Consider the following 69,483-nt stretch of genomic DNA (forward strand, 5'->3'; position numbering starts at 1 on the left):
ATTAGTCAATATCTTAAAGATATCCACAGAACGTTTTAGAGAAAACCATGGAGTGTTTGCTTTCTTTTGTTTGGAATAAGCCTTTGGGCATAATTTTGCAATTATTATTGTAAATATACACTCTCTGAAACTTTGCATACGTACTCCATTGCAGGTACTGACACTTTGCATACGAACTCCATTGCAGGTACCCGTTGGCATGACTCCTCCGACAGACCACGCAGAGAATGCCCAAGTTCCTGACAACCAGACGGAGACTTTCCGTTCTGAAGGCTGGAAGCGGTTCCGTGTCGAGCTGAATCACACGGAAGACGTCGAAAGTACCACCGAGGCCCTAACCGTCTCACCACATGTAGATGGTGTCGAAGAGGAAGAAGTGGCCCACGACTGGGGCTACACAACCGGAGATAACCACTGCAACAACGCCCGAGTTCGCCGCCGCGTTTCCAAGGTATTATTATTATTATTATTATTATTGATACACTCTTGACCGTCTACGACACTTCACAAAATCCGTTAAACAATACATGAAGGCTCCCTTTCTTCTCTCACCTGTACCTTTACGTATGCGTCAAGATGTGCTTAAAGATGGGATTTTGTACAGTGTTTATACTCACTTCACTTGCAGGTAACAGTGGACATGACTCCTCCGACAGACCACGCAGAGAATGCCCAAGTTCCTGATAACCAGACGGAGACTTTCCGTACTGAAGGCTGGAAGCGGTTCCGTGTCGAGCAGAATCACACGGATGGCGTCGACAGTACCACCGATGCCCCAACTGTCCCAAATGCTGGCGACGAGGAGGAAGAAGTGACCCACGACTGGGGCTACACAACCGGAGATAACCACTGCAACAACGTCCAAGTTCGCCGCCGCGTTTCCAAGGTATTGTTATTATTATCATTGATACACTTTTGACCGTCTACGACACTTCATAAAATCCGTTAAACAATACATAAAGGTTTAGTTTATTTTTTCACCTGTACCTTTACGTATGCTTCAAGCTGTGCTTAAAGATGGGATTTTGTACAGTGCTTTATACCTACTTGCAGGTACCAGTGGACATGACTCCTCCGGCAGGCCACGCAGAGAATGCCCGAGTTCCTGACAACCAGACGGAGACTTTCCGTTCTGAAGGCCGGAAGCGGTTCCGTGTCGAGCACAATCACACGGATGGCGTCGACAGTACCACCGATGCCCCAACTGTCCCAAATGCTGGCGACGAGGAGGAAGAAGTGACCCACGACTGGGGCTACACAACCGGAGATAACCACTGCAACAACGTCCGAGTTCGCCGCCGCGTTTCCAAGGTTACAATTGTTATTATTATCATTGATACACTCTTGACCGTCTACGACACTTCACACAATCCGTCAAACAATAGAAAAAGGTTCCGTTTCTTCTCTCACCTGTACCTTTACGTATGCTAAAGATGTGCCTAAAGATGGGGTTTTCTAAAGTGCTGTATAATCAATTGCAGGTACCCGTTGGCATGCCTCCTCCGAGGGAAGGCGTCGACAGTACCACCGAGACCCCAACCGTCCCACCAAATGCTGGCGACGAGGAGGAAGAAGTGACCCACGACTGGGGCTACACGATCGGAGGAAATCACTGCAACAACGTCCGAGTACGCCGCCGCGTCTCCAAAGTCGACGTCCCCCGCCACGACAAGGAAACCTACCCGGCGAAAGACCGCAGCTCCTCCGCTAGCACGACTCATCTGGAGCCCAAGCCGAACTCCTCACTTGACAAGAAATCCAGCGGCGACGTCGACAGCAAGGGAGCCACTGCTATGGACACTGTGCACGCGAAGAACTCCACAGACTTGAATCTGTACTTGGATGCCGTGCTGACAGACATTTTGAAGAGCCACAAGAGAAAGCACCGCAGTGAGCTGAAACGTATCAAGCGGAGCAAAGCCATCATCGTACTGCTTGCAGTTGGTGTGCTGATCGCTGGCTCTGTGGGACACGTCTTGTTGCGACAAATTGTACCGTGAACGGGGCCTTTATACTTTGATCCATGCACGCTATGCTTATCTGAGTTCTGATATACTGCTGATGAAATTGTACCCCGCCATATCACCAAAGCACTGTATCTACTTGGATAATTGAATTTCGAAGCAAATAGCTTCATACACATTTAAACTTTATTTTATCCTTAGAATATATGGAACGTACCCGTGACCTGACCTTATTTACAACCCATGTTTCGTGCGAAACAAAAGCTGCATTTTTCTTTCACATCTTGTATGGACAAGTCCTAAAGACCTACAATGTAATTTCATGCAGTATCCGTTTCTACGAATAAGAAAAAAAGTCTTGTCGGGAATATGTTGTCTCATTTGTTGTCAGTGTCATGTTCAGCACCAAGGACAGGTATGTTTGTGTGTAGATTGCTTTCAGTACAAAGGAAAGGTATGCTTGCTTGTGCGCGGATGGTGTTTAGTACCAAGGACAGGTATGCTTGCGAGTAGACTGTGTTCAGCACCAAGGACATGTATGCTTGCTTGTGTGTAGATTGTGTTCAGTACCAAGGGCAGATATGCTTGCTTGTGTGTAGAATGTGTTCAGCACCAAAGACAGGCATGCTTGCTTGTGTTTAGATTGTGTTCAGCACCAAGGACAGGACTGCTTGCTTGGCTGCAGATTGTGTTCAGCACCAAGGATTTGTATACTTGCTTGTGTATAGATTGTGTTCAGAACCATGGACAGGTATGCTTGCCTGTGTGTGTGGATTGCTTACAGCACCAAGCACAAGAAAGTCCAAAACTTGTAGTTTCAATTCCTTAATTTTTACTTCTCTCAGCTCCATAAACTTTTTTTTTCAGTTTCAAAAACTACAGAAGTCAGCTGTATACTCAGCTCCATCTCCAGAAACTTTTTTCAGTTTCAAATACTACAGAAGTCAGCTGTATATATAATGCAAATGTCACACATCAGAAATCATATCATACAACAATCCGAAATATACAAGAATCAGAAATACAGAAAGTGCAAAGTGAAACAATACTTCCTAAGGGAACTGGTTTGAGGATGTTTCCCTTTAAGTACAAAAAAGGACTACAATATAACATAAAACACATACATATATGTACATACAATACAGAAATGTACATACAAATGTATATAGATACTGCTGAATACTAGTAGTATTGTATTGTGGCTGAAAGCAACACTGTTTACTATAACCAAGGTCCAAGATATTCAAACAATGTGCTTTTGAGCTAAAATCAAGTATAGAATCTTGAATAGTTTTTTGATAGGAGACACAAATATTTCTTTCTTTTATCTTATTTGGCTTGTCAGAATGTCACATTTTTTTCCAAATAAGTCTGAAATAAATATCTGTAATCTCAAACTACAAAAAGAGACTTAGTTGCAGAAAATAAATATGTTCTTCTAGTCCTTGTTTTACCATTTTATGGATACCTACACTCTGACTTTATATTATACCAAAGGAATAAAAAGGAGCTGGTATGAAATTCAAGGTTACCACTTGTATGAAATTATTTTTCATTCACAATTATAGTGGCTACTTTTAAGTGCTCAAGCATTGAACAGATCATCATATAACAATTCATTTGCAGTCCAGTCTAGGAAGACTACTAACAATAGGTCTCAATTCATTTCAAACTATAGTTTTCTCTCTTAACATGGCACAACAGAAATCAGCTGCAAGTCATATTTCAAGCCACCCATGATCAGCACTTTGGTCTATAGATGTAGGCGTAGGCAGAACGTACTGCACCCGTGCAAAACCCAAGTGCATAGAACTCCAGGCAGAGTATCTCATATAAGGTTTTATATTTTGCAAATCTAAGGATGATTTCCAGTCTGTAGTTTTAAAACGTTGTGTCAGAAAAGATATCATCTGCAATGGGCAAAATTCTGATGCAACACTCACCAAACATCGAACAAAAACTGAAACAATCGGGTTTGGTGCAGGCGCAGTACGTCCTGACAACATGGCGGTCTATATTACACATAACTCCACAAATTGAAGAAGGCACAGTTAAACTACAGCGTTGTCTGTGGGAATATTGAGGCAGCTCCACGGGAAAACACTACAGATACTCCTGAAAAAAAAGAAAACATTTCAGGATTAAAATGAAGTTGACATATTCTTCTATTTCACTTGCCAACATGTAGATTGTGTTCAGTACCAGGGACAGGTATACTTGTGTGTGGATTGCCAACATGTAGATTGTGTTCAGCGCCAAGGACAGGTATACATGCTTGGGTCGTGTGTAGATTGTGTTCAGTACCAAGGACAGGTATGGCTGCCAGTGTGTGAACTGTGTTCAGCATCAAGGACAGGTTTACTTGCTTTTGTTATATAAAAGTTTTCATGGTTATCTCAAAACAAGAGTTCTTAGTTTACCAGGCTGTAGGATGTGTTCCTGTCCTGTGGCCTTGACCTTGAGTCTCAGCTGCTGGTGACCTTTGTCCTGTCGTGTCAGGGTGACTCGGATCTGGTTACAGTCGGCTTCAAAGTTCAGCTTGTTTCGTCTGTAGCAGAACAACCATCCAAATCAAACCAAACAAATTACTTTTTGTAACTTACATGACTTTGTATGATCCACTGCTGACAGAGTCACATGTATGCATGACATGTATAATGTGATGTCACAGAACTGGTGGATCTCTCATTCCTTGGCAAAGACTGGAGCTGTACATGTAGTCAAAAATTTGGGTTGGAAATTACAAAAAAAAACTTGTTTTATAATTATATTATGTGATCCAAATGAGTGGTGAGGAAAGACGGCAGTCCAGCTGACCAGAATATAATGGTTGTGAACCGCCAGAGATGGAGGAATTTTGTGGACTGTCCCTACAGCTACTACCAGGGTAGCTACATGAGTGAGTGGTCGGACTGTGTTGTCTAACGGCAGAGCGTTTGGCTTGGAACCAAAAGGTCCTGGGTTCTAACCTTGCCATGCCTTGTGCCCTTGGGAAAGGCACTTTACATACACAAATTTCCTGGATAGAGGCCTGGGGAAATCCCACCTCGTATTAGCCACAAAAAAGATGCAGAATCTTTAGCTAGTTGAAGGTGGCTGCCTCTAAACGAAAGAAGAAGATTGAGTGATTTAGTGTTTAAGTGAGTGAATCAGTGAGTATGTGGTCAATAGAAAGACTGTTACAGTAGAACACATGTTGTAAGCAGTCCCACCTGTAGTCCAGCCCTATGATGTTAAAGTTGGTGGTGTGTTCTGGTATGGTAGGGTGGTAGTCCAGCTGGTTCTCCCTCAGTCTGATCCCGCCGTAACCGTTCATAACCGCCTGTAGGAAGCCGCCCATACCAGTCATGAAGTTCACCGCACCGGCCCCAAAACTAGTCTCCGTCCACACCTGAAAAAGTGATAAACAAAATATTAAACTAAACCTGATTAAAAAACAAGATAACATTTGGGAAGCAAATGCATAATGTTTACCTTCGGTCTGCTCTCAGACTGTTAATTCTTACTCAAAAACATCCATATATATGGTGACAGAAGTCTAAATCCCTCCTACTATAAAATTGCAACATGGTGTAACCCATCACCAGACACCATGGTGACAGACATCTGGTTCAGGTCATTGACCTTATTTGTTTGGAAAAGAACAGGAAGAAACTGAGCATGAACATAATAAATACATGTGTACACCCAAAGTGATTTCAGAGCAGTAAAACTGGATTTTAAAAGTCAATTTTCTTGTTATTTTAATTTTCATTTTGTCATGTGGTAAGTTGAAGCAATGCTACCCAATACCATACTAATATCTGTTACAGGTTTTCTTTGCCTTTCTAGTCCTAACTAAAACATGTCAAGGATGGTCAAAGATTTCTTGTTCTAACCTTGAATGGTTCTTGTATGTTTTTGTAGTTGCGAGCGAAGAGACTGTTGGCCTTGGTGATGTTACCCAGCTGGAGCCATCCCGTGGCGAAGATTCCCCAGGTCATGGCGGGTCCCTTCACGTCCGTCACACGCTCGTAGATGGTCAGGTCATTCCTGTAGACCTGTTCAGACATGTTGTACAGTAGGGGGTAACCCAGCAGGATCACGTCAGCCTGCTTTATCTGGATGTCTGGTGGGAGGGACAGAGAAAAGAAGCACTATTAATACAATATTAGTATGAAATAAAAAAAAGGTAAAGTTAATAAAAAAAGAAACACCCCCGGACTTGAACCCTTAACCTGCCACTCAGTAATTAAGTGGAGAATGTCATATCGCTTACCAATTGAGCTAAGTTTAGATGGACAAGAAATTATGCCTATCTATAGACTACAAAGTAGCTTACAGAACATGTAATTTCCAATACCCAATCAGCAACAGGAATGGAGGAAAGCTGCATGCCTATTGGCTCTTGCTCTGCATACCATTCTTATGAGTCACCCAGGTGCCAGGGCCACTACATTATGTACAGATTTTGTCGGAAAATGGCCAAAAAAACCCTCCAAAACGAGCCTGATTTATCTGGATGTCTGGTGGTACTGAAGAGAAAATGGAAGAACTTATCACAACCTTCTTCCTGTTGCCTAATGCCGATGTCCTGCCAGTACCACCCATAAATAGCTAGAAACAGCCTACCATACAAAACAAGCATTGCCAACCTTATTCTGTCAGAAACATTTCATTTTTCCTCATCATGGTTATGGGATAAGGCTGATTCAAATTACAACAAATTGACCAGAAAATTGACTTTGAACATTCATTTTTACTGGCCTGAAATCTCTTTGGGTGCAATTAAGGACAGGTGAAATTGATTTCATACAAAGAAAGGAAAAGATGTTGTACTTACTTGTAGTATAGCCTTCATATTCAGGATGATACTGAAGTTTCTGGTCAAATGGGACATACATGTTGTTGACAATGTCAGTCCAGTTGCTAGGTGTGGTCTTCCCTAGCAGCTTGGCTAACTTGGAAGCGAAGTTGATACTGTACATGGCCACGATGTTGGTGTAGGCAGAGTTGTCCACATTCTCATGGTATTCATCCGGGGGCATCACCGCTGCAAGATCCAAAAATAAAAGAAGAGCCACTGTGATAATGTTGTAGCAGGGCTCGAAATTCATTTTTGGGAATAGGTGAGCTGGTCCACCCAACATAAAAAATTATGTGCACAAAAAATGTTGGAGTGCACCATATAACATAAGTACTTAGTAGAATGTCAGTAAAAACTAATCATGTTTGATTAATTTCTAAAGAAAAGTACTTAGTATAACCACGATTTTGTTATTTTTCTGACACTCAGATCTTAAGGATATGCTGTATACTACACAAGTACTATACATTTAACATCTTAAAGTTTACATTCGTAAACCTACAATAATATTTGGGAGATTTTTTTCAAAGGGGAATAACGTTTTCTAATATAGAAAAGAGAGTTATGCTGCAAAGGGGGTTGGATATAACTACATCATTTTAGCTTGCATCTACCAATGATAAAATCTCGTCCAAGGACAGGGCATATCTTTTACAGACATACCAGATAATTTTTCTTTCTGGTTAACTTTGATAAGAACATACTCCATGTGGTTATCATGATAATTCTTGCTTTTAGATGATAAATACAAACCTTTTATAACATACTTCTTTTTGTCCTTATCATACTGAGTGCGGCTGGCCCAGAACTGTGCCATACTGGTGATGAAGTCGTAGCCTTTCTGGTACAACAGGAAGTCCACATCCTCGGTCGACAGGAAGTACTGCTGAGCCGCAAACGCGATGTCTCCCGTCACGTGGTGCTCGTACTTCAGCGGGCCCGGCGCCGGGCACACCTCGTGTCCCGTGTACGCGCTCTCCCACGGGAACATTGCGCCGTTGTAGCCCCTCTTCCGGGCGTTATCCTTCGCCGCGTCTAGTACGCGTGTGCGAGACTCCAACATGGACCGTGCCAACTCGGGATGGAGGAGTAGAATAGGGGGGTACATCCAAGTCGCCTGGTCCCAGAAGATGTGCCCTTGGTAGTCCGCTTGGTACTTTCCATTCGCCAGACCACCTGGACTTACCCCGAAAAACTCAAAATCTTTGGGAGCGTTGAGAGGAGGCAGGGAGCTGAGGATATAGTACAAGCTGCCGTAGATAGCCTGTTGGAGCTTCAGGTTACCCGTTGTTTCAATTCTGCCCTCCTCCCACACATTGAGCCAGGACTGGGTGTGGTTACTGTACAGTCGACCCTTACCTGTAGCGGTAGAGATACAACATGCCATTTAGGGAGCGAGTATGGCAGCCCCTGCATACAAATAGGATGGCACCCAGGCTAATTTAGAAAGGACACCACTGTGACAGCTAACAGACTTCCAGAGTAGTGACAGAGTAGTCTTTCTGTCATTTGACGGAATTTTGGGCCCAATCTGTCATCATTGACGAACACAAATCAGTGTGTAAAGATAGCCAACTGTGCAGACCTCCGGGCGGGTGGGAGTTTTGATACTGTGTTTTGTAGAATTTTTAACGCATTCTTTTGCCGGCCATCCTGCAACCAGCTGCCCAGAGAATGTTTATACCTGCCACCGTGGCCTGCACAGGAGGCTAGTAGGAAAGAGATGTCATAACACTGAAATAAAATTTGGCCTTCAAAAAAATTCCGCCTGTCCTGAGAACACTGTTCCAGAGTATTTCTAACACTGACCTGCAAGGTTCATCCCATTGTGGTAGAACTGCTGTGCCTCCTTCTGATTGGACGAGATGGATGTGATGAACGTCCAGGTCTGTGTTGATTGGTCGGCTGGAAGAGTGATGTTATCAGGGACTGGTGTCCACACCACATGGACTATCGGCTTGTCTCCTCCCTTTAGCTCTGGGGTCTTGATTTTACCCAGCATGTACCTGCAGAATATCATTTTGAGAAAAAATAAAAACAAAGACACCTGGTGAATGATGATATTGCCTAGTGTTCATATATATGCAAGTTGGGCTGAAATTTTTTCCATCATCTCAATTTTAGTTCCTGACTTCTAGAAAAAACTGTTGACCCTAGCATTTTTTCTGTGGACCGCTGCAAGGGACATAATTTTTTTAGCTTTTCTATGATCCATGATCTGACACCTGAGTGATGAAACGTTGTACAGCCAGTTTTCTAGCATTGGCATTGAAAATAAAAGTGTCCAAATGCAAGTTTTACTTTGTTAAACTGTATTGTATAAGTTAGATCACTAGAGACAGCCAAAGTCTAAAAAAAGTAGAAAAAAAGAAAAAAAAATAGGTACCAGCCCTACTTTTTTCAGGACTAAGACAGGAAACAACTTTTTTTTCCTAGCCCTTACTACAAATTGACCAGGTGCTACCCAGCTGTCTTGAGATTGAAATCCAAACTTACTTTCCTCCCTGAAAGTCAGGCCCATCGTGGAACTCTACATCATCACTTGGACCCCCCATGTTGCTCTTCAGGTCAACTCTGATTGGTTGAGGCTCCCTGGTTGCTATGGCGTTTGTCCTGTCGACCGTTATCTCCGTAACGAGAAGTCTGGAGTAGAACTGGTGAGCGTACGTACGCTGTTGCACGTTTGCCACCTCGGATTGTAACGTGTGGGTGAACACTCCTGGAAGCAAGTTATAGAAGCAAGATGTAGCCAGATAGATAGTTAGTCATAGTTAAATACATGTATTTAACTATAAATTTATCAAAATATTTCCAAATCCTAGCAGTGTTCTAGCTAGCATCTGTCTCTCCGTCATCTGACGAAATTTTGCCACTTATGACAGATAAAAATTTTGTCTAATCCGGCGTTATCTTTTGGTGGAAAAAAATTGGTGTGTAAAGATATGGAAACTGATTTCATTAATGCTTAAAATAACCCTTAGTCTACCAGCAAAATTTGTCCCTCAAAAGGCATTTTAGAGGATCTTTTTTTTTCAAAATTTTACTGGAGGAGCATGCCCAGGACTGTTGCACCCCTGGTGTCAAGCCTCGATTTATATTGAAAGTGGAAGTAAATTACACACAATAGGATTTTGTCAATATCTGAAATTTTGCCATGGTTAACCTGAAATGACAGTTTTGTACACTGAACGTACCACGTGCCACATCCAGGGCGTATGATTGGTTGGTGCTTCCATCCAGACTGACGGTAACCGACACGGTGGCGGGAATCCGTGCGCGGTGACTGGCCCCGCCCTCCCCGTTAAACAGTCCGTTCATGAAGATCGTGTCGCTGTAGACCGTAGTGGCGACGTAACCGTTCCCGACTGTGGCCATAAACTTCCTGTCATTGGGTAGGCTGGAAAGACATACAAGTATATCATTATACTACTCTCTAGTACTTTGAGGCTTAGGAAAAAAATGTTGTTTCCTGACCCACCCAAGAATAAATGCCTACCCTACCCTACCCTAGCCTTTTTTTTTGTGGAACCCTGCAAGGGACATGAATTTTTCAAGCCGATCGACCTTTTCTAGGTCCATGATCTAACACCTGAGTGATCAAACGTTGTATTAAAAATCAGTTTTTAAACTGTTACATTGACATTGAAAATAGAAGTGTCCTCATGCAAGTTTTACTTAACAGTGTATTGTATAAGTTGGATCGTTAAAGTCTGAAAAAGTAAATAAACATAAAGAAAAAAAATGATAATCCCCACCTACCGACCCTAATTTTTTCAGGACTGAAACAGGAAACATGACATCAATTTTTTTGTAGGCCTCAAGTTTTGTGCTATATTTTAAGAGATTTACTTTTACTTAAGATTGTTACAATCATGCAAATGGATGAAAATACTTTTAAAAACATTCATTGTTATCTATCATTCTATGGTGATATCCCACCTGTTAGATCTGAAGATAGTTGCCTCATCGTCCAACACCATGGCATGGCCGAGTTTGATGATCAGTAGTAAGACAAGCAGCACGACGCAACGTCCCATCTTGGACATCATACCTGGAGTAAAACACAATTGAGAAAGAAACTAGAAAGGTAACATTTGCAAAGCAAATGCATAATGTTTACCTAAATGCATATGGTCTGCAGCTGTTTAAATTCTTGCTCAAACTCTTTCATATATATATGGTGACAGGAGCCTAAATCCCTCCTGCTATAAAATTGCAACATGATGTAACCCAACACCAGTTACCATGGTGACAGACAGTCTGGTTCAGGTCATTGACCTCATTTGTTTGGAGAAGAGGAAGAAGAAACACTGCAAAAACAATGTTTGCCTTTGCTGTTCCTTCTTTCTCTTTTTCTTCCTCAAGCATGTAAGAAAACAGGGTCAACTGTAACGTTAACTCTTATGAAAGTTAGCATTTTAGGCAAGCTTGTGCTATATCAATCACAATAAAAGAAGAAAATGCACTATTGACAAGACGAAGTTCAAAATTGTCTGCTATAGACAGGATCATCCTGAACCTCTGCTTGGAGAGTATACGTAGTCAAGTGTGAACATTTTAGAAATGGTTGGGACCTGTACTCAGCTGTAGTCACATGTCCGCCACTGATACAGTACGGAAGTGTGTCCGGCAAACATGTTTGAAAAAAGTGAACGCACTTGAAACTGTTTACCGATGCCAAATAATGATCAAACACTAACCGACGATAATCATGTACCTTGCTCCCTTTCACTAGCCTCAACCAGGCTTCGGAAGCGGCAGGATGGAAAGATTGGCCAGTTTGCCGCTCCATGTTCATATACTAAGGACTATTAAAGTAATGTTATATTCATAATACATGTAGCGGACTAACTCCCCTGGTATGCTATCTGTCTATTTGGCTCTTCACATCCGCTTCTGAAGCCTGGTAGAGGCTAAAATGTTACCACGTTGGCGTGCTAGTTCTTTTCTTACCTGCTCCCGGCAAGGACACGATCATGTGATAGTCAGTCTGTGATGTACTGATTTACTGCAAGTGTCGTAAATGCAGCCCATGAACTGTTGTAAAATACTTGTACCATATGGAAGAGACCATTTTAGAAACAGGGCATTAATATTTAAAAATTCAAAGAACTACACTACTTATGAAGCTGACAAAGATGTCTTAAGTATCAAATTCTACCTATTTATATGTAATTAATTGCTTGTTGACAATTTTGAATCATTTACTCATTCAGAATTGAAATGAATTTTGCTCACTAAATCTAAAAGTGGCACATTCTGATTACCGTAAAGTGGGCGGGTCCATGAAGACCGGAAGAGATCATGTGTTTGCAAGTTTCGTAAGATTTTGAAGGACGTTCGGCTTTATCTCCGTTACAGTGTGACCTTAACTCCTTCAAGACGTCGCGATGGGCTCTAAGATAAGTAAGGCTCCTAAGGCAGCACTGAGACCGATGAAGAACATGAATGTGGAGGCTCGGGCGCACAGACTTCTGGAGCGGGACAAACCCAAACCCGCGCCTCAGTACCCCAGCACCAAGGAAGAGATAGCAAGAGTACAGAAACGTACGTGTTGTTATATGCAGTAGTTCTATTACATAATGTAGTAGTCTAGTTAGAATACCTGTCTCAGCTATTGAATTGGAAGCAGAAAAATTGCACCATTGCAATTAATAATCCTGTAAAATTATAAAACACGTCGTTCTATTATTGCCAGGATCATCATGTCAATAAAATAATATATTTCTGTTATTGACAGGATCACCATGTTAATATCTTTCTGTTATTGATCACCCTCTTAATATTAATATAATAAAACATATCTTTCTGTGTTACTGATAGGATCACCCTGTTAATAAAACATATCTTTCTGTTATTGACAGGATCATCCTGTCAATAGTGCAAAAATGTCTGTTCCCTAGCTTAAGTGATCATATATGTATAATGAACAAAAAAGCAAGCAACTACAGATATGAATGAATGAACTTTATTGCTCGACAGTTGTACATGGTACAATGTATGGCATCAATAACAATGTGATCAATACAATCAAGTCTATTCTAAGAGACTACTAGTATTACTACAGGAATAAGACAGTAAACGGTGTATGACATGATATGCCACTTGAGGGAAGGAAGCTTGAAGTTGTACATGCAAAACTGAGAGTTCCTTTTTCGTTCAAGGAGGTTTAATTAAAAAATCCTTGTTTTGTTTCAGTCCATCCTGAAATTGTGAAGCTGCAACAGACCAAAGATGTCAGACTAGATGATTTCCTCAAGCAGGTCAGAGTGGAGTCACATGACCCAGTACCTAAGGTAAGCAGACTTCTGCAACGAGAAGTAAAATAGGCTCTTTTTTGAATTTTTATCATTCATAGCAGTAGAGCAAAGTTTGCAAACTTCTTTCTGTGTGTAAAAGTTACTAGACCAAAAAGTGCATTTTACCTTTGAATCTGCCTTTTGCACCTAGACTATTGAAGGAGATAGAACAGAGGCTCTTCCAGATTCTAGTCAAATATCATCCAGTAAAAGACAAGTCTCTTCAGGTGATTCACTGGATGTTAGGGTAGTGACAGAAGGTGGGTGGACCATGACTTTGTTAGTTCATTTTTGTAGTGTAGTATAAAATATCAAACTAGAAAGGTAACATTTTCAAAGCAGGTACATAATGTTAACATTCCCCAAACCTAACAAACTGCTGTTTATTCTTATTTATAATAATTATATACATATAATGACCAGCCCTTTCTTTTTTTGCAACTTGCTACATAATGCATTCCAACACCAAAGGATGTCTGCTGCAACACAAGTTACAGTACCATGCGACAGATATCTGCTTCAGATCATTAACCTTATGTGTTTGGTGAAGAACAAACATAGTAGAAACAATATAGTTTTCCTTCTGAAAAGATAAACATTAATATCAAAGTGTTTGTAACAAATTTGGATGGTGTATTGTTTGTTTGCCAAGCCATTTTTCTTTCTGATTTCCAGGGAAGATGACCGTTACCCAGATTCTGGAGGTCCTTGTCAGACACAAGAAAGATCCAGAGGAGTGGTCAGCGGAGAGGGTGTCTCAGGAATTCAATCTGGAGCTTGAACATGCCCAAGGACTCTTAACGTACTTCAAAACTTTTGAAGTCAAGGCGTTTGGACAGATCCCAGAGGAGATCAAGAAACAAATCAACCCTGGTACCAAGTCGGCACCATGAGGTCACATTTACCAAGAGAAGAACTTTATGAAATTATGAAGTTATGAAAAGATCCCTAGCCTTCTATTTGAACAAGAGACTTAATAGAATTGTTTGTAGATGATTGATTGATTGTGTATAAAGTAGAGTCATGTGGATTCATCTATCACACTGCAGTTGTCTCTCAGTAATTAAAGCATCATTGATCGACTTGTTACTGTTAGGAGCATTCTTGGTTTTAGTATACTGGTAGTATTTATACTATTGTGTACACATAAATCCCTTGTCATTTTGTAAAGCATAACATATTAACATATACATGTGTATAAAGAATGACTCCAGTCTTGTGTATTGTGAAACCTACAGTTGTATTTGTGTCCAGTCAAAAAATGAACTTTTTGGTACAGTGGTCTGTTCATACTCGTTTACTATGTAAGTTATAATCTTAGCTCTGATTCTGAGACCTATATCAGGAAAAAAATAAAAGATATGAACATTGAATGGGTATGTGCATCAACCATACATGTGTCAATCCAGTTTGTCTAAGAGTCCGACAAGACAAAGGAGCTTTCCAAGTCTTTGTCATAAATATTTTGGCAGAAAACAGTGCATAAACTCATCCCTGAACACCTGCTTTGGTCAGAGTTCTATATGACAGCGCTTATTGTTTAATATATACTCAGTATATATAAACAATAGTACAACATTCAACTTCGAACAAAAGTTTGTTGTTTTAAAGGAAAAATACACATAAGCTTCAAAGTGGACAGTTGAGAATGAAAATTTAGCTGTTAGAATACAAAGTAGCAACTGTATGACTGCTCAAATTCATCACTGGACTGACAAAATTATTGCACAAATTCAACATAACATCATTAGTATATACAACTTGAATTGTAATGAATAGTAGAAATCTTAGATACTAAGATTGCAATGCAATGAAATGTAACTTATTACACAAAAGCCAATACCAAGAGTAAATCCAGTGCACCAGGACAGACAACGGTGAACCAACCTATACAAGTCCTTCAAATCAGTTCTGTATACACCTACAGTTGCTCCTTTTTTGCATGGACACTAAAAACACATCAGTGTATGAGAGCACATTGGCAGAACGTACTGCACCTGAACGAAATCCGTAATGTATTATGCATTGCACTTCAGCAGAACGTCTCATACTAGTATAAGGTCATATTTGCTCATATAAGGTTAACATCCCATCTGTAGTTTCCATATGTGTCAGAAAAGATATCGTCTGCAACAGGCAAAATTCTAATGCAACATTGACCAAACTCAGGATTTTGCGTAGGTGCAGTATGCATGTTCTGCTAATGTGCTGTGTATGAGATATATTCAGGTCTAGCCTTCTCTGTTACTGGAGATTTTTAAATTTTTCGCTCCAGTTCCGAGTGAGCTGGAGGTAGAACTCGGGTGAGTTTGGTGTGTAGTCACTGTAGGTGTAATTCCCAACCCTCTTTGGCACTGCCATTTCCACCTGCGTCCCTTCGTGCCACTCGTTGAAAGAAGTCACCGAAATGATCTCCGGGCTAGTATCAAACGCCGCCTGGAATGCATCATTGTAATATTTCCCGTTGAGACGCTTTCTCGTGTTCCGTCCGTTCCACGGGCGCACCCTCGTGTCCACGTAGCCAGGTCCGATGCTGGGTATGAACATTATCTTATTCTGGTTTGCAAACTGCTTGAGCGTTTTCCAGTTCGTGAAGGAGGAACCATATGTGAAACCGTTTGTAGCAAAGTAGGTGTAAAATCCATCGAACCCGCCCTGGATAATCTCATTCCTGTGTTTTTGTTCGACAAGAAGGCCCAGGAAAATGCCGTCATAGGCCGTGTTTCTGATCGTGTGGGAGCCAGTTGGGGAGAGCAGATTTCTCCAGTCTTTGGAGGGGAGATTGTAAGAGTCGTATATGTAGAACAGTGGGAGGGACTTTCCGTTTCTGGTATGGCGGTAGAACGCGGGATGGGCTCCGTATGTGTCGACAATGTACCTGACAGAGTGCTGCAGGCTCCAGTCTGTCCTTCCCTCGTAAGGTTCAATATGAAAGGCAACCTGTGGAGACAACACCATGTACAATTGTTCATGGTAAAGTTGATGCAACTTTGCTGCAACACAAAAGGGAACTCACCATAATTATTTTTTGGTGGAACTTGCCAACCTTCGTCAATAGGAATTATCTTTTTTTGTTTTTATTAGACTTTGGCAATCTCTAATGATCCAACTTATACAGTAAAGTTTAACAAAGTAAAACTGGCATGAGGACGTGTGTTATGTTGGTAAACTGACTGTACAACGTTTCATCAAGTGTCTGACCATGGAGCTAGAAAAGGTCGATCAGCTTGAAAAATTTATGTCCCTTGCTGGGGTTCACCAAAATAAAGGCTAGGGTCGGCAGTTTTTCTACGGTCAGGAAATAAGAAACACTACGTATACATTTTTTTCTTAGGCCTAAGGGGGGTTTTGAACGTTATCATGGCCCAGGTGTAACATACTGATGGTTTTTTTTATTTTATTTTTTTTTATTGTCCAATCAGTACCCGTGCAGTCGCAGCCTTTATACGGCTGAATTGATGAAGGGTATCACAATAATCAATACAAATCACAACAATTACAACAATCAAATAATACACATGATACACATGTTTGTTCCACAATTATTTTTGTGGAACTGTCGCAAGGGTCTGAGCGGCTGCCATTCGGCGCCACAAGGTGACCTCAATACGACTTTCCCCAACCGAAGTTAGGTACCCATTCACACCTGGGTGGAGTGATGAAATTACTGATAAAGGTTACTGGTACATGTATTTGCTAAATATTACCTTTAGGCTGTATTTCTGAGCAGCATCCATGAGTGCTGGGATGAGAGAGTCACTTGGCTGGCCCTCATTGTCAGCCTGCTCTGGAGGGTACCATGATACTGCAAATACTCCTGCAGCAGACACATTCAATAAATATTGTCAGGGCTTAAAATACTCTTTCTGTTTACCCAGACTAGTGCAGGTAAAATGAAAAATAACCTGCACGAGACAAATTTTACTCGCACCACTCAAAATTTTCGAAAGTATGGATCATATTAAAAACTGTTCAGGAACATTTGCCATCATTTCTTTTATACAACACTTCAAAGGTCGCAGATGACAGTCAAATAAAAATCCACTTACACTTACAATGTACTAGTATATCATACAATGGACTGTCCAGTGTATGTTAGGTGCAAATAGACATCAGAAATACCTGCCAGCCTGGTTCATATACTAGTACCAGACCTATTTTATCCTCCCTGCAAATACAGTATTGCAAAAATAGGTCTGGTAACCAGGCTATATACCTATGTACAGGGCTCCAATTTTACCTGTACTGACCAATTAATGTATATGCAAGTATTTTCAGCCCTGTATTGTGTACTAAAAAGGGAGACTTCTGTATCTAGTAGTCTTTGTTTCATACAAGCAGCAAGGCTCACCTATCCCTGCATATCTCATCTGCTGCATGTGATGTTCAATAACAGCAGGGTCAGATGAGCTGTAAGCTCCCAGACTGGGGTAGAAGTTTGCCCCTACGTCATCTGGTGGCTCGTGCCTCCCCGTGGGCCACTTCTTAGCCTCCTGTTTGTTCCAGTGCGGAATAAGGTTGTGGTTCCAGTGGAGATATTTCCCGTTTTGTTCAGGGTTGCCGTACCACGGGTAGTAGAAAACGTGAAGGTTGTAGTTCGGCGGAGCGAAGTCTTCCTCTCTGAATGCCGCTGGAGTGTCGGCTTTACCGTTACTGTCGACTTGTAGAGAGTCCAGCCCCACTCGAGGCACAAAACCCTGTTTGGAGTCAGCTTCAATGGTGTCATGTTGTTCGATATTCTGGTCTTGTTTCTGCTGTTGGCTGTCCACTACAAGACCGACGTGCGGCACAAAAATTGGACGTTTCTCCTCATTTTTCTCCTTGATATTTTTGTTGTGGTTGGGGAATACTTTTGGCAGAGTGGTTCTGTGTAGTGCCAATCGCTTCTTCAGGTCCACTTTTGGCAGTGCGAACGGCCCGACTACCTGGTCGAGGGTGTGGTCAGACTGGGACAGGCTGTACACAGAGAACAGGCAGCTGCCCAGGAAACACACCAGGATGACCCCAACGAGAAGCTTTTCTGATCTCCAAAATGTACGGAATGCCATGGTGTTACCCTAAGGCTTAGAAATGTGTATCGCGATGGGTCCAGTTAAGTTGTCAAACATACTAGTATACGTGTTCTCAATTCTAACTAAAGGAAAACGACAAAATTGCTTCTAGTCAACTTTGTCAGAAAATTAATTTTTGCTAGCTTGGTGACCATTCTTGACGTATAACAGGTAGACTAGTGTTCCAGCCGGCCCCTGCTAGTTTGCCTAGCTGGCACAGGGCTTTCCTCTTGCAGTTGGTCGTTGCAGGCGGTTCTTACTCTCCCTATGTCGGCTAGGCGGGTGGCCACAGTTAGTGCTGGAGCCACAACGGTCTTTTTCACCAGGCTAACTTTCTGCATCCGCCCACAATATGGTATTAGATGAACACAGGCCGGTATGTTTACACTTGCTTGCGGTCTGCTTGTGGCTGTCCTCTGCCGGATATGCGGGTTGTCGGTGGGTCACTCCGAGCGCTTCTCAAGTGTTTGAACCCTTATCCTTGTAAGAGGAGCATTCCAGCTGGCTGTAGCTGCAGCTGCATCATGGCACCTGCAGCTGAAGCACCTGTAGCTTCCACTGCACCTGCCCAAACGGTAGCAAACATACCCCAAACCACTACTTCCGCATTGCATGACCTTTTGACCTTCGGCAATGCATTGTGGGTCAAATGAGAGTTTGGCGAACTTTGTAAAACCCCATTTCATTGGTCGGAAGCTTACTGAGTGTTTTATGATTTGTTAATGTCTCTTCTCATCCCAAAAAAGTTGTGTATCATAGTCAAGATGAAAACATAACCAAAGATATCTTGAATATGTTTAAAGGTATAGATATCCCGTATATACTCTTCAAGGAAAGAAAAACCCCAGGGACTCGGTATTGCGTTCGTATAAAAACAACCAATCAGCGCCTCGCTTACTTCTCCTCTGTAAAGTATTATGGGATATGGACTTCGCGCCATGTTGGGTCCCCTGATCGTCCAATTTCGTCCCCGGCTTTTCTCGATATATCGGAAAATTTGATTAAAAGTACAACAAATTCCGAGTATTTGCAGATATCACCAAGTTCTAGAAGACCCAGGGAGCAGCCATGGCCGGGATGGAGGCCGTACGGTCTTTTAATAACGAGGTAAGGCGAGGGGAAGTTGGGGAGGTCGGGCCGGTGGAATAAAGAACATGGACGGAGGCGTTTTCCTCATGTGGCCCCTAGCGTGGCGTCCGATTTATGGAAATTATTCTTCAAAACGACGCTTTTCATGTATTGTAGCTGCCAAAATATTTGCATGCAATAAACATACATAGATTGTGTAATTCGGGAAAAAATGTAACTATCTATGGAGAAAGATGTTTGAAAGATCGCAAATATGAACCGCTTGGAAAAACCACGTGCCTGTATATGGGCAAAATTACGATTCTTGTGCATGACGCGAGGAGCGCTTTTGATCTGCTACGTTTATTATGTTACCACAAAACCATTTGCAGAAGCGATGTTTGGATTTCGTGGCGTCAAATTATATTTTATTCAGCGTGGTTTCGGGGGGAGGGGGTTAGGTTATATAAATTATGATTGAATGATTGGATTTGATGTTGGTAGTTTGGTTTTAATGTGTAAATTATTTTTGTGACCTTTATGATATTTCCTTCATGATAACTATTTTTATCCATGATTGTGTAGTGTGTACTGTATATGAAGTTTTGAATATATGAAGGCTGAAGCACTACTACTACTACAGTACATTATTGTTATCATATTGTATTTCATTCATAATCAAATTTATTGAACTCTGGTAATACATGTATATATGAATGGATGAAGAATGCTGTTGTATGAATTATGTATTATTTGTTCTTGACCTTGAAATTTCATAATGATTGTATTCTGAGTAGGGCTGTGTACTTGAAAATGTAAATGTATGTAGTACCTGTAAAAAAACTTATCTAGGTACAGGTCCAGACCTGAACTTCTGGTGTACCTGGTGTACAAAGACAGCAATCTACCTCTGAAAAAGACTAGTTGACTACATTTAGAACTTGCAGATGATCCAAATTTGTTCAGGTACATGTTCAAACCTGTACTTTAGTTAAAATTGTTCAGGTACTGTACACAGCCTAATTCAGAGTCTCTGCTGTGTTGATATGAGGGCCTGCATGCCCTTTTCCATTAACTGTTATGGGCTTTTTTAATTCCATGGTTAAGCGTTATTAGTATAGCCTGTCAATTTACCGTTAAGTGTTGCTGACCGCCCTGAATTTACTGTTAATTGTGTCAGCACTGCGTAATTTGCCGTCAACCGTTGCCATGATCCCCCCATGCAGACCCTCTTGATATGTTCCTTGCTTGAAAGCCTTGGTGGAACACATTATAATGTATGGTAAAGGAGGTCAGCTTCTTTGGCCCCTGGACAGTTTGGCCCCAACATTTCAGCCCCAAGAATCCAGGAAAGCCTAGGTTGTGTGTGTGCCATGTTTGGCAAGAAAATCTATCAGGTAGCAAAAACTTAGATAGTTTTGCCATTGCTTCCTTTTACTTTACTTTAGTATTTTGGTTGGTTTCCTACTGATAAATGTGATCTCGATGGATGGAGTTGTTATCTCTCATGTATTGTAGTTTTGTATACACTCTCGTAGGAAGGCTTCAGAGTTCTTCAAGGTAGCTATAGCTTGCTTTAACTTTTGATCAATTGTCTTCATGGTATGAGTGTTCACTTATTTGTGATACAAAACTGTTTTGTAGAACTTCAATGTACTGAACTACCACTGGTATTTGGCATACTTTTTGGCATACAACTACTTTTATTGATAGTGGAAGTGTGCTTCCAGATCATGACATAGCCGTGTTGTACATACCATACACATGATGACAAATTTCTCCTCTGGAATTGCTTTTTCTGAAACATTGTTTTGAAGACACATCAAGCCAGATAAATATGTGATATTCCCAGCTTGTACCCTCTACAATTGGATTAGCCTGGGTGCCAAATGAGAGTATGGGAGTCCCAGTAAACTAATGACACTCAGGCTACAATTAGATTGCGTTGCTGTCCCAAAATAGATCTTGTGGCTCAGACCCTCTGTAGAATTTATTCTTTAGAAAAGTCTATGTATTACCAGGATTCTAAAGACATCATTTTTTCTGCATACCTGAAGATTGTTTTGGTAACATGACATTGAAAAATCCACACCAGAGTCAGACAAATTTTGCCTGCACCACTTGTGATCAGACTTTAGAAAGGATCACACTGAAAATGTTGTGTTTTCAGTACCATTTTTGTGGGGTTGTGGACAACATAACTTCATAAGTCAGAAGTTGTGGATGATCCATTGGATTTTTGTCATATTTGATGTGATTTGTGTATGGTATTGGCCCTATCGGGGAAATAAATGACATCTTTGATTGGATACAGCTGATTGGATACAGGCCCCCTAGTGACGTTCTACTGACACTGCAGCAGAAGTTATGGCTTTTGTATACAGCCTGAGTTCTGGACATGCTATGGCTGTCATTTTCTTAATTTTCATTTAAAGGATAATCTTAGCCTTTACAGGAGAAAACTTTCCCAATAGATCAGTTTTGCAATTTAGAGTAATTACTTCTAGGTATTGAAGTATTGTTTTGAGTGGCCTTGAGTTGCATTTGTTTCATGTCCAGACAGAGTAGGTTGACCAGGAAGGGAAAGGAAGGGTGGGAGGGAAGATTTTCTCCATGTTATACTTTATAGCTTCATTTTCAAGTCAAATTGAATTGTTTTGAAGATTTATGAAGGGTTACAAGATTCTCCCCTTCGCTGGAGTGGTTGAAAGACAGTACAGTATAGGGGCTAAATCACAACTTAGGGGGTCCAAATCACAGTGTAAGGTCCCCCTATGCTCAAACAGTCTGTAAGAACCCTGCCCAGGGATTGGGATTCAGGTCTGGTGTGATGATGCACAATGAATTATGCAATAGCCTTGTCTTGTGATGCAAGCTAGCAATTGTTGCAATGTAATGGCCACCCACTGTCATTGGGTTTGAAGTGTGGACCCTATTTACATGCAGGCTAAAACCTGACGGTACAAACACTTTCTATGCATGTGTACGAAAACTGCCCATGTCAAATTCTTCCTGTGTCAGTGTGTGTAAATTTGCCTTTCTTAAAGCATGTCAAGAACATACGTTCAGATTGTACACTGGCCCTCGAGGTAATGTACATACCTGAAAGCAGGCTGATTTGTACGAAGGAAAAAAATTGATGTACATAGACTAGTTTTCATATGCTTGTCCTTTTCGTACCATCAGGTTTTTGCCCTTATGTAAATCGGGTGACATAGTTCTCCGCATATTTGACTTGGGGACATTCCATCCAATGAAATATTGTGGCAAAACTGGACTCTTAAAATAGTTAAGTTAAATTTAAGGTCAATTTTCTGGTCATTCTTTTGTATCAACCCTAGCCTGTGTCTTGGGGCCCTTGTTGTCTTGCCAGATGATCTGCAGCTTCAGTCGCTCTCTGCGGGTCTGGCTGGCTGGCCTCTCGTGGCTGGTACAGCCGATTCTTGCAGGGCAGGCTCTGCCATAGAATCGGCAGCAGTACTCCTGTGTTGTGCTTTTCTCCTCTGCGAGTCCCTTTCGTCTGCTCCTTGCGTCTCTGCCTTCTTGCTCTCTCTAGTCTAGCACTGCAGCTTTGAACAGTTCTGTCCCTTTGTGTATTGCTGCTCTCCAGTTACTTCTGTCGCTTGCTACCTTTTCCCAGGACTCAATGGAGAAGTCTTGGAGAGTGGCTTTGCACATGTCCTTAAACCTCAGCTTAGGCCTTCCTCTTGGTCGAACCATGTGCCTATCCCATAGCATACTGATATCTGTGAGGTAAACATGCAATGTTGCTGATGGATATCTTTGTTAAATGGCATCATACTCCTGCTGGTTTAAGTTAGGTACCAAAAAAATAATTGGACTCCACATGTACTATTATGTAGCTTCAACTATGATGATGAAACGATGTTGAAAATGAAAGAATGGCAATAAATCTAAATGTCAATATCAGACAGATTTCTTTATCCAGAATATTTGCAATTCCTGGATTTTTTTTAGCAGACTTTTCAAACTGCTGTTGTAATGTAAGCCTGTATTTGTATAACCTTGGTGTAAGCTTGGTATGTAGGGTTGTTTTTGTTCACTGGAATAGATAATAAGTTTATATGCTCCGGCACAGACAGTCCTTCTGATAGTAAATTTCCATTTGGCAGCTGTCCCAGATGATGTCATGGTTTCAAATTCAAGGGCATTAGAATGTTAGAGGTCAAATCTATAATTCCACTGACTAGAGTTTGTTGAGGATTTCTATACTTAGAAAATTTGAAATGGGTCTTTCTGTAGTCAGTGAATCCTAAAAATGCTTTTAGCATTTTGATAACTCCTCAGTTTCTGAGAAACATTAACTTGTGTTTTATTACTTATTTCTGCCAGCAGGACATGGAACTTTTTTCACTGCTCATGTCAGCTCATGACCATGCCCATTATCTAGGCACAGACCTTGATTTGCTTGGTCTTTGATAGGCACACCCGTGCAACCATCATTACCTTCGGCAAGAAAAAGGACATGTTAACAGTTTTTAGTAGCGTTTATCCACCTGTTTGTTTGTCTGTTCGTCTGTTTGTGAAGAGCATAACTCAAGAAGCTTGATATGCATTGTCATGAAACTTGGTAGGTGGGTAGGTCTTGAAGACACCTAGAAATGATTAGATTTTGGACCCTGCAGCAGAACTTCTGGTTTTGATATCTGGACATGCTAGTCAGAGTCACAGAGTTTGGATGGTAGATAGCTCTTGGGCTAGGGAAGAAGTGAGTTTGGTCTCCTAGCAGGTCTGGCTAGGTGTCCTCTAGTCTCATGTTGTCAAGATTGGCTTTCATCTTTTTTTGATTGCTGTCTTTTACCCTGGTGTAGGGGTTGTAGCTGGCATTGTGTGCAGCCATGAACATGGTAAATCTGTTGGAGCTACCTGCAGCTGTCTATTAACGCTGTGGTAAATTTCCATGTAGAAAAGGACACAGGCAGTACTAGTGTGAGCAACACTCACCTTCCAGCCACACAGTTGTGGCTGTGCAGACTGAAGATGGCCCCACCTTTGCTTGTGATTATCCAGACTTACTCAGTCCGAGGCTGTTCCAACTTTGCAACCTTTTGACTTTCCCGATTACAACGTACTTACCACCACCCAACTGTCCCCCAACAATCTCTGATACAATGTAGTTGTACACTTCCAGACTCTTAAAGGCTTTGAACTGTTCTGTACCGGAAAAATTAATTAGGTACTGGTCCAGCATACCTAATCCCTCAGTACTGATACTGTACCTAAACAATTTCACACTAATGATATGCCTATTTGTGAGCTAAAATGTGTAAATAGCTGGTCCCTCATGGGCAGGACAGCATGTTTGTGTTACAGACTGACAGTGTTAATTGCCCTAAAAGATCTGTTGCATATTAGTTCTGCTTCCTCTAGATGTCACTTTGGTCAGGTTTGTGTTGGAGGGTAGGAGATGATAATTGAAACATCTTACTAAATAGTTTTGCCAATGTTTTGTAACTGTACTATAAATGTAAAACTGTAAATGTTTATTCATGTTTCTGTCATTATGGAAGTAGTTCAGAAGAACTGTTGACTTGTTCAGGTACAGTTTCAGGTCCCGACCTGTACCTAAACCTGTGTACCTGCAGTTGTACCTAAAATTTGCTTAGTTACACACCTCTATCACTGATACCACAGTACAGTATTCCTAGTGATAGCACATTAGCAGAACGCCTGTGCAAAACCCTGAGTTTTCATGTTTTGTGTTCAATGTTTTGTCAACGTTGCATCAGAATTTTTGTCTGTTGCACACAATGTATTTTCAGACATAACATTTGAAAACTATAGACGGGATGTCATTCTTAGATGCAAATATATTCTGTTGTCCTGTTTGTTATTGTTGGCTGCCCCCTCCATGGCCAGTATGTCAGTTATGTCGTGAGGGATGATGTCTGTCACATGATCATTTTCAAGTACAGAGGTGGAAAGCTGAAAATGTACATGTACAAACTACAGTAATTGAATATTATGGCACCAGGGCTTGGAACACTTTGCTTGTTGCACTTTTATGCAGCTTTGCCCTAAGTTTTGGCTGTGAACTTGAGTATTTTCAAGTTAGCAAGCAATGGAATTTCAAATTCCAGGTTTGAAGAGAGGCAGTAAGGTTCATAAGTAGGTTTTGCTGGCATTCTACTTTGTTTGAAATTTTACTTTGGAGCTAAATTTTGTTCTGAAAATCTGAATTTTTAGGCTAGATGGACTTGTAGGACTATTCCCATAGAATATAAATTTCAAGGCCTGGACATAAAATGATAAAGTATAAGAGTGCACATCTTTTGAAAGTCTTTTCAATGATAATTCATACACAAAGGTATTGGGAAACATACATAATTGTATTTATGCCTCTACAATGTATAAACTCTTTTTTTTGCTGATTGATTTTTTTCTTTGTCACTGCAGTTGTCCTCTATTTACGAGTGCAAGCCACCAATCTCTCGGGCTAAGATGACAGCTGTCACCAAGGCGGCTATCAAAGCCATCAAGGTATGGAAAAGATAACCGTTGCTAGGGATGCTTATATTTGTTCTTTCATATCAGCAATATTTTTTCCATTGGGTATCGTTTACAGCTGTCCTGCCAGCCTGAAATGTTTTGTCATCTCAATTTTGTGTGATATAATATTATGACTAGCGGCAAAAACAACACTCCCTGGTGCTAACTTCTTTTCTTCCCACAGTTTTACAAGCATGTGGTTCAGAGTGTGGAAAAGTTCATTCAGAAGGTAAGGCTACGTATACGCTGTCTTTAATTTATTATCCACACACCACAATCATGATGCTTTTGTCATTGCAAGTGTAAGATCTTTTTACAATGTCCTATGACTGATAAGTTTATCAGTACAGATCTCAAATAATTTCCTATTTACACACAATCATGTAAGTTGTGCAAAATGCAATTAAAATTCATGCTTTTCTCAGTACAATTGCGTGCAGAAGACGTGCAATTATTGTTTTAAATTGCATTCATTTCTCGTGTAAAATGCATGTAGATGTCTGTGTAATCGCACATGGTTATGCGTTATAGATTACGTGTTCGGTGAGCAAAAACAGCCAAAATTTAAACTCGCAACTACTTAGTCTAGAGGCAGGGTCACTAGTCACTGGACTATGCATGCTATGTTACCGTAAGATTGTGTTGTACAGTGTTATTTGAGTTTATATCAAATGTGGTCCTTTTCTGTCTGTATGTAGTGTCGTCCAGAGTACAAAGTACCGGGTCTGTATGTGATTGACTCCATTGTGCGCCAGTCGCGACACCAGTTCGGAGCCGACAAGGACGTATTCGCGCCTCGCTTTGCAAAGAACGTCACATTGACGTTTCAGCACCTCTTCAAATGTCCCCCGGAGGATAGGGTGAGTAACTCATGTAACTGTTACATAATGTTGTAGTTTTATAGTAGGAGGGATTTAGACTCCTGTCACCATACATGTGAATGTGTTTGAGTAAGAATGAACAGAGCAGACCATTTGAAAAGGTAAACATTATGCATTTGCTTTGCAAATGTTACCTTTCTATTTTTCTCATTAAGGTTTGCAAATTTGTATATTTCTTGTTATTTTTTGCTGTAGGCTCGGGTTGTCCGTGTGCTGAACCTGTGGCAGAAGAACCATGTGTTCAAAGTGGAAGTGATCCAGCCTCTGTTGGACATGGCTGACCCTGAAAGAGCCAAACAGATGCAGCCAGGTCAGTCTATTAACTCTCAAGTTCCCTTTGCTGTCTTGTGATGTATTTAAGCCCCTTTTTTGATAGAAACATATTTCTTCTCATTTTAGTCGTGTGTTTTGAATACAGCACTCTTTTTTTAGGATCAGTTAGATGAAGAGACCATTTAGGATGACTCTGTGTCCCTGGAATGTAGTCAGGGCTTGAAATACTTTTTTTCTTTCTGCATACTGGTACACTGGTACAGGTAATGTTGACAATCACCTGCACCAGACACATTTTACCTGCACCACTCAGAATTTAGGAAGTATGGATCATACAAAAAACTGTTCACCAACATTCAGCTGTTATTTCGTTTACGCATCATAGCTATAGATAGTGACAGTCAATACAGCTAACAAAAATCCACATATGTACACCTACATATTAACCAAGCACATGGACTGGTGCAGGTTACGTTCAGGTAGACATCAGATATGCTTGCACAGCTCTAATTTTACCTGCCCTAACCTGCATATGCAGGTGGTATTTCAAGCCCAGACAGTGTAGTCTGTGTATATACAGTAGTACATGTACCATGAGATGATATGTCTCCTCTCATTTGATACTTAGCAGAACCAGAGCAGGGAAAGCACACCCAAGGTGAGAACTGCTAGAGTGGGAGATGCGTTACGCTGCTTTGTGTGTGCTTTGTTTGCTGTTGTTTCAATATTTATTAGAACGTTTTCTGGAAACCTGCTACCTTCCAAACAGCCAGCCTGCAAATCGTTAAGAAAGAAATCTCTTAGCTTTACAAGATTACTAGTCAATCCAGGACCTTCCAGTAACTGTTTTTTTGTCAGAATTTCAGGCATTTTTTGCTCCTTGAATGTTGACATTGGGACAGTGTTGTTTTAACTTACTAAGTGACTGAAATATTGACTTTGAAAATTGAATCTGGTTTCCAAGACATAAAAACTACACTGGATGCCTCTAAGTGTTTAATTGTCTCCCCAACAGCCACGACACCACAGCCATCCTCCTCCTCCACTTCCATGGCACCTATAGGAGAAACAGCTGCTGTCCCAGAGACTGCTGACCCTCTGAAGGCTGTACAACAACTACTGCTGGGCGGGGCACCTCCTGTACAGGTATGACACTTATATTTAGTGTAGAAGAACCACTGAAATAAAGACTAAGCTTTAACTTCCAACACTAACTAACATTGGGACTTGCCCCAAATTTTCGGGTAGAAGAACTACTGTTAGTTAGAATTCCTGTCAGAAGAATTCGTTGGCATTGTAGATGAAAATGTGACAAGTGTTTTGCTAGGAAAATCAGAAGGTTTTCTTTTGAATTGCTAATTTTGTCCCAGCTAGCATACATGTGTATGTTTGGATACATGGAAAATAATTTGGGAAATGCACTGGAGTATAGCTATGAGAAGTTCCTAAGATTTCGACTTCAGTAACACTTATGATATCACTATAACTTTATAACACCAATTTAAAAAAAGTAATGTTTCACATTGTCTTGGAAGCCACTGATTTGTTCATTTGACATGTTAGTTATTAATCATAGAAGTTTGAGATAAACATGAAAAAAAGCTGAAGACTATGGTAATTGTTGCGTGTTAAACTTAATAAGGGCTGGTGGTATTATAGAATAGTGGTCAGGACTAGCCTGTCAGAACCTATCAGCAACTATAAGACACAAAACAAATTTTTTTGTGTTCACCGATTGATGTAAAACTCCATCCTTACGTTGGCTTTTATAATTATAAAGCACGAGTTATGAATGATGTTTTTCCCCTGAATTCGGTGGTTTTTATTTTGCCTTTTGTGTTGTTTTTTCTCCCATTAGCAGGCTGTTCCCTCGACAGAACAGCTGCAGCAGCTGCTCCAACTGCAGCAGAGTCTGCAGAAAACCCTGCAGCAGGTCACGTGAACTTCCTTTGTTTTCTTCTACTCTTCTGTCTCTAACTTTCCTCATGTTTAGGCCACACCAATTTGATTTGTTGGTTCTCAGATTTTTTAGCGACTGGGCAAAAGAAAAAAAGACCTAGGCATCCTATGATAGCCCCAAATGCTATGAAAGGAGCCATGAAGTCAACATGATTGAATTTCAAACTTTTGACCAAACCACTGCATTGATGGAAAAAGTGTAACAACTCTTAAGAGAAGGGACTTTAACTGTTGGTGCCAAAATATCAGCATTTTGGAGATGATTCAGAGGCTGAAATGTTTTTTTTTTAGTGGGCCAATCCGTGAACCAACAAATTAAATTGGCATGGCCTTAGAGGATAGGAAACTGAAGCCATATTGTCTGCTCTTGAAGGGGCCTTATGTAACATTTTTGCACAAAAAATGAAATATTTTAATTAAAAATTTTCATTTGATGGCTATTTATTTCCACTTTTTAACATAGTTGTGCTATTATTTCACATTTCTAAAAATTTATTGTTGGCATTTCTGACATATATGGTTAAGTTTCATACTTGAGGCATATTTGAAATAGCCCAGAAACAAGCCATGTGAGAAGTCCCTTTTTGGGTACCACCCATAAATTTCTGGAACCAGCCTGTGATACAGACCTAAACCATTTCTGTCAGTGACATCACATTTGTACCTCACAGATATCAGTATGTTATGGGATAGGATTGATTCAACTTACTACTTTAAAAGAATCACCAGAAAATTGACTTTGCAAATCCAGTTTTGCCATTCTGAAATAGCTTTGGATGCCTTGAACTCTGGTGAAGTTGTGTCTCAATTTTCAAAATTGTTTACCACTTCTAGGTACTAGAGTCAAAAGAGCTCTCATGAGGAAGTATTACCTAACAGTGTTGTTCCCAATGCAGGCACACACCACTGGTATGATGGGTGCCCCTGGTGGAGGCCCCAGCACTGCCACCCCACCTAAACCTAAGGGCTTTAACAAGGTACAACAGTCATCCTTACATTATACTTCTAAAAGCATGTCTGTAGAACGTAAGAATAAGATGCACTCGTGCAAAACCCGGATTTTTCTCCGTTGCCGTTGGTCGTTTGGTTAATGTTGCATCAGAACTTTGCCTGTTTGCAGAGGATATCTTTTCCGAAACAACATTTCAACATTTCCCATCGTTAAATACTTAAACATATCTGAAACGAAACAATATGTTAGGGGTTTGTGTAGCTGCAGTATGTTCTGCCAATGTGCTCTTCTTAATATGTACAGTACATACTGTTCTAAACACTGTCTAGTACATATGTTAGAAACTGTGTTGCTGAGGTGTTCTTTTCATTCTGCACATCTACCAAGGTCTGGGTATCTTTTTATATATGCTCAGTACTTCCAACTGTGTGCCAGAGAAATGCCCTGGAGATGCTTTGCCACCACTGTGTTACCCATTGCTGTGGTGTCACAAATCTCCACACACACACACTGCCATGTTGTACTTTTCTTTAGGTTTTGAATTATGAAGCAAGTTGAAGCTGTAATTTTCATATGATTGAACAAAATGGACTTGCCCATTTTCAAGTCGTTGTCAAGAATTGACCAACCCACTGGCTTCTGTGACATCACGTTACGCAGATGACACACGTGACTCAGTGAGCAGTGGATCACAGGTTTCAGAAAGTCTGTAGCGGGCCCCGTCTTTGTTGAGGGATGGTTGCAGTGTCCAGGCCTGTAACACCTCGTGCCAGTTTCTTGTGCTGGAAATTACAGTTTAAGCTTGCTTTACTATGACTTCTACCAACACAGATGATCTTCTCAGATTTTCTTGGTGAATACTGTTTTGAATGAATGTGGACAGTTTTGAATGCCATGTAGCTTAGGGTAACCCCCTCCAACCATTCTATGCCTAGGCTCTTCTGGATGACTTTGATTATGGAGATGAGGATGAAGAAGACAGTAGAGACACAGGGAAGTACCAGACTCCCCAGGAACCTCCCCAGCCCACCCCTCCTCAGCACCAACACAGGTCAGTCATCAGTTTTACTATGATGTTTGTGAAGTCATTATTCAGAGCCAGCACTAATATGTTGAAATGTATAGTATAATCTACAAAATATCTGGAAACAAAAAAAAAAAAACTTATGGCTTTTCAACATTTTGACAACCACTTATATTTGGCCACCTGCAGAGGTCAACAGAACTGCAACTGGTACATAAACAGGAGTATCTTCATAATTCAACTATACGGTCTATAAGCTGATCCATTTCTTTGCGACATAGCGCAGTTTACTCCTGGCTACCTCTCACATAAGTCAATCTAGCCAGGATTCAAGAGTTTTGTCCGCACATCATAGACTCTGGGGATCACCTATTAATACTGTGTTCACACTCACTCTGTGTTCTGCAACCTTATATCAATGTCACTCATCATGATGCCCCCCTCCCCCCTACAGTGTTCAGAGCATCCTTGCCAGCCTGCCTAACGCAGACCTGCTGCAGCAGCTGCAGAAACAGTTAGCCCAGGCGCAGACATCTCAGGCCTCCAGCCTGCCGTCTGCCGCCCCCGCGCCCTTCCCAGATTTCCTCAAGCAGCAGGTCCTCCAGCAGCAACAAGATGAGTTCGACAAGGAGATACAGCAGGTAAGGATTGATTTGTCGGTGAAGCTTAGACATCCAGTTAGGCCACACCAATTTAATTTGTTGGTTCTTGGATTTTTTCAGAAAAATATGAAGCGACAGGACGAAAAAAATAAAAGTAGGTATAGGCATACTATAATTGTAGCCTCAACTACTACGATTGGAACAACGAATTTTGAACTTTTAATCATACCACTGCATTGATAGATGGATAAACTGCAACTAGGAAGAAAAGGACTTTCCTCAACTGTTGGGAGCAAAATATAAGGAAATTTTTGAGTTGATTCAGAACCAGAATGTTTTTGCAAATCAGAAAAATAGAAGAGGCGAATCTGAGAAACAACAAATTAATTGGTGTGGCCTTAATAAGATACGCCAAAAACAGTTCCTCAAGCACCTATGATTTGGGAAATGGTCAGACGTTTCAGGTAGCGTCCACTACCTTTTGTCAGTAAAACTGAGAAAAGCAGGTTTATAAGTACGAACTAAGGATTGGTTTGTTTGCTCTATTAAGAATTTTTAGTTTAAATTCCTAGCTGTAGTATGATTGGTAGTGTACAGTCAAACCTGTACTAGCGGTCACCTTGGCATTGCGGTCACCCGGCCATAACGGTCGGTTTTTGCCGGTCCCTTGAATTTTTCCCATTGACGTAAGCATTAAGAATCGCGTACATAGTTGTCACTGTTCAACGCGGTCACCCCATTCCGGTCCCGCCGGCTGTCAACATCGCCGATAGCGGTCACGGCTGGCCGGCCGTTACCCGCTAAGCACCACGTACGTAACACCACCCGTGCACCCAACCTCGGGCTACGGCCGTTAGGACGTTCAATCAAGCCTTATGATAATTTTTTGGCCGCTACATTATTAAAATGTGAACTGAAATTAGACTCCAGATGTGTATGAAATAAAGGAAAACTTGATTTTGACACGAAATTTTTGCGGTCGCTCGTGTTGACGTCTTTGATATCTGAAACACCATGTCGTGCGTGCCGCGGTGCTTTCAGTGGACTCGGCGAAGATTGCGGCAATCATCCTTACAAAAAACTTACGAATATCCATATTTGATTTTTCGATTCCTTGAAAAGCATAAATATGTGGCCAACTTCCCTTTTTCACGGGCATAATTCAAGAAATTTGGGCTGAGAAAATGCGTTTCGTGATTTTTCAAAATGGCGCAGGCAGCTCGCAACAATCAGGTCAATTGGGGTCATCGGAAGACTCCATTGGTTTGGAGGTAGTTGTACCGACTTTTATTAAATTTTATAGCATCGAATGGCGTGATTACATTACAAAAATATTTGAAATACATTATTAAAACTAATTTCCATCGTAAACTTAAGTCTGTAGTGAATATTCTACAAAATATGTAAGCCTGAAAGGAGCACTATTTTTGTTGACCACCACATTGGCATAATGGCAGAGGCAGACAACCCACGCCGGAAGAAACCCAAGCCGTAAACAAAGGAAAGTTTTCGCTACGTTTTCATGTTCAAAAATGACCAAAAAACGGAACATAAACGGCAACAGATGAACAATTATTTTACTGTTAACTAAATGGACAGCATCTTGGTACAAAAAATCTTGTTTACATGGTTGGAATTCGTTGTGGCGATGTCGGTCATGCGAAGCACTCACCAAAGAACAAAAACGTGGCGATGTCATTTTCTTCCACTTTTCGACTTACGGTACTAGTAACGTGGCGATTGCGGAGAAACGATGGCAAAAGCGGAAAGACAGACGTTGAACTTATTCCACAAGGTGGATGTGATTCAACTGACAGCGAGTGAGAAGGAATTATCGGTCGAAGGAGCTTAGATTAAAGGAGTTTGCAGTCGGAAGAAACATGGCTTGGAGTCGACAGAAACTTTGTTGCTTGATTCGCTTTCAAGTTTTCTGTAGGTAAACATCGATGTTACACGTACACAAGAACAGTAAATGGCAACCAGTGATTTTGTATATTTTAGTGGGAAGGTTTCATAGTCCCAGTAGATCAACTGAGTATCATGTCGAGTGCATGCAGTTTTGATATATAATTTTTTTTCAAGCCCACAACTAAAGCAAAAGAACAACAATTGAATTATAACATGTAATGTTACATTTGAAAAGAGACTTACCTGTGCAATGAATGTTTCCATATGTTTGAGAATGAAGACATAAATACATCTTTGTTCAATGGTACTGAAAGCATGTGTCGCTTGGGGGGGGGGGGCATTTCTCTATAGTGGTCACCTGGCCATAGTGGTCAATTTTGGCCAGTCCCTTGAGTGACCACTATAGACAGGTTTGACTGTACATGCATTAAAGGCTGTAGTTGTGGATCAGCTTGTCAATATGGAGGAATACAATGTAGTCACACTTTTAAGAAATGTCAGCTTTATGTCAAAAGTGTCAATTGCACATCTACCAAGGTCTGGGTGTCTTTTATATATGCTCAGTACTTCCAACTGTGTGCCAGAGAAATGCCCTGGAGATGCTTTGCCACCACTGTGTTACCCATTGCTGTGGTGTCACAAATCTCCACACACACAAAAGTTGTTCATCTGTGTTGGTAGAAGTCATTATGAAGCAAGTTTAAACTGTGATTTGCCAACACAAGAAGTTGACTTATCCGAATTTCAAACTGTGCAACTCTAGTCATTCTCAAGAAATGAGCAATCCACCGTTTTCTGCAACCTATGATACACTGCTTACCGAGTCATATGTGGTGGGTTGCTCATTTTGTGACAACGACTGGAGTTGAAGAGTTGGGTACATACAATTACTTGTGTTGGCAAATTACAGTTTAAACTTGCTCCATTAGTACATTTTCCCTTCATTAAAAGAGAAGTAGAAGTTCTGTGGGAAAGGCAAATTCCTGTACTACTTATCATCACAGGTCTCTCACCTATCACAGCCTCCCAAGGAACCGCCTTCCCAGGGTGCACCACCCCAGATGCAGCCGCCACAGAACCAAGGCCCCCCTCCACAGATGGCCCTGGGAATGCCCCCTGGCATGGGGGTTCCCCCCTAACATCCCCCCTCCGGGCCAGTTTCCGCAGGGGGCGTTCCCACCTGGTATGCCTCCCAGGTTCCCCCCACCCGGGCTGCCACCCCCTCAGGTAGGAATGGAATCTTCCATTTGGTGTAGACTGGGTGTCTGAGTTTCCACAGACTTTTTGGAAGACAGAAGGCAAAAACCCGTTTATTTGTATAATGCAATGTGCTCATGTTATAAAACATGTTGAATTATTTTAACACAATTAGTTTGTTACATTTTTCTTGATTGTCTACATAGATGCATCATTTTTGTTTTGATTTTTGCACCACTTTGATTTTACTTTAGTCTGTTTATAGTTTTGTTGCATACGTTATCAGTGACTTTTTGTTAATCGCTTGCTGCTTCGTCCTCAACGTAGCAATCCTTCCTACAGGCGAGCCAGGCACAGAGGCCGCCGCCGTTTAACGACGTCCCGCCACCAGCGCAGCAGCTGCAGCACAATCGCGAGGAACAACCGCAGATATTCGAGGAGCCATCCTGGGACAGGGAGAGAGACAGGCCGCCCTCGTCTCCGGTCAAGGAGAGGGAAAAGGAGAGTAGAGATCAGGAAAGGTATGAGGCGTACAAAAAAGCCTATTTATATTTTCCTGTGTGCATAATACTTTGTGGCGTCTGTGTAGTGTAGTGGTAGAGCATCTGACTGTCAAGCAAGGAGACCTTTGTTCAATCCCCAGGGTTGGACCCAGACGTTGTGCCCTTTGGAAAGGCACTTCCCCCCTCAGTTAAAGGGATCCTGGGCCCTACTAGGGTTTAGATTGGCACTAGGAAGGGCATCCAGCTGTTAAAAAATCTTGCTTCAAAAAAGGGGGGAAGACGTTCAACTGGAAGGAGAGAAAAAGAGACTTAATTATACATTTCTTCAGCAATCAAATTGTCACAAGTCAAAGGCTGTTTATTTGAAGTTTTCCTTATGCAATTTCTAATCTTTTCCTGTTGTCATTTACCGTTGTGAAATCCAGGTCTTCAAAGGATCGTTCCAGTTCAAGAAGCAGAAACCGCAGGTCTCGTTCCCGCGATCGTGATCGCGACAGAGATCGCCGCAGGTCGCGGAGGTCCAGATCGCGGTCTCGGGACCGCAGGCGTAGGCGGTCTCGCTCTCGGAGCGCCGAGCGGCGCAGGAAGGAAAGAGAAGAAGACCGGGAGAGGGAACGGGATCGAGAGAGGGAGAGGGAAAGAGAGAAGAAGGGATTGCCTCCGGTGAAGAAAAAGTCCCTTTGCAGTGAGTACAGATAGTGATCTTCAAGCTGTTTTTATATCTTCCTGTTTTAGTCCAGTGACATTTGTTCTAGCCAGCCTGAATTTTTCTTTGTCATTTCAATTTTGAAATAATTCAAGGGGTTTCCAAAAGTTTAGAAATCTTGACCGTCTACCATTCTATTTCCTGCATTTTGAATAGCAACTTTTGCTGGTAGACGTAGTTTAGTTTAATGACATCTCTTTCCATATTTTACCCGTTGATTTTTATCTGTCAAACATGACGAATGGGACAGTTTTTGTCCGTCCCAAGTGGCAAAATTGCGTCAAATGACAGGAAGGACGCTGGCTAGAACACTGATTAATGTGTACAATGTCATGTATATTCAAACTGTCATTACCTAATTGTTCTAAATGATACAGTATCTTCATTCATGCTCCACATAAAGTATGATTTTTCCTCCCTCTAGTCTGCAGCACTACCTTGTGGGTTGGCCACCTGGACAAAAAGACAACAGATGTTGAGCTGCGCAACATTTTTGAAGCAGTTGGGCCTGTTCAATCCATTGATGTGAGTTCTTTGGTGATAAAATTATCAGGGATACTCAACTACATACTTACCCAGTTTTTATGCGATGATAGCTAGCGAGAAATTTTGATTTTAAATTGGGTTTTAAGATGACCATGGATCAAAGACGGCACCTGCTATGTAATCTGTTAGGTCATTGGGACAGTCTACTATAGGACATGAGCTCTGAAATCTGCATCTCTGTCTTGTTTTGTCCATGTGCTTTGTGTTCAAGAAGACCAGATTCCGTGGATCCTCTAGGTGCTGTCTTAGACATGTTTGCCTGTATTGATCAACTTTGCTGTATCTTCTGTTCAGTTGATTCCACCTCGGGGATGTGCGTATGTCTGCTACGAGACCAGACTAGACGCACACACTGCTCTCAGCAAACTCAAGAACCTGCGGGTGGGCAACAGGCAGCAACCAGTACAGGTAGGTCATCCTGTCGGTGTCTGTCGAGAAATCTTTTTATGACGGTCAAAGATGACATGGAGCAAAATTTTCGGTCCGCCATAAGCGGCAAAATTCCCTCAAATGACGGAAAGACAGACAATGGCTAGAACACTGCATTGTTGTACTGAAATTACTGCAGAAGAAATGTTTGTTTTTTACAAATTAAGATTAATGATTCATCTCAACTTTTCTGATTCAGATGGCGTGGGCTCCAGGGAAAGGTGTGAAAGGGAAGGAGTACAAGCAGTACTGGGACGACCATGCGGGGACGACATACCTGCCCTGGGAGAAACTGGAGGGAAAAGATATGGAGAGCCTGGCAGAGGGGGGCTACGTTGACAATGAAACACTGCCCCCTGACCAAAAGAAGGGTACTGCATTTCATTTTTATGTATGACACAGTAGTCAGCTGCATTGTCTAACTAAATTTAAAATTGTACTGTAATTTTGTATAATTTCCTTGTGCTGGGCACTGATGTTTGAAGAAGAAAATGGTACCATCAGTATATTAAATTCAAGCTAGAAAGAATTAGTAAATCAATATATGAATACATAGAAAGTAATGTAAAACTTGGACAAACACATGTTGTGCAGCTTTGTCTGATGAATGTTGTTACCCGTTTTGCAGATGTCGCTCCCAGTGAGTCGGGCAGCCAGGAAAGCCAGGAGCAGAAGAAGGACCTGGGAGAGATGTCCCAAGACGAGCTGCTGGCCTTGGTGCCTGACAAGCCCCCCGCTGCCAGCCAGCCAGCCACGGCCGCCTCCGTACCCTCACTACCAACATCCATGGCACAGATGCCTGTGATGCCTAACCCTGCTGTAGTCCCCACCATGGTGCCCGGGTTGATACGACCCATGGGTTTCCCACAAGGCGTACCACCTCCCGGGTTTCCTGCCTTTAACCCAGCCGTCCCGCCCCCAGGGATGGCGCCTTTTGCTGCTATGCCACCCGGGTTTAACCCCAACCAGCCTCCCCCCGGCATGCCTCAGATGGTTCCGCCCCCAGCAGTGCCGCCGAGCAGCTCGGGAGCTCCGACATCAACCACAACCTCCTCAGGGCCAAACCCCCTCACCCCAGCACAGGCCGTTGCAGTCAGCACCGTCACAAGCCTCATAAACCAGCAGCGAGAGCAGCAACAGAACTCTGGGTTTGGTCTGATGCGACCCATGCAGAACCTCACCCCGGGCATGGGTGGTGCCGGCTCCGCGTCAGGACGACCCCCACTGCTGAACACACCCACGGGGATGGGGCTCATGCAGCAGAACCAGGCTGTCCGCCCCGGGTTAAACCAGGCTCTTGCTGGCGCCATGAACCAGATCAATCCATCCCAGCAGAACGCTGGCTTCAACGCAGGGCAAGTGACGCCGACGAAAGAACGACCAGACAGCAGCCCCTTCCCCGATGAGAAGACCTCCCCGGGTCCGTTCAGCCCCAGGCAGCCGGGCGGGCCCATGCAGAACCAGTTCCGCAGCCCAACTCCCAGCATGCCGGGCCAGATGCAGGGCGGGCTGAACCAACCACGACCTATGGGCCGCGGCCAGGCACCTAATCAGATGCAAGGGCTGCCATTTGGCCAACAGCAGAACCTCCCAGGGATAAGAATGAACATAGGAAGCCCCATCCGTGCCAGCGGGCCCGGTGGAATGGTAGCCAATGCCAACACCACGATGGCCCAGCAGATGCCCATGTCTTCAGGAGCGCCCATGACACCATCTAACATGCCCAACGCTCGCGGCATGGCTCCGGGAGGTATGGGAGGTCCCCGTCCGCTGGTAGCAGGACTGGCTGTAGGTGGACAGCCCCGACCTCTCCTCGCAAGTCCACGCATGCAGGGCCCACCAGGGATGATGCCACAAGCTGGCATTATGGGGCCTGGGATCAGAAATATGATGCCAGGACAGCGGATGCCCATCAGAATGGGGATGCGACCAGGTGTCCCCGGACAATTGATTGCAGGCATGCAGGGGCCTGGCGGTCCCATGGCCTTTAACCAACAGGGGCCGATGAGATTCCAGGGACAGACTCGACCAACAGGACCGCAGGGCCCAATGGGAGGATTCCGTGGACCACGTCCTCTTCTGGGTAACCCCATGGGAGGGATGGGCGGTGAAGGGGGACCAAACTTCCGAGGCCCAGGGGAAGGCAGAGTTTCACGATTCGAGGATAAAGATCCTGTTATGAATAACCTAGGGGCAGGGGACATAGACGAACGTTTTGCAGAGGGACCTCCTGGACAGAAGCGCCCCATGGACGATGGACAAGAACCATTTGAACCAGAGGGAAGGGATTGGAAGAGAGGTCGCGATGAGAGGTGGGGACGGGGAGGTTTCCATGATCGTGATGACCGTGAAAGGGACAGAGACTTCCGCGACCGCGGCAGAGACAACCGCGATCACCGTGAGCACAACTGGCACCGTGATGACCGCAACCAGATGGACGAGGGAGAGTCTGGTGGGAGTGGAGAGAGAAGAGGGAGTTTCTTCCGCCGTGCTGATCGTGATCGTGATCATGACCATAGGAACCGCTACGACAGCCGAGATCGCAGTAGAGAAAGACGCGACAGCGGTGGTCGAGACAGCGGCAGCCGAGACAGACGAGAAAGTGAGAAGCGCGAAAGCACAAGTCGTACCCGACAGGATTCTCAAAGTAACGATAAACAACCATCCAAGGAGGGTGGAAAAGGAGACAACCTAAGGTCAAGGCTATTGAATCTTGCCCAAATGCCTCAATCTGCTAAAAACAACGCAGAAGACAAGGCTGAAGAAAAACCCCAGGAAAATGATATCAAACAAGATCACCCAGTCCCTGAGGACCTGCCGCCAGTGAAAGATGAAGTCGTGCCGGAGGAAAAGAAACAAGCCCCAGCTGTGAATGAGGAGGAACTGGCTGAAAAGCCGGCTGTACCGCCTGCAATGCAACCTGAACCTGCAGTAAAAGAAGTAGACAAAGAACCACCGGTTATTTCTGAGGTCCCTCCCGTGATCGCAGATAAGCCAGCTGTCGAAACAGAGGACATCCCTCCTGTAAAAACACAGGACGTCCCTCTTGTAAAGGAAGTGTTAGACGCTTCTAATCCTGACCCTTCAGAATCCAACTCTGTTCCCAAACCAGAAATTGTGCCCGACCCGATCCCAACCAAAGAGGAAGTCCAGGCGGAGTAAACTATGTGCAAAAGTACTTCTCATGAAAACATTGTGTGCGTGGAAGCACCTTTTTGTTGAGCAATGGGTAGTGATGATCAAGTATGGACAAAGACGCATGTTTTGTTGGAAGGATTTTTTATTATTTCTGATATCAGGACCACGTATGATGCTGCAATTAAGTCTGTGTCCGAGAAGATTTTATGTGCAGAGTTGTTACACGTTTGCACGTTTTGTCTCCTGGATATGTGTTGTCCTTAAAGCCAGTGTTTCCCCGCAAATTTTTTTTTAACGAATAAATCTCTATTTTGTGATAGATCGGTTCTTGAGGGTTCATTTTGGGCACTGTCTTGGATATGAAGTAAACAAAGTTCATTGAGGAGAGAACAAAGTGGTACTAGGGCACATGGCATCCACCTGTGAAAGTTTGCTACACTGGTACCTTTGCAACATACCAATTATACTTGATTGTTGAGGCTTGGCCTATGGAGAGCCAAGTTCAAGCTACCCTGATTACTTAGGGTACCAATAGAAAAGGCCAGGGTCTAAATGTGAGCCTGTTGCAAGTAGAATAAGTTGCAGTTGTTAGGCATGAGAATTGTAAGAAAATCAAATTGTACATTGATAGACTTCTCTTGGCTATGTTTTGGCAATGGTAGTTTGTATACTGAAAAAATTCTATCCATATACTAGATTTTCTGTTTTTCAGCTCTCATGCCTGATTGACTGTTAAATGGGAAAAAATATGGTAGCTGTTAAGCTGGTAATTATGGCATGTACACCTGCCTTTCGGTGTACATATAGCAAAGTTAAACTGACACTGGCTAACGTTAAGGGTTGTTACCAAAACTCACTGCAAATTGAACATTTTAGTAGCAAATAGCATGTACATTTGCAAAGCAATAGTGTTAGGCCCTTCTTTGCTTTTGTTTTAGAATTTTGCCAAGTCTACTACATATGGCTATGGATAAAGTTTCCCTGTAGTGAGTTTTGGACTGTTTGAAAATTGTAGCCACCATTGCAATGTTAATACTGAATTGTTGAAATCTGTCATTACTGTGAACTAGGTACGGTAAGTGATGTGTTGGGAACCGTCCAAATGGACCTGGAGCTGTGATTGGCTGTCGCCATGGAAATGGGATGATGGACAGACTACTTTGGGAGCCTCCCTTGTTGGAAGAGGAGGAGGAAGGAAGGATGGAAAATACACGGTCAGTATGAAGCAGGTATGGTATCTGGGCTACAGGCATGGCAAGGGAGCTACTCTGGAGCAAGAGACAGTATTATCTTTACAATTTTCTAGTTAATGAAGAAAAGAGTCCTTGAAAGGTAGTGCATTATGTGCACCTTCACATGGGCTAGCCTATGAAACTACTGCTCTGTTTATTCTTAAACACATACAATGTCATATGTTTGGTGACGGAGCCCAACTCTGTCCTGCCACTTGCTACAGAATGTAATCCAACACCATAGGGTGTCTGATACAGCACCAGTTACCATGGTGACAGCTGTCTGGGCCAGGTCATTGACTTTGGACATGACATTGTATGTGTTTTTGCAAGAAACAGAGCAAAAACAATTTTTCTTCAGTGTAATAATAATTATTTTCAAAAGTCATGAATAAAAATTGAACAAAGAAATTTGGAAATTTGGAAGTTAACATTGAAGGAAGAAGTCAATTCCATCAACTTGTTTACAATTAACAAAGGGACAAGTTTGATAACAAGATCAGCTTTTTTTTCAATGAAAGCAGAGGTATACCCGCAGTTCCCCCCCAAAAAAGTGAGACTTGCTCCAGGTTTGAGTAGTTCCCTTGGTGTGTTGTGCGCTCAGCAGGTGGTGCTTGCTAATGCCAGCCACCTGGGCAGGGATGTCCTAGAGGGTTCTTTGACAAATTTGAAAGGTATATATGTTCCAAATGGTTTGACATAAAGTGAAGGAGAGCTGGGGTCTAGCATTATACAATGTAGATGAATTGGTTGGTACTGTATTCTAAGCAAACACATGATCACACTTGATTCCTATGTCCCTTACATTGTAACAAGAAAAAGTTTCTTGCATTTAATTGTATCAAGAGATCACTGAATGAGCAAGAATCTTATGTTGAAGCTAGAATGGGTATATGGGATTAAGAAGACTACCAGTAAAATCTGAATCAAATTATACAGGACTATACAAACATCTGGCACAGTGAGTTTCCATATAAAGGCCATGTTGATTATATGGATGACATCCGCACACATGAATTTTTGTCCGTTTAAAAAAAAAAGTTGTAAATTGTACAAAATGAGAGAATATACATGTATGTTGTATGTTGCAAATTAAAAAGTTTTGGAAAACTATACTAATGTCATAGAATGCCAAAATCAATTCAGGAAAAGAAGAAAATGTGAAGAAAGGAAAATTAAGAGTATTATTATTTGCTTACCGTACTCTTGTGTGTTTAGTCATTTGTTAACCTTTATGACCATGTAGATGTCATAATGAAGGAAACTTTTTTTGGCCAAACTTTTTTTTATTCGCACACTCACGTCTGTTTTGGGGTTCCCAGAGGATGTCATCCATATAATCAAATCAACATTGCCTAAGTAATGGAAAGACACTGAATCAATTATCTAGTAAAGTTCAGGTTTGTGCTACTTAACTACCAGACATAAAGATTGGTTGAGAAGGACTTTTCTCTGACCAATGATGTGCATGCATGTTGCTGGGCAAACATAAGATACAGTTGCTGACCAATGACAGCTTGAGAATGCATGCATAATGACTCCTGACCAATGGTTTGACTGAAATTGCTAATTAATTTATCGCCCAATTAAGCTATTATTAGTAGTATTAACAGTTTTCTTTGGTTGTAGTCAAAACTTTATAAGCTGACTAAGTGATTCTATCATAAGGTAATTTGAAATGATATAGCACCTTGAATATAACATCTAGGTCAATCGAAGTACATATTTTACATATTATAAATGCGGAGAGAGTACCAAACCTCAATGAATGATAATTGATAAATACACTAGTTTAGGGGTGCCCCCAGTCATGTAGGTTGAGAAGTGCAGGATGACTGCTGGTAATGTGAGTGGTACCAATAATGCTTTTCTCTTCAGTCAAGACCATGCCTATTTTTGTCCTGGCCTGGTCAGCACCTGGTTTAACCAGATGTGGGTATGAAATATTATATGAAGAATTCAGGAAAGATACATTCCCAACAAAGCCCTTCACATTGTTTTGTAGTTGCCCCATCAGAATAGAAGACAGTGCTATTCTAACAAAATTGGTTTCAATCACTCACCAATCAGAGCTAAGAATACATTATGCTATGACTGTCACAACAGGATGCACCTGCAACAAGGTGTAACACAAGAGCTAGACACTAGCGAATCAGAGATAGGCACTAGCCAATCAGAGCTAGACACTAGCCAAGCCGAGATGGGCACTAGCCAGCCAGAGATAGACACTAGCCAATCAGAGATAGACACTAGCCAATCATAGATGGGCACTAGCCAGTCAGAGATAGACACTAGCCAATCAGAGAAAGACATCAGCCAATCAGAGATAGACATTAGCCAATCAGAGACAGACACACTTGGTATGTGTTGGTTACCAAGAGTATGGGTGATGGATCATACATTCATTTTATCAATCTTTAGGAATAATGAGAGTAGGTCATAGCAATTGAAGTAAGGCTTTTCTTTCTCAAGGTTGCTATTTTACTTTTGGGCCGCAGATATTTTAGGTACATGTTAAGTACACTGCATTTGAGTGTGGTACACATGCATTCATATAGCACACAGTGGAATGAATTATTCATTAACTCCAGCTCTCCTTCATTTTATGGAAACTGCAAACAAAAATTTATTTTAGAATTGCCCATGGACACTGCCTACCATACCTTATACTGATGTACTGAAGATATGTGTGGATTTAGAAAATTGCCAATATTTGAAAAAAGTATTAGTATTGGCTTCTTACAGACCAAACCTCTCGGTGCTTGCAGTACATGTATCTCTTGATATATTTCAAGAGTTCCTATGTTATATAATATACAGCAGTACAACACAAAGCAGAAACATTCTTACAGAAACTATTTCCCCACATAATCTGCTGTTTATTGCCATGATTGGAAGGTAAAAATTAATAAAAAAGCCTGTAAAAAGCATAATCAATCTATACAGAGATTAGGAACTTTTTCAAGGCAGATGTGATGCATTAAATGCAAAAAAAATGCAAATCTGAGGGTAGATTCTTTCCTTTTAAACTTAGTTTAAGAGGGATCATCCAATCTAGTGTAACATTTGCATACGTGGTACACCCTTTTTTTGTACATTGTACTAAATCTCTGGTTTTATATAATATGATATAATACTGTTCTGTCACTTTTCCCAGACACAAGAGCTTCATAAAAGTAAAATGCATTTAAAAAGTTGTCCAAGATGTTTATGTGCACTGCATACATTGAGAGGGAGAGGTAAAGACATTATAATAGACGTATTGTAGAAAGCAAGGTACAGCCAAAAGCTCCAGGTCACACATCATTTTGAAACTGTGATAAACTTATTAATTATTAATAAGTACATGTATCTGATAGGATGACAGTTCAGGGCTGCAAATACCACGAGCAAATGCAGGTTAGTGTAGGTGAAATCAGAGCTATGCAGGTATTTGTGACGTCTACCTGCAACTCAACTGCACTAGTCCATGCACTGCAGTATTTGTGATGCTTTCCAGACTTGAGTACAGTTCACAGTAACTGTTGCATTCTAAATCCTAATGTACAACAGTCATGAGATTTAGGATTGTGACATTGTTTTTAGTAAAAGGAAAGAAAAACGAGTGGTACATGCAGGTATAATATCTCTGGTGCAGGTAATTTTAAGTATCACCTGCACCTGCACAGGTAAAAAATAAAGTATTTCGAGCCCTGTCTAAGTTCATCTGTGTTGGTAGAGGTTACTTTGTGTGGCACCTAAATTGAAATTGTTTAATTAGTTGGCTCACATATTGTTCTCTATGAGTCTGAAGAAAGAATGATAGATATCATTTAGTAAGGATGATATGTTAAGCGAAAAGCAACTTTGAGAAGAATATGACTGTAACCTTAGCAATTAAACCTGCTTTGAGAACCATTGTATCAACTTGCTAGTGTATTTTGTTTTGTTATTTTTAATTGGGCTTAATCATAGAGCTTAATTTGAGAGAATGTTACAAAGCATGCTACAGTAAAAACATGCAGTTAATCTTACACATTTAATAGTAACGACTTTAGTTTTTATGTTCATTTCATGGTTGGAACAGTAATATTATTACTGTATACAGCTATGGTAATTGTGCGAAGTTGCTTTGATGTATATTGTACAGATTGGAGGTCAAGAATAAAGTGGAAATGTGTAAAATGCAACAGTGACTGAGAAATCTGTCTCATTTTTACTTTTCATTAATTCGATATTTATTTGACCAAAAATTTCACCCATAACATAATGCCTAGGAAAAAAAACAACAAAGTTAATAACTTGAAGGAAGTTGAAAGATATTTATCATGACCATTATGAGAAGTGATATTATATTTTACCTGTGTCATAATCTTATGAAATTACAAACTTTACCCTTTACTATCAGCTTCAGAAGCTAGTCAGTGTTTACCTTGTCAACTACATTGATTACACCCTGGTACACATGTACATGATTGGTATTTCAAGAAAAGATGCCTATGATGTACCGTGCAAGGACAACGCACGTAGGCCAAGGAAAAAAAATATTAAAAAAATATGTTCACTATGTTTCCTGTTTCAGTCCTAAAATAATTAGGGTCGGTCCCTTTTTTTCTGTTTTCTTTAGACCTTGGCAATCTCTAGTGATCCAACTTATACAATACAGTTTAACAAAGTAAAACTTGCATAAGGACACTTATATTTTCTTATTATTTGTCAATGTTGGAAAACCGATTGTACAATGTTTCAGGTATCAGATCATAGAGCTAGATAAGGTCGATCAGCTCAAAAAATGTATGTCTAATTCAGGGGACCACAAAAAAAAGACTAGAGTTGGCAATTTTTTCTATGGTCGGTCAGAACGCATTTCCTATACCTTTAGCCTTTAAGCCATTCACTAAAAGACTGATAACCACTCTAACCCATCCAAGGGCTTGTTTTTTTTCCGTGTGTTGGTGGGTGTTTCCAGGCGTTTGTCCTGTTGAGTGTCGTCTGTTGTCTCCCCGATGATCCCACACCCCACACGTGCACCTGCGTGACCTGTCGTCAGACTGTCAGAGAACCCACCCCTGCCGAGGTCATCCTCATCTGCATGGACCTGCATGGGCAGAAACAAATTTTAAACTAGGAACTTGTCTGACTTTTGTTCCCTTTTCAAATTCCAGAAAATTGTCTTCACTTTATTTGCATATTAATCAATAGTTTGTGTTTTTAAACCTGCATTTCTTCTCTGGTCTCTCAGTCACTGAGGAAAGCTAGTGGATACTAGCTGAAACATCTGACCGTTTCCAAAATCATATTTTATCCAGTTGCTTTAGTAACTGCTTTTTGGCATATCGTATTATACCTGGATGTCTAACCTTCATCGACGTAGGAGCTGTAACATTTGCAAAGCAAAAGCATCATATTTACCTTCACATTTCCCAGCTTTTAAAACATTAACTACTGCTTTTAAATTGGCTCCCTTCATTGAGATGCTGTTACCACTCGATCGAGCCCCCCACGTGTTCCGTGACACTCATCCGCTCGTTTCTCTTTTGTCCTGGCCAGTCTCCTGGGCTCCGAATGGGAATCTCTTGTTTTCCAATGTATTTAAACACGCTGATGCATGGTGAGGATATCCAGGTGTGTTTGAGGCCACTTGGACTGCTCCTAACCTGGTTACGCCTCTGAGGAATGAACAACCAGGGCGGGAGCATCCCCATGACTCAATCAGAATAGTCTCTCTTACCACAAGGCCTCTTCCAAGAATGGAGTATTTTCCAGAAAGGGATATCTGGTCATCTGTGATGTCCACTTTAGCAATGCCATCTGCACCGGCGATGATGTTACCTAGGTCTCCAACATGCCTGGACAAAGAAAAACGTAAAGACCACACTAATTTAATGAATTGGTTCCCTTTATTTATCTCCCTCTGTTGCTCCATATTATTTCTGAAAAAAACCTGAGAACCAACAAATTATATTAGTTAAATATTTAAAACTGTTTTATACGACTTGTGTTCTTTCTCTTGCCACCTGCACATTGCTTCTTATTTTCCTGCATTTTGCAACTGTAATATTCACAGTTGAAATTCTGTCAATTATAAATTCACAGTCCTTTTGTTTGCGAAAGAATAAACAGTGTACAGTTACATGTATTTAATAACAGTTACACTGACCTGTTAACATCAGTGGGCCCTCCATGGTTCCTGCCAAAAGGGTTGTAGTGAGAACCCATACTGCTGCAACCTGGAAGTCAGAGGGTCAGACTTGAAAAATACAAACATTTGGCTTAGAGTGGTTATAGGAATCTTCTTGCTTAGTCATGTATTCTTATCGAAGGTATCCGGTCCGGTCTTTTTTAAGAATATAAGCATGCAATTTGTAATAACCTTCATATTCATCCCCCATGGCAAATGTTACTGTCATTCAACAGTTAGTTACTGACGTTTAAGTGGGATACTAATTGATTTCAGTAAAGCAGCTTTATTGGTAATCGCAACTGTATATACAACTGAGAAATACTCAGATGCTTCCTAAGAAATCTAAGCCTTTGCAAAGAATGGCTCATCTAACATACATTCTTATAAGTCAAGGGTAATATGTTACATAATTCAAAACAAAAAACTAACCGTTTGTCATATCCCCAGACTGGTGCACATGGAAGCCATGTAGTCCTTCAGTCAGTCCTCTCACCTCCCCACGTACAACCACAGGGCTGGTAGGGGACTGTAGGGGGAGGAAAATACTTGTCAATATGAAACATTCCTAAGTTTCCACTTATATCATATTAGTCCCCACAAGAAACACTGTGGGTTCAAAATCAGTAAAATATGGGTTCAAATACAGTAAAAACTTAGCCAAATAGGGAGAATAATCTGGTAGAATTTGCTTGCACAGTCAGGGAGGCTGACTTTCCTGGCCAATTATTTCCCTTTTACTACTTTCACTATATTGAATATTAGCAAAATTGCTGTTCTGTTAATGTTACAAACTGATAACATTCACCTCTTGTATGAAGTGGATAGTCCCAGTCACCACTCCTGTAAGGACAGCTACTGCAAACAGAGCCATGATGACACTTGTGTCCTATCTAACACTCTGTGAGTGGCACCTGGTTCTTCCAGTATGTTGTCTGCTTTCTTCATGACCTATGACCCTTAAAACAACCTGATGAGCAGGTTTCTTTTGGCTGGATGCCAGCATGTCAAAGGTCACCAAAAGATTCTTTGTAGGCAGAACTTGACTGTAGTTCACACACAATACTATTTACCCAGGCTCTGTTGCACTTCAGACACCCAGTAAGGCATGCTACGTGTACATGTATATGGTTTAACCATCTTCCTGTTGCCCAATCCCAAAACCATGTTAGCTGGCCGAAGGTTAAACGCATTAACAGTTCACATTTGAATGCCTAAACCAGTCTTCCAAGAACAGTTGACTTGGACTCTTAAAGGTAAGAAGCGTTCTTAAAAGGACAAAATGAAGAAGTTGCAAAACGTTCAAGAAATAAGTTACACACTTTATAGTCATCCAATGCAATTTCAGGGCAGCAAAACTGGACTTCCAAAGTATATTTTCTGGCCATTCTTTTATAATCAATGTTTCGTAAAAGGAATCTACCCTATACCATTATAGCAATTAGGCCATGTTGATTTGATTATATGGATGACATCCGCGCGCACATGAATTTTCGGCCATTTCCCCCCAAGAAAATCAACCACACTGTAAATTGTACAAAACAGTTGTAAAATGAGCAAATATATACTGTAAGGCCATGTTGACTTGATTATATGGATGACATCCGCGCGCGCATGAATTTTCGCCCGTTTCCAAAAAAAAAAAAGTTTTCAACCAATGCATACTGTAAATCGTACAAAACAGTTGCAAAATGAGCAAAAATATACCGTAAGTTACAAAAAAATAAGTAAAAACTATACCAATGTCGTAGAATGCCAAAATCAAACGAAAAAGACAAAATTGTAAGGAAATGACCTTGAAGACTAGATTATTCGCCAAACCATATTCTGTCCCATTTGTTCAACCCTCATGACCACGTAGATTTCATAATGAAAACAACTTTTTTTTTGCAAAACTTTTTTTTTATTCGCACGCGCGCATCAGTTTTGGGGCTCCCGGAGGATGTCATCCATATAATCAAATCAACATGGCCTTAGAAAAAAAAAAGAATAATACTTCCAAATGCCCAGAGCTTGTAGCCAGTTTATTCTGATATTCACAATACAAACCACACAGACTGTGAGGGGCTGTTAACATCTCTGAAAATAGCTTCTTCTTGCTACGTCATTTAGGTCTAAATAGCTCTTTAGGCTAGGCAGGCTAGCTTCATAGTGAAACAGCTCGAAGACAGTAACAACAAGGAACAAAAAAGAGCAATGTTAGCCTCTATCAACTGCCTACAGGGCAACACAAAATCACTTTTACTTACAGTTGCACAATTGTAAACCCTCCAGACTGTACTACTAGTACAGTTGATTGAACTTGATTCTTTGTACCATAGAACTGCCACATGATAAGTCTCACTGGTGGGTCAGTCTATTGAAGAAGACTTATAGTCTATTGAAATTTGAAGAGTAATTGGTCAAAAGCTCAAACAAAAGTTTTAACCTTAAACATGTAACTACTAACACAGATAACTTTCATGGTAGATCTGAGTGTAGCATTGTTACTGGCACTTGAGTCATAGTGTCTGGTGCGACAGTCATAGCTTTTGTTTCACTCTGTAAACAGTTGAAGGGCTTCGCAGGCGGGCGAGTCACTGCTTGGTGACGCCGATGACGCCGCACGCTAGACGTCCTCCGGCGTGCCCCGTGGTCAGGCTGTCATCGAATCCGCCTTTCCCAAGGTCATCCTCCCCAGCATGCACCTGTAGGGTTTTGAAAATTAATGTACACTTCAGAATTTTTTTTTCTCATAACAAACAAGTACTATGCAACTTTTCTCGCGGATTGTGTCAGGTGGAGTTGGTGTAACGAAAGAGCATTTGGTTTGGAACAAAGAGGTCTCGGGTTCGAATCCCGACCTTGTGCCCTGGGAAAGGCACTTTACACGACTTTCTTCACTTGATCCAGGTCTAAATGACTAATAATGACAGAAGTAATCATTATCATGATTGTGGGCAAAACAAAACCAAACACTGAACAGAAATCCAGGGAAGACACTCCTGCACAGAATTTTTTTTGTGTTGGAGTCTCAGAGAACAGATTAATTTTCACTGTGTAATTTACCAACTCAGGGAACTTCAATTTCAAGTTAGTATATGAAAGTTACATCGTAGCACTTACCACAACAGCACGACCAATGATGGAGTTAGGACCGGTCAGTTGGAGCTGGGAGTCTGTGATTTTGATGTTGGCCTCACCATCTTCTCCCACCTCTACATTACCCAGGTCACCAACATGCCTAGGAAAACAACAACATTGTATACTCACTGTATTGTTTATTATGCTATACTCGGGCTGCAATAACATTCAATACAGGTGTTACATCCTATGTGATTACTAGCACTGCACCGGCATTTGACAAATTTTACCTGCACCACTAAGAAACTAAGTAGGAAGTATTGATCATTTAAACTGTTAAAGCTGTTTAGAAACGATTGCCATTTTTTTTTCTTTTTACCGGCACTAACCTCTTTTGTGCGTGCTGTAATCATTTCTTTATCCCTCAAAAAATTCATAAAACAGGGTTTGAAATACTGAGTGCATGTGCACGTTATAGTGCACCAAAATGTGGAGATGTGCACCCAATTTTTTTCTGTGTTCTTTGGGTGCACCAGTGCACCCAAATATTTATGTATGTAAAGATTTTAAATGTACTGTAGTATAGAGCATATTCTTAACATTTAAGTGTCAGAAAAATGATAAATAATAATGAGAAAAATAATAAATAATAATGAGACATTACTAGTCCTAGTAGTAGTTTTGCTGGCATTCTAACTTAATGTATGCACCCCAGCGTACAAAATAATTTTTTGAACCATGTTGCCCAGTGGGCAACGTACTGCAAAAATTAGGTTGCCCATCAGAATTTAAGGTTGCCCCACAAAAAAGTTACTACTTTCCTCAAATTAAGTAATGTTACATACATAAGCCTTTTAAAGTTAACTGATACTAGTAATAGCCATTAATACCTAAAATTAAAAAGCATCTGCCAGATACAGTGGTGCAAGCAAAGTGGGCATGATTTTCGGGGGGGGGGGGCGATTCTTAAAATTCAGGTAGCACACTGGGCTACCTGGGTTCAAAAATAGGTTGCCCCAAGTAAAATTTGGCTGCCCGGGGCAACTGGGGAAACAGGTATTTTGCACACTGCACCCCCAAAAATTTTTGTGCACTAAATTTTTTAGGTGGTATGTGGTGTTCCCAAAATGAATTTCGAGCCCTGTAAAATAAATGTGCAATCGTACAGTGTAGTGATGAACCCACCTTTCCTCATCCTGAGGACCTCCATGGTTCTTCTTTGCTGGATTGAAATGGCCTCCTGCACTGGTGCACCCTGGAATAAACAAACAAATCAACAATGTTACAATAGATACACACATGTGCAAACAATGCGCCTGGCACTTTTACAATGAATATTCATCAAAGTTTGAACTTAAAAGATCTTAAGTTCCAGATATACATTTACATGACACTAGCAGGCCTCGAATTTAACTTTTTTTCCTATTGTCCCAGCACTGTCAGTGTCACGAAAATAAATTTCAATTGTCCCGAAGTGAGGATAGAGCTGTGTACCGATACTCAGTACCGATACTGTACCGGAAAAATTGATTAGGTACAAGTCCAAAATACCTAATCCCTCCGTACCGGTACTGTACCTAAACAATTTCACACCAATTTTATGCCTATTTGTGACCTTAAATGTGGAAATAGCTGGTCGCCAATGGGTTCCAATGTAAGGACAGTGTGTTCATGAAAACAATAATACCTTACTTTTGCCTATATTTTATCTGAGCATTCTCCATAAACCAAAATTAAACCTTAACTATCAAGTGTATACATGTTTTTGTTGCTATTGAAAGAGTTCAGAAGAGCATGTAAATTGGACGAATATTTTAGGTACAGGTTCAGGTCCGGACCTGTACCTAAACCTGTGTACCTGTACCTGTACCTGTACCTAAAATTTGTTTAGGTACACAGCTCTAAGTGAGGATGAACTGTCCCAACCTGTTTTTCAGGCAGTGAACTTAGTCTAGAAGTCAGCTTTATTTTGCTTACATTCTGACTTCCAGGCACTAGGTGCGCTATTATGGGAAATTTTGGGTAGTTAAGCCAAACAAAAGATTAGCGCTGACCTTCTGATGTTGACTATTTTTCTATTGTCCGAAAAATGTCCCAAATTGTAATTTTAGTTGTCCCACCTTAAATTACAGTGGTCACTGGCCATCGGGACACCGTTAGTTTCGAGCCCTGACTAGTAGTGTCCCAGATCTATCGCCATGACATCATAGCCAGCCTTGAAATAATTTGTATGTTTTGTACATGTGGTGAACAAAAACAGCCATCATTCACATTTGTATATAAGTAAGAACTTCATGCACTTGGGTAATTTAGCCTCTGTACACTTGAAGAAGCCACACAAGCGAAACCGGTCGTGTGACAGGCTGAATAAAAGTTCTAAACAGGAACTATGTGGCTCCAGGTGTCTTACTGAGGGACGACTGTGTGTGCGAGATGTCGGTTAGCTTGAGGAATGAATCCACTGTACTTAATATAAGCCTTCATTTACATTGATATATTTTTTTAAAGTCAGAAGTATCAGGTACCATTGGTGGTGTCTCCAAACTCGTGGATGTGGAAGCCATGCTTGCCTGGTGGCTTCAGGTTGGAGATAGTTCCTGTCACTTCTACTGGGGAGTCTGAGCTCTGAAAGGGGAGGTACAACTTTTATCTTCAATACACATGAAACATATAACACTAAACACTTCCTTGATGTTTTGGTCCGTGGTAGTGGAAGGTAAAAATGGTACCGGTGTTTCGGAATTTTCACTTCTTCGTTGAAAAATCCTTTTTTTGTCTAATATTCACTAAAATTTAAGAGGTTGGTTAAAAAAAAAGTAAAAAATTTTGTTGTTTTTATTGCAAGTGTTTGCTTGCTTCAGGATAATTTTTTGCTGAATCGAATTGAGACCCCAAATAAACTCTAAAGATATGTAGTCCAAAGTAATCAAACAATGAGCTGCAAAACAAGAACCTGACTAAGAAAACATAAAAATACCTGAATGTCAAACAGTGACTTGCACAAAATTTCTCATTCAGACAATTGTACAACTGCATTCGTGACCTTTTGCCTTTTGTTTTAAATTGATTGACACTGTCCCTTTTACATGTAAATGTTGGAGCTGAGATATGTTGCCAAGGAATGAAATATGGGGTCATATACTGTAATGATAATTCAAGGTTAACGGAGGTGCATAGTACAACTACAACCTCAGCTAAGTTCTAACTTACTGAAGCCACGCCCACAAGTCACCTGATATATAATAACACGCCCCCCTCCCCACATGCCCTTGCCAATCCCTCCAGCTTTTGACACATTTTCACAACTTTATACGAAGTTCTGGGTCTCCATAGTGTCTGTTCAGATACCTGACATTCTGATTAAACAACAGGAGGATTGACAAGGGATGACAGTTCGAAATATCGCGAGAAAAAGGACAAAAAGATCGCAATTTTTTCTGAAAAACGGGAGCGCGACTAGCGACTTGGCTTGGCCAACCATGGCAACAAGGCACACTCACCGCTTGAGTAAATGTCACAGTCCCCTTCACGGTCTCTCCAACTAGCACGCAAACGGCTTTGACGGACATGTTGGCTTGAAATACAGAGCTACAACCTTTTTACAGGGCACGGAAAATGTTGCTGACTTCCTCGAAGAGAAAGGTGATCACATGGCGGGGCCGTGTGCATGTGTTTGGTGCAGTGTGCAAAACAACACGGAAAAATTACCTGCAGTTTGCTTTTGAACTGCCAGAGTTCGCTGTTGAGAAGACCGAATAATGGCAATTACAGGTGGAATTCTACAATTCACAACGAATAAATGTCATTAAAGCTATGCGTTTTCGCTATAAAGTGCAATGAGAATTATATCTTAGGACTGTGATGTCAGCGATCTCTAGTTTTGCCACGCCTAGCCTTGATAAACGAACGCAAAAGTGATGGACAGGCAAGATTTCTAGTCGCATGCAAGAAAATAATAAACGTCAAGGTAGAATTGACATGCCCTTTCTCGTTGCTTAATGCTGCGCTTAAAAAGCCTTTGTTATGATAATCTGCCACTAGTTGTCTATTATAAAAGACTGCACCTCACAACCGCAGCTACGGTAAAATAACACTTCTAAATTGTAATGTTCTTGGAACACTGAGCAGTGCAATTCGCCCTATCCTCGCTTTCTTATGTCATAGACACACCGATATTGTTCCAGAATACATAGTGCGCGCTCAAACTCAGCTGTTTTGATGGAAACAAGATAGCAAGAGAGAGAGGCGGTGTTTGAACGGTGCCGTTTTTTTTACTCCTGTCGTCGTACTGAGTCCGTTGTAATGGACCGGAGAAAGCTCGCTCCGCGGGCGGTGGAAGTGCTGACTCATCCCCGTAACCAAGTGGCGGAGAGACGGTTACAGGTAAATACTGATGATACCAAGGATGGGAAAACTTGGGGGAGGGGGGATTTAGAAGTCCTACATCAGAACTGTTATCCTCAAGTGTATTGCTTGATAAGATATGGCCCTGTATCAATACATTTTATATTTCCGATAAGATTTGAGTTCAATTGTGTTTTAATAATATAGCACATATGATGTAGACGTATATGTCAGTATGGGCACTGGTAAAAAATCTACGCACATACCAACGTTAGTACGTAGTAACATTTGAGGATATGTTCAACAATTTGTAAGGTTAGCTACCCGGTTTAAGCAGCTATTTTGGGGCCGTATGATGTTGATTTTACGCTTAGTGGTCAGTGATAATACTAGTTGTTTAATGGCTTAATTAGCGGACTTGATTGTCAATATATTTCACGAATGTCACTCGAGTGAATCTATATAGTTCACCATCCATAACTATATATAGATGGAAATTGGAAGGCTGGCGCCATATTCGCTTCTGTAAAACAACTATGCTTAGTTCGAAGAAGAAAACATGTCGTTTTTGCTCTGTTTCCTCTTCTTCTTTTCCAAACATGGTAAGGTCAATGACCTTAACCAAACGGCTGTCACCATGGTAACTGGTGCTATAGCAGGCACCCTGTAGTGTTGAGTTACATTATGTAGAAACTTAGAGTTGGAGGGGCCGGTCACTGTATATACATTATATGATTGTGAGTAAGAAAATCAGAGTAGGAGTTTGTTAGGCTAGATCATGTGATTGTGAAGGCTAGCATTATGCATTTGTATACATTGCTAACATATTCTATCCCTTTAATTTCGCTGTAGGTTGATCTAAGAAAGCTGGACCTCCATGCGGCTAGGGCGGCCCACAAGATTAAGAACGAGATCAAGTTGCTGAGGGCGACTATCCCGAGCTCTAACGGCAGCGGCATGAGGAAACGGTCCATCCACGAGTTCCCTCATCTCCAAGGCGCCATGTTCGGACACAATGGAGAGGTACCAGCCTTAAAGGCATCCAATGCAGTTTTAAGTTGGAAACACAATTTTTCAAAGCCAATATTCATTTATCGACATACTAATTTGAAACCACACTACCCTAATGTATATTGACCCTCAAGAACAAAAATGTCAAAATTCTGACGGTTACTTGAATTGCCTGCCCTGGGCTAATTTTTAGGGACCACACCGAAAATATATAAGGACTCTGTGCTAAAATGTGAAGCAGTACGTTTCAATATCACAAAGATCGCCTTATTCAGAATACTTAAAGTTTTGCTGCTCTGAAATTGCATTGGATGTCTTTAACCCATGTCACACATAGCCGAATATGGCCTCCTGAATGCTGCCGGCTGATGTTAGGCGAGTTAAGCTACTGTTCGGCTAGCAGTGCACCAGACGAATGTTTTTATTGAAATATTGAAAGCATTCGAGTGTTATCTGTGATTGAATGATAACAATAAAAGGACACCATTACAAATATCAAAAGAAAAAAAACGACGTTTAAAAACGTTCTGATGAAGTGATAATTATATAAGTTCTGGGTAAGTGATAATATGTTGGAATTGACATCTTAAGAGCACACGGACTTGAAGGAATGTTTTGGCATTGTCTGCAAGAGTTGTAAAATCTAGGGTGAGTCCTAAAAGCTTGGATAGTTTACCAAGGAAGCTCTCTGTCTATTTGACTTTTCTGTCAGTTTTTAAAGCTGTTAGAGGCTATTTTTTGCCATGATTTCCATGTGTTCAGGTGAAGAGGCCAGTTTCCCGTCAGCTGAAGAACACTATCTACCGTGCCTCCGTGGAGCTGGTGCGCCCGCCGTCCATCTACGACTCCGCGGACAAAGATGGCGTCCCCGTCATTCAGGTGGAGGACGAGAAAGAAGGTAGCGCAGCTACTCTTTTCTTATTATGTTTACCGAAGGAAAGCATATTGTTTTTGCTACATTTCCTCTTCTTCTCCAAACCAAAAGGGTCAATGACCTGAACCAGTCGTCTGTCCCCATGGTATCTAGTGTTGGCGTTACATAATGTTGCAATTTTATAGCTGGAGGGATTTAGACTACTGTCTGACCATATATATGAATGTGTTTGAGTACGAATTAACAGAACAGACCATAAGGTTAACACTAATTAATTTTTGATCGGTTTAACAGAAGAAAAGGAGAACGAGGAGCAGGAAAATGACTCGGACGATGACACCATGTCAGAGGACCTGCCGATGGTGCCGTTCCAAACACAGATCACCCTCCCCAAGTTCCACCTGCTGATCCACGCCCTGGTGAACAAGTCTCGTGCGGCGGGTACGGGCCTACACCGCGCCCTGGCCCCCGAAAAGAACGCCCGGTTCAAGGCTATAGTACGGGCCGCGCTCAACAAGTCCCGGTTAGAGAAAAAGGCACAACTCGACAGAGAAAACGCAGACGATGGCATTGCAGATTGCTCAACCTCCACGACAACAGCGGAAAAGAAGAACGACGATCTCAAATATGACGCATCGTACCAGAAGCAGAGCAATGCATCTCGAGGTCGCAAGGCGGCGCCAGGAAAGCAAAGCAGCACCAAGGACATGGCAACAGTGCCATCCACGACCAGTTGTGGGAAGGAGGAAAGGCGGGCGGTATGTCCTGCACCTGGCATGTCTGCTCGCTCCAAGTCAGCTCCAAATCTAAAACTGACACCAGAAAATCTAGAAGCTAACTCTAAGATGTATCGCGAGCGAGTTCTGACGACCAACCAGTTTCTGAACAGTCTCGCACCCACCACCCAGCCATGGAGGACCCAGTCGGCGCTCGCCGGCCGTCGCCACCCGTCGGGATCTTTCGACACAGCATCGGCAACCGTCGGCGGCACTCGCGCGACGAAAAGTGCCGGAGTCTCCCGAAGTTTCGGAGGTTATATGTACGGTGAATATTACCACCCCGCCGCGTCTACCACATGCACAAGGACTGGCCATCCGAGTGAGAGATTTCCCGTCTACAACGCATGGCAGATCAAGAAAGCCCAGCCGGAGCAGCCGAGAGTCCCTATTTGGAAGCGCAAGTCCGTGCGAGACAACTGCTCAGCCTGTCGAAACAAGCTCCGACAGGAAAGATCCGTGGAACTGTCCAAGGCGTTCCGCAGTGCCTGGGAGGTACCTGCCGATGGCAGCCGGAGTCCCAGCGCGGTACCCCCGGGAGAAAGTCGAGCCAACAGCGCGGTACCCCTCGGGACCAGTCGGCCTGCTACCGCCATGTCTCCGGGAGGATACCGTAGCGCCAGCGTAGTGTCTCGAGTGAGTCTTCGGGGCATCAACTTGGAGTCGCCGGGAGGATTCCGTAGCGCCAGCGCGCTGACACACAGGGGGGACGGGAGACTGGAGGCTGAGGCAGGGACTGGGAGGCCCGGCAGTGTCGCTGGAGACCCGGCAGGGACTTCCAAACAAACGGTAAAACAAACATATCGTTATTTTCTTTTTGTTTCTTTTATTTTCTCTTATATTATTTGAAGCCCCTGTCACATACACATTCACGAATTTGGCCTCCGAATGGTAGCCGAACGCCAGCCAACCATGGTTAGGAGTGGGTCGGCTGGCGTTCGGCTGGGTCTGCTACGGTTCGGCTGCGCCAGCCAAATGTTTCAAAATGTTTCAAACATTCGTGGGGCGCTCGGGATGTTTGATCATAGTTGGCTGTTTTTCGACTGTAAGTCAGCAAAATACGAGTACAACCATCTGTAAGTAATTCATCGAATTCAGCGGTGTGTTCATGAATCAAATTTAACTAAAATTCGTTTTGAGTCATATAAAAAAAGGTAGGTGTGGCCTAAATCTGGTCAGAGTGCTCCCGAACACCTTCCGACCTGTTTGGCTGGTGTTCGGGAACGACTGAATTCGTGGGACGTTCGTGAATGTGTGACAGGAGCTTGAGATTTATCAAGTTGCTAGGCAGTGCTCGAAAACAAAGAAACTATCATGTAACATTTGCAGATTAACAGATTAATGAATAATTGATATAAAGATATTTATCATCATATTGTAGCTGTAAATGTCGGTCCATACAGGTAGGTACATACAGGTAGGTCTGAGTTTGTGGTAGGACTTAAATGCCTCCAGGGCAGTTTTCAGAGCTTGGAAACCCTAGTTTTCAAAGTCAATATTTTAGTCACTTTTCTACAAACAGAGTTGAATGTATTGACACTCAAGGAGCAAAAATACCCAAAATTCTAAAGGAAATTGTTACTGGAAGGCCCTGGAATTAGGGTACCTCCCATAAAATAAAGGACTCATCTTGGGGCTTGTTTTTGCAGTTTTAGATACCCAAAGTATTATATATTGATTGAAATTTGCTAAAAGTGACGCAGTATGTGTCAATATCATAAAGATTGCTTTATTCAGAGTATTTCCAATTCTGCTGCTCTGAAATCGCATTGGATGCCTTTAAAGATTTATCACAGTATAACCAGGGGTGCCAGAGAACACAGTGCAATTTTACGGAAAACAGTGCAATCGTATTAGTATACAGTGCAATTCTATGGAGTACAAAGTAATCGTATTAGTATACAGTGCAATTAGTAAATACGATTGCACTGAAATTGCACTGTATACTAATAAAATTGCACTGTATTCCGGAAAATTGCACTGTATTCCGGAAAATTGCACTGATAACACTGATTACTTTCCAGGACACAAAGACCGACGGCTCCCACCCACCCCCTGACAAGCCAGGCTCAAAAGTAGTAAAGAATGACCTTTTGAACGCCGAGAGGTTGGAGGAGTTCCGGAAACAACTGGAGAAAAACCAGCAGATGCGCACAGCCAACACCATGGCAACTAACATCGCTTTCTTCGGGCTCAGGTCGTGATATGATTTAATTTGTGATATTATAATTCATAACGCAACTTTTCTGAGGCATGCACTTTTTGTTTACAATGACCGAGTACAATTCGTGTAGAATGTGTAATATATTTGCCCGGGGTTCATTCATTCATACACAGCTCAACCTATATACAATACGCCTATTCTATATTGTGTATACATGCTTCAACTTTAAGATTTTGTCTTAACCACGTACACTGAAAACTCATTAAAAAGCATAAAGATGAGTTTCTGACATTTCACAAATGAAGGTTTTATTATTAAGCTATCGTTGTTTCATGGACGTCACACCACAGCATACAAATACACCCTGTTAAGACACCTCAAATAATATTAGAGCGACATTGTGCTATAGTTTCCAAGAAAAGAGTTACAAATATAACATTACGGCCAATGAAATAAAGTCTTAATAGATAAATAAACCAATACCATAAAAATATACATCTGTTTCCTTTACCTCACCTTTTTCTTTACCTCGCTGATATATTATGAATGTCTTTATCTTACAATGTTCTTTTGGTACATGTACCTCAATCTTTGTGTATAGTTATACACATTGCTATGGGCATGCGACTATTACACCATATAACCCCATGAAAAACTTAAAATACCTGTCATTATATTACCTATTGTAAGCTAGTGTAATACTATAGACTTGCAAATAGAATCACTGAGTTACCGAAGTTGGGATACAATAGTTTGATTGAATTTCATTTAAGACTGTAGGTAGACATACAGGTTACAGTATGTGTACATGAAAAGTATAATGTGCATCTCAAGTGATTTATTGAAATTAACACGGCTTATATTGGTATACATGTACGTACATACATACATGGCATATAATACTGCATGATACCAATAACGAAGACGTTTTGACAAAAGTAACACTTTTCTTATATCAGGGTACTTCGAATCTTGTATTTCAGTGTCATTGGTGCGATGTAGTTTTTAACAAACAAACAGACAAACAAACAAAACAAAAGGATTCAAAAGATATAGGAGAAATTATAGGTCAATTAACGGTAAATGTATCACATGAACATCATCGACGCTGAATATTTGCCGTATACAGTGTCCATGTAGTGCAATCACAGGTTGTTCTAAGCGCAGTTGATTCGGCGTTGGCGTCTTGTTCAAGACTTCGATAGTCCCCACGATTGGTCGTCGTCTAGTCTCAGAATGGTTGAAAACTCTGGAGTGGATCGTGAGAAAAAAAAAAACAAACAGGCACAACAGGTTAGAGCACATACAAATGTAACTAGAGAGATAACATTTGCAAAGGAAATGTAATCATTTACCCACATGCTCTGTTTGGCCTTTTTCACGTTCATATATATATATACGTTCATATAAATATAGATATAGTGACCATCCCCCTCCGCCAATTCTGTCTTGCTACATAATGTCACCAAAAACCAGAGGGCGTCTGCTACATCACCAGTTACCATGGTAACAAAAGTCTGGTCCAGGTTATTGACCTTACGTTTGGAGAAGAACAGAAGAAACAATATTCATAAATTCTGCAATACTGAATCGGATAATAAGAAATACTCAAAGCTTCAGCAGAGACTAGAAGAAGTAACATATTTTTGTTCAACAGGACAAGGATCGAACCGTTGTTCTGAGAAATATAGAATGAGTACTTAAAAAGCAAGGTCATTTTGACTACTCATTGTAGACTCAGTGTCAGATTTGTCAGATGGAACGGCCGTACGGACCTGAACCTCGCTTTCGTGCAAGATCACGTTCGTTCGCGAGTGTGCTCTCGCGAGACTTCGTTTTAAATGGTTCTATTTCAACGTCTTTTTGTCCAACATAATTTGCACACACCTTGGAAACTGAGCCTTCCGTCCTTGTTGACGTCAAAAAGGTCAAACATCTCTTTGATTTCCTCGTCTGTGATGTTGTCGCACATCTCCGTCATCACGTGCTCAAGTTCGGGCAGGCTGGAAAAATACACACTTGGTTAGCATGTAACAAAACTACGATTTCATAAAGGAAAGTGTATTCATTCCTCAAGCTAACCAACGTCTATTACACCACATTATATTCGTCCCTCAGTAAAGGCATGTTATACGTTGTGTTTAAAGTGACATCTGTGCCGTGCTATTGTACCAGTCAGAATTGCCCCAAGAAAGGTAAGAGACAGTCACCGAAATGTTTGCTGAATAAAAATTCCGTTGCGTAACTTGCGTATAAAAGAGGCATTATTATTAACACAATTGAAGTTCCTTGGGCCACACAACTGTGCAATGACTACAGCAGGGGGCTAGTCCACTGGCAGTAGTGTGTTTATAACTCCCACATTCTTCTCAAACGCTAAGTGCTAAGCAGAGAAAGCAGTATGTACCATGCCTTTGGTATGACTCGGCCGGGGATCGAGCTCACGACCTACCGAATGCAAGGCGAACACTCTTGGCCATTGGACTGGTGAACGTAACACATCAAACATATCGTGGCACAAGTTGATAGTACCCACCTGATGTACCCACTGCCGTCCATGTCGAAGGCGCGGAAGGCGCTCCTCAGCCACTCGTTCTGATCCTCCGATGCGAACAGCCTCTTCACCATGACGTTCAGGAACTCTGGGAAGTCAATAGTCCCGTCACCTGTGACAGGAAGACACCTGGTTACGACACAGAACGTGCGCGAAACGCATTCGCAGTTGGATGTTTGGAGCATGTCGACAGAACGTACTGTGCCTGCGCAAAACCTAGCTTCCGTAGCAGGCTTATAGAACTGGCTTATAAAGAGCTCCCAAAGACCATTAAGACCCCCCAAACCGCCAGTTTTTGGCATGCTGTGGAGGGTACGCAAAACCCTGATTTTTCACGGTTTGGGTTGGATTTTTAGTCAGAATTTTGTCTGTTACAGACGATATCTTTTCCGATATAACATTTGGAAACTACATACAGAATGTTAACCTTATATACGCGATTACGAACTTATATGAGGCGTTCTGCCGAAATACTATATGCTAAGGGGAAGGTTCTGAATGTTTCACAGGGGCTTTAGACACCGATAACATCTATTGGACATTCAAAAGGAGCATTAATATATTACAAAAGTATCACATTTTCTACGTGTTTTTGGCTAGTCTCTACCTGGCTTCAGAAGTGTCTGAAAAGAGTAAACATTGGCCAAATAGACAAATAAAGTTGCCAAGGGCCAACCGTCCGACACTGAACAGAGACGGGGGGCGACACAGGTTATCTGACACGTATGACCCTTTGCTGCAATCACGTGTTTCCGACGTCACGTCCCGGAAGCTGCAGTAGACGGGTCCATTCCGTGAACAAGACTGACGGAGTTAGTTGAAAATTTGGGTAAGTTCCAATTTACTTAGTGTTGGACAGAACGTTTAGCCTTTTTATCAAGATGCCAGGGGAGTTGGTCTTCTAAAGAAGTACAGGGGTTTGACTGACCGTCCAGGTCGAGCTGTACCACGATCTCCTCCACCTCCTGTTCGGTCGGGTTCTCCCCCATGGCCCGCATCAGTTTCCCCAGCTCCTTGGACCTGATGACTCCGTCCCCGTCCTGGTCTATAGCACTGAACGCCTCACGGAACTCTGCAAAACGAACACGAAATGTAAGGAACTAGAGATGTGACATTTACAAAGCAAATGTATAATGTTCACCTTTACATGGTCTAGCCTAAACAATGGTGACGAGTCTCTCTAGCTCTGTCCTGATACATGATGGTACCCAACACCACAAGGTGTCTGCTACAACACCAGTTACCATGGACAAAGACGCCTGGTCTAGGTCATTGGCATATGATTTGTTTGGAGAAGAAGTGGAGGGAGAGGAAGAATATGTTTTCTTTTTGCGAAGGTAAACATAATTATGTAAAAATACACGAAATATAATGCCTCATTCCTTGACAAAGTTGCACAGTCCAGTTCCAGTTCATGAAGACAAGTTTCCAGTTTCAGTTCAAAGCTTGCTTTAAAATCACTGGCGTTCATCTTCATGTTATGTACAATCGAGTAAAAAGTATGTCTCGTTTTCAACATATAAATTATTATAGAATTCGCACGTTCTCTCTTTCAGCCTTGTATGGTTAATACGTACCCATAATCTGCTCATGCGTCAACTTCTTTGTCTGGAATAAAAACAAATTGAACACGCTTAATACAAAGTCTAAGAACGTCAAGACATCAAGAACATAAATTATCGAACATACTAACCCCCGTAATTTAGAATCATGCCGTCCTTTAGCTTCCGACAAGATCACAAGACTGTGCTACTAAAAAAAACCCTCCATGTATGCATTCCAATGATTCTTCACAAGCATATATCACCAGAAAAAATAACAAATACAAGTAGCCACGCTCCTTCCCATCATACACCTCTCCCTCGGCATCATGGGAAAAACATGGCGGCCCCATGCACCAAACCAAAAACATAACACGTTTTGTTATCGCAAACAGGTGAATATAGAAAAACAAGGTGTGTAATTATAAGACGAAAAAGGAAGTCACAGTAAAAAAAAATTACATATTAAACTTTTTTTGATTCTCACCATTCTTGCGAAGTCTTCAGGTTTGACCCTGACGTTGACCTTGGGCTCCGCCATACTTGGTCCTCACCGTTACGTCACACTGCCTGCCTGCACACACGGTATACATGCACAGCGAGTTAGTTTGTACCCTCCCAGACTCACTAGAAACAAAAATTTGGAGATCTCAGACCTCGCCATGAAATGTTTAATATTGTGTAATTTTTAATCCTTCTCATTCCCCATGGCAGAGTCACCACATTTTAGGAGGGTTAAAAAATCTCTCTTGAACAAAGGCTCTCGAGGAGTTCACGTAACGACGAAGTGCAGTACACGTAATAGGTAAATAGCACCCCCATGCGAATAAACTTCAAACTTCACATGAAAACTAATCCAGTTAAGATCTATAAATGTTAAAACTTAATATCGATCCTAAATATGCCCCAACTACCGTCCGTGGAGGCGAGATGGATACATTAATAACTGGACGCTATCAAATCGTGACAAGCATGTTTTATCGTCAGTATATCAGGAACCACTATTAAAAGACGCATCTATTACTAACAGACTTTTCCAACGGGGGTTGGCTAGAAGGACAAGATGCCGTTTTTGTTTTTGCGAAGATCAGTTGGTAGTGTGTACATATGTCTCCTCTTTATATACTATTTTACTGAAGGAGATAAGTTTAAGACTAGTCTGTCTTAATTTGTGTGTGTGCTGTGAGTGCTGTGTGTGTGTTTGTGTGTGCGTGCGTGCGTGTGTGTGTTTGTGTGTGTGTGTGTGCGCGTGTGCGTGCGTCTGTATCTGTATAAGTACGTACAAGTGTGCGTCTGTTCGTGCGTTTGTGTGTATGGGTAAGGGAGCGAAGTCTGCCATCCCAGCTGATTGCCTTTTTTTTTGCATGCTTGTCACTACTTTTAAAACTGTTCATGAACATGGACCTTTCTTGTAACAAACCGTTGATCATTGTTAAGGATTTGTAAGGACTAACCCCCTTGATAAATATGGTACCAATCAAAATGCTACATAATTAGAAAAAGTAATTAAAACGCCTTCAGTCAGGTTCAGGTCCTAACGGATATCATGTAAGGAAACAACACGGCTGAATCGATACCTGCAATACGTTAACCTAATCTTCCTGAGTGGATCGCAAGGCACGAGAAGAATTGGTGGGGAATAGTATAAGACGGCTGGGGGTACGCCAAGACCCTAGCCTGTCACACATTCAGAACTTTCCACCGACCATCCGTCCATCTAGTCTCCACCAGACTCTTTTGCAGGCTAAATAGATAGTAGAAATCGGCCTGCATGTGCAAATGAAGCTTCTCTTGGTGGCCAACATCTCTAGCCAATGATATCCCCTTTTCTACAATTAATTCAGCCTGCAAATGAGTCAGGTGGAGACTACATCCATACAAGGTTGGCTGAAGTTCTTGACTAGTCAAATCCGATAAAGCATACCATTCAACACGAATGGAATCAAATTTGAGTCAAATTTGACAGCCAACCACTTCCAGAACACTGCTGACCTACTCCCAACCACCAGCAAACCAGTCCCCAACCACGGCACGAATTCTAGAACAGAATGACCTTCGTTGCTAGGGACCTGCTGTACAAATTAAGTACAGCGCCTGTCACACATTCACAATCTTCGCCCGACCAGGAACCAACCAGGGTGTGGGCGGTAGGTTGTAGGCAGCCCGACCAGATTTAGACCACATCTTCCTTTCGACGCGAATCAAATCAAATTTTAGTTAAATTTGATTGAGATTTGACCCCTGAACAATGCTCACCTACTCCCGAAAATCAGCCAACCATGACCCAACTTCCTGACCACGCTTGAATGTTTTTAAAGTTTTGAAACATTCGGCTGTCGCTGCCGAACAACAGCCGACCTCACCGAACACCAGCCGACCACAGCAGACCTTGCTCCCGACCTACTCCCAACCATGGTAGGGGGGTATTCAGCAGTGTTCGGGAAGCTATGCCCGTCTAAGTGTGACAGCTCAACTTTGGAAAATGCACTGGCTTTAGATTCAGTTTCGCACAAAATGCCGACTGGGAATTGATAATCACTGGTTACAGCATATTTGATACCAATGCATTACATTACACGTATTGAAGATGATAACGATACCAGAAGCCTGAAATACCCCCAAGGAATAAAGAAAAAGTTGTAAAGAAAAAAAAACTTATTTCTTCTTAATGGAACTGAAGCGATTCAGGCAATGATGACGGAAAATTGGAATTTATCGATTTTTCCTACATGACCGCAAGCAACAGAGATGGGTGTAAAAGTGCACACGTGCTTCTCTGCTGTGGAATAAAGCCAGGGATCGAAATTAAAGTAGCTCCAAAGGCCACTGACCACTGGCTGGGACAACTAAAAAGACACTTTGGGACATTTTTGGGACAATAGAAAAATAATCAACATCAGAATGTCAGCCCGCCCTTCTTTTGTTTATCAGGCACACGTCCTGACTTTAGGATCCGGAAAGTCCCCCCGAATTTCCTGTCTACTCTGCAATTATAGTGCGTCTGGGAGTGAACATAAGTAAAATACATTTGACTTCCAGTTGAAGTCATACAATACTTAAAAAAAAACAGGTTGGGACAGTTCATACTCATTCTGCGGGACAATTGGGACAGTGCTGGGACGATAGGATTTGTAAAGGAAGCGTAATAATATGAAATATGTTTACGTCGTATCTAAGCACACTGAAAGGTGACGGAAAGGCGGAATTGACATTTCAGCAGCCTTTACGAAGTCGTAAAGTCTCAACTTTAACACTTCTTTACATATTACATTTTACAGTTTGCTTAAATGTCTGTTTTCGTGCTGTGTAGGAAGAAAATTTATTTTCGAGGCCTGCTCCTGTGCATCTGAATAAAGTATCGGAAATGCCAAGGTCTCTGTGTAGAAGACCGCCTCAGGAAGCGATCCATATAAAACCGTTATTACTGAAAGTGTACCAATAAGGTGGATCACGCCAACTAATTGTGTAGAGGCGAAAATCGATGACTGTAAACAGTAGTGTTTTTTTTTAAATCTGATAAATCAGATAAAGGACAAGGACGTTACACTGAACTATAACTTATTTTATAACACATTAGTAGATTTGATAGATCTAGGAAGAATCGAAGATGACAAAAAATGGGTAATAGAATTTAAACTATACCACAACAAGATAGCAGAACTTTATAATCTGATACAATCTATGTTCCCCTTCTTCATACATCTAAGCTGTACAGATAAATTTATATTTCTAATGAGCGAGTTTAGACAAACCTTCTGTATTGAAACATATCTGTTCTTACATTTTTGCCATTACTAAGAAACGAGAAGAAATCGAATTTACTTGATTGTAGCTACTTGACGATGTATATATGTAACGTTATCTATATTCCATCCTTTTGTTGTGACCTGTACTTAACCCAGTGGGTATGTGTGTACAATAAAGGTCTTCATCCATTTATTAAAGACAATTCATACTTTGCTGCTAGATAAAATATGGAGATTACTACAAGCTCTGTCATTTGGTTTTAGTGACGCAGAAGAAGAATGACAGACGTCACTCGAAACGTTCGGAAATAATCTCGGTATTTCATCGAGTAGAGTAGAGTTTGAATTGCCCTTGAGCATTGTTTACCTGGATGTCTAACCTTCATCAGTTGAATGAATGAACTTTATTGCCCGACAATCGTACATGGCACAATGTGTGGCAGTAAGACAACAATACTACAAAACTAAACTATCTTACAATACTACAAATTAGTATTGATACAATAGACATGTACATGTTACAATATTGTTATGTATTGATGATTTGGTCCCGCTTGTGGAATGAAGTATACAGAAATAGACCTATGTAGGCAGATATGGGAGTTGGACATGACAACAATTTATGAAAAGTATCGTTCTGTGTACCAGATAGGGTGAACTTTAGTAGATTGTTCTCTCAGAGATCTATCCTCTTCAATGCAGACTCTAAAGATGAACACTTGAGACCTGTCTGGCGGATCGTTTCCACTGATGCATGTTGACTAAATACTGCCGCTTGAAAACGTGTCATGTTTACAAAACAGATCAGGAAATCTGACACTACTGACCGAAGGTTGCACCCGTGTACGGTGGCGCTGCCGACATTACTTAGACTGTCAATTCTGTAGTTTAGGCCGAATCGAAGATGAAATACATTTCACCATAGATTGCCCCTTGTATAGTAAAGATAGACTCATATTTTTTAGCCATGTATTAAGTATATTTCCCCACTTTAGTTATTTGACTAGTAAAGAGAAATTTGTATAATTCCTTTTAACTTTTGATAAACCTACTCTAAGTAATTTCACAGCCGCATATATCCATACAATCACTACCAAGCGAGATGAAGCTGAAAAGAATAGAAATTAGACATTTATTTACACTTTTATATATTCATATATTTGTAATGTATATGTTTATGTTCATGTTCTGTACCCATGCGACCTGTACTTAGTTCTGTAGAACATAAATGTACAATAAAGGTCTTTATTCATTATAATTACTCACAGCTTTCTCACAGAGTCTGTGTTGCATAGTTAAAATAAAAAATTCACCCCGCAATCATTAGCATGTTTGCATATGGCGGTGCCCATCTCCGCTTCTTTAGCCCCTGGGCCACACAATTGTGTCACCACAGCAGGGAGCTAGTCCACTGGTAGTGGTGTGTGTTTAACTCCCATACTCCGTCTCAAATGCTGAATGCTAAGCAGAGAAAGCAGTATGTACCATTTTTAAAGTCTTTGGTATGACTCGGCCGGGGATTGAACTCACGACCTACCGAATGCAAGGCGAATACTCTACCCACTTGGCCATTGCACCTGTGTTGCATAATATTGCTTAATAGACAACTTCTGCGTTCGGTAATAGTAAAATGTATACCTTTATTTACTTGAGACAATGTACAGCAATATCTATGTAAGTGATGACCCTATAAAATAAAAGGAAGCACATTACAAAACTAGAAAGACCAACATTTGTACAACATATTTTACCCGATCTCTTCCAAAAATCAACCGTTCCATATCAACCATTTGCAGAATGGAACATCCCTTACAATATCACCCCACTCTGAAATGAATTTTTTTTTCATTTTGACCCCCTACAAGAACAGATTCTTCGAAAAAAAAACCTCATGCAAAATGCACTCTTCCAAAAGTCTAAGGTTCACACTCTAGCTCCCTTCCAAATGTCAGGTCATTTGACCCAAAAAAGGAAGACACCGAATCCATTTAAAGAAATGGTAGGTGGAGGAGAAGAAGAAGAAACACCAGAGAAAACAATACATTTCATCCGTACCATGGTGTGGAGCGAAATAAAATAATTTCATGACCTCGCTAATTTTTTTTTACAATTATACTACATGCGTTACAAGTTTATCTTTGTGGCTGTTAGAAAGTATTCCT

At 41.5% G+C, this 69,483-nt stretch overlaps 8 protein-coding genes across 10 annotated transcripts in view; 3 read left to right on the forward strand and 5 right to left on the reverse strand.

Annotated features, from left to right (window-relative positions):
* Window positions 1-3,990: 3,990 nt before the first annotated feature.
* LOC109464648 (acid trehalase-like protein 1) lies at window positions 3,991-11,799 on the reverse strand. Its single transcript, XM_019761661.1, has 11 exons — window positions 11,764-11,799; window positions 10,750-10,861; window positions 10,005-10,207; window positions 9,307-9,529; window positions 8,620-8,816; window positions 7,564-8,169; window positions 6,787-6,996; window positions 5,843-6,072; window positions 5,177-5,355; window positions 4,385-4,512; window positions 3,991-4,079 (listed from the first exon to the last, which is right to left on the reverse strand). The coding sequence occupies exons 1-11, from the start codon at window positions 11,786-11,788 to the stop codon at window positions 4,021-4,023; spliced, it is 2,172 nt and encodes a 723-aa protein (XP_019617220.1). The 5' UTR covers window positions 11,789-11,799; the 3' UTR covers window positions 3,991-4,020.
* Window positions 11,800-12,100: 301 nt separating this feature from the next.
* On the forward strand, window positions 12,101-14,482 carry LOC109464641 (NADH dehydrogenase [ubiquinone] 1 alpha subcomplex assembly factor 4-like). Its single transcript, XM_019761650.1, has 4 exons — window positions 12,101-12,357; window positions 13,009-13,106; window positions 13,261-13,369; window positions 13,785-14,482. Exons 1-4 carry the CDS (start codon window positions 12,201-12,203, stop codon window positions 14,000-14,002), a joined length of 582 nt encoding a protein of 193 aa, XP_019617209.1. The 5' UTR covers window positions 12,101-12,200; the 3' UTR covers window positions 14,003-14,482.
* A 705-nt stretch (window positions 14,483-15,187) lies between these two features.
* On the reverse strand, window positions 15,188-18,777 carry LOC109464637 (glycoprotein endo-alpha-1,2-mannosidase-like). Its single transcript, XM_019761648.1, has 3 exons — window positions 17,461-18,777; window positions 16,817-16,926; window positions 15,188-16,049 (listed from the first exon to the last, which is right to left on the reverse strand). Exons 1-3 carry the CDS (start codon window positions 18,155-18,157, stop codon window positions 15,354-15,356), a joined length of 1,503 nt encoding a protein of 500 aa, XP_019617207.1. The 5' UTR covers window positions 18,158-18,777; the 3' UTR covers window positions 15,188-15,353.
* Window positions 18,778-19,017: 240 nt separating this feature from the next.
* Window positions 19,018-40,613, forward strand: LOC109464651 (splicing factor, arginine/serine-rich 15-like). The gene is given in 19 exon segments (XM_019761664.1): window positions 19,018-19,267; window positions 25,646-25,729; window positions 25,923-25,967; window positions 26,437-26,598; window positions 26,815-26,929; window positions 27,521-27,550; window positions 27,908-28,038; window positions 28,751-28,825; window positions 29,748-29,828; window positions 30,739-30,854; window positions 31,282-31,468; window positions 34,342-34,437; window positions 34,439-34,564; window positions 34,862-35,055; window positions 35,463-35,722; window positions 36,168-36,268; window positions 36,584-36,697; window positions 36,918-37,089; window positions 37,347-40,613. Coding segments are annotated over 19 exon segments (4,662 nt in total). The 5' UTR covers window positions 19,018-19,228; the 3' UTR covers window positions 39,881-40,613.
* Window positions 40,614-45,786: 5,173 nt separating this feature from the next.
* LOC109464642 (superoxide dismutase [Cu-Zn]-like) lies at window positions 45,787-48,185 on the reverse strand. Its single transcript, XM_019761651.1, has 5 exons — window positions 48,057-48,185; window positions 47,681-47,777; window positions 47,228-47,297; window positions 46,799-46,916; window positions 45,787-46,165 (listed from the first exon to the last, which is right to left on the reverse strand). The coding sequence occupies exons 1-5, from the start codon at window positions 48,120-48,122 to the stop codon at window positions 45,965-45,967; spliced, it is 552 nt and encodes a 183-aa protein (XP_019617210.1). The 5' UTR covers window positions 48,123-48,185; the 3' UTR covers window positions 45,787-45,964.
* A 1,066-nt stretch (window positions 48,186-49,251) lies between these two features.
* On the reverse strand, window positions 49,252-53,979 carry LOC109464647 (superoxide dismutase [Cu-Zn]-like). The gene is made up of 5 exons (XM_019761660.1): window positions 53,812-53,979; window positions 52,837-52,936; window positions 51,497-51,566; window positions 50,354-50,471; window positions 49,252-49,935 (listed from the first exon to the last, which is right to left on the reverse strand). Exons 1-5 carry the CDS (start codon window positions 53,878-53,880, stop codon window positions 49,825-49,827), a joined length of 468 nt encoding a protein of 155 aa, XP_019617219.1. The 5' UTR covers window positions 53,881-53,979; the 3' UTR covers window positions 49,252-49,824.
* Window positions 53,980-54,584: 605 nt separating this feature from the next.
* Window positions 54,585-59,547, forward strand: LOC109464634. The gene is made up of 5 exons (XM_019761646.1): window positions 54,585-54,694; window positions 55,508-55,678; window positions 56,429-56,564; window positions 56,835-58,105; window positions 59,341-59,547. The coding sequence occupies exons 1-5, from the start codon at window positions 54,614-54,616 to the stop codon at window positions 59,518-59,520; spliced, it is 1,839 nt and encodes a 612-aa protein (XP_019617205.1). The 5' UTR covers window positions 54,585-54,613; the 3' UTR covers window positions 59,521-59,547.
* An 872-nt stretch (window positions 59,548-60,419) lies between these two features.
* LOC109464643 (calmodulin-A-like) overlaps window positions 60,420-69,483 on the reverse strand; it is a 19,186-nt gene continuing 10,122 nt past the window's right edge. For 2 of the 3 annotated variants that reach the window (XM_019761654.1, XM_019761653.1), the window contains exons 2-7: window positions 64,063-64,149; window positions 63,612-63,642; window positions 62,963-63,106; window positions 62,017-62,146; window positions 61,368-61,483; window positions 60,420-60,729 (exon numbers count right to left, since the gene is read on the reverse strand). In XM_019761654.1, coding sequence (XP_019617213.1) covers window positions 60,671-60,729; window positions 61,368-61,483; window positions 62,017-62,146; window positions 62,963-63,106; window positions 63,612-63,642; window positions 64,063-64,116 — 534 coding nt within the window. In that variant the 5' untranslated portion in view covers window positions 64,117-64,149 and the 3' untranslated portion in view covers window positions 60,420-60,670. The remainder of the gene's footprint in view (window positions 60,730-61,367; window positions 61,484-62,016; window positions 62,147-62,962; window positions 63,107-63,611; window positions 63,643-64,062; window positions 64,150-69,483) is intronic. The other variant, XM_019761652.1, reaches the window with a different exon arrangement.

The sequence above is a fragment of the Branchiostoma belcheri genome, unplaced genomic scaffold, assembly GCF_001625305.1.
Source record: "Branchiostoma belcheri isolate BF01 breed outbred unplaced genomic scaffold, Haploidv18h27 scaffold14, whole genome shotgun sequence".
NCBI classification, from domain to species: domain Eukaryota; kingdom Metazoa; phylum Chordata; class Leptocardii; order Amphioxiformes; family Branchiostomatidae; genus Branchiostoma; species Branchiostoma belcheri.

Bases quoted from the DNA above. Each gene is read 5' to 3' on its own strand.
- LOC109464642 (XM_019761651.1), bottom strand. From the start codon at position 48,122: ATGGCTCTGTTTGCAGTAGCTGTCCTTACAGGAGTGGTGACTGGGACT. The intron at 46,917-47,227 runs GTCAGTGTAACT...TTCTTTGTCCAG, and splicing joins GGGCCCACTGATGTTAACAG to GCATGTTGGAGACCTAGGTA. The intron at 46,166-46,798 runs GTAAGAGAGACT...CTGCCCATGCAG, and splicing joins TTCTTGGAAGAGGCCTTGTG to GTCCATGCAGATGAGGATGA.
- LOC109464634 (XM_019761646.1), top strand. From the start codon at position 54,614: ATGGACCGGAGAAAGCTCGCTCCGCGGGCGGTGGAAGTGCTGACTCAT. The intron at 55,679-56,428 runs GTACCAGCCTTA...CCATGTGTTCAG, and splicing joins TGTTCGGACACAATGGAGAG to GTGAAGAGGCCAGTTTCCCG. The intron at 56,565-56,834 runs GTAGCGCAGCTA...TCGGTTTAACAG, and splicing joins GGTGGAGGACGAGAAAGAAG to AAGAAAAGGAGAACGAGGAG.
- LOC109464647 (XM_019761660.1), bottom strand. From the start codon at position 53,880: ATGTCCGTCAAAGCCGTTTGCGTGCTAGTTGGAGAGACCGTGAAGGGG. The intron at 52,937-53,811 runs GTGAGTGTGCCT...CTCCCCTTTCAG, and splicing joins CTGTGACATTTACTCAAGCG to AGCTCAGACTCCCCAGTAGA. The intron at 50,472-51,496 runs GTGGGTTCATCA...TTGTTTTCCTAG, and splicing joins GGTCCTCAGGATGAGGAAAG to GCATGTTGGTGACCTGGGTA.
- LOC109464641 (XM_019761650.1), top strand. From the start codon at position 12,201: ATGGGCTCTAAGATAAGTAAGGCTCCTAAGGCAGCACTGAGACCGATG. The intron at 13,107-13,260 runs GTAAGCAGACTT...TTTTGCACCTAG, and splicing joins CACATGACCCAGTACCTAAG to ACTATTGAAGGAGATAGAAC. The intron at 13,370-13,784 runs GTGGGTGGACCA...TCTGATTTCCAG, and splicing joins TGTTAGGGTAGTGACAGAAG to GGAAGATGACCGTTACCCAG.
- LOC109464648 (XM_019761661.1), bottom strand. From the start codon at position 11,788: ATGATCGTGTCCTTGCCGGGAGCAG. The intron at 9,530-10,004 runs GTACGTTCAGTG...ACTTGCTTCCAG, and splicing joins CGCCCTGGATGTGGCACGTG to GAGTGTTCACCCACACGTTA. The intron at 8,170-8,619 runs GTCAGTGTTAGA...CTACCGCTACAG, and splicing joins CAATGGGATGAACCTTGCAG to GTAAGGGTCGACTGTACAGT.
- LOC109464637 (XM_019761648.1), bottom strand. From the start codon at position 18,157: ATGGCATTCCGTACATTTTGGAGATCAGAAAAGCTTCTCGTTGGGGTC. The intron at 16,927-17,460 runs GTGAGCCTTGCT...TGTCTGCTGCAG, and splicing joins GATGAGATATGCAGGGATAG to GAGTATTTGCAGTATCATGG. The intron at 16,050-16,816 runs GTAATATTTAGC...TTGTCTCCACAG, and splicing joins CTCAGAAATACAGCCTAAAG to GTTGCCTTTCATATTGAACC.